The sequence below is a fragment of the Trichosurus vulpecula genome, chromosome 3 (genome assembly GCF_011100635.1).
Source record: "Trichosurus vulpecula isolate mTriVul1 chromosome 3, mTriVul1.pri, whole genome shotgun sequence".
NCBI classification, from domain to species: domain Eukaryota; kingdom Metazoa; phylum Chordata; class Mammalia; order Diprotodontia; family Phalangeridae; genus Trichosurus; species Trichosurus vulpecula.
The window spans coordinates 399,275,242-399,347,173 of NC_050575.1; the positions used below are offsets into that span (position 1 = coordinate 399,275,242).

General features: G+C 43.9%; 2 protein-coding genes across 2 annotated transcripts in view; both read left to right on the top strand.

The window, feature by feature from the left end:
- Nucleotides 1-27,732: 27,732 nt before the first annotated feature.
- CALB2 (calbindin 2) lies at nt 27,733-57,765 on the top strand. Its single transcript, XM_036751447.1, has 11 exons — nt 27,733-27,899; nt 41,995-42,071; nt 44,627-44,716; nt 46,278-46,358; nt 49,911-49,967; nt 50,777-50,854; nt 51,562-51,617; nt 53,100-53,139; nt 53,287-53,340; nt 53,971-54,042; nt 57,082-57,765. The coding sequence occupies exons 1-11, from the start codon at nt 27,809-27,811 to the stop codon at nt 57,196-57,198; spliced, it is 813 nt and encodes a 270-aa protein (XP_036607342.1). The 5' UTR covers nt 27,733-27,808; the 3' UTR covers nt 57,199-57,765.
- Nucleotides 57,766-65,917: 8,152 nt separating this feature from the next.
- Nucleotides 65,918-71,932, top strand: part of GOT2 (glutamic-oxaloacetic transaminase 2) — a 15,032-nt gene continuing 9,017 nt past the window's right edge. The window contains exon 1 of the mRNA XM_036750016.1: nt 65,918-66,579. Within this exon, the coding sequence (XP_036605911.1) occupies nt 66,494-66,579 (86 nt within the window). The 5' untranslated portion in view covers nt 65,918-66,493. The remainder of the gene's footprint in view (nt 66,580-71,932) is intronic.

The following is a 71,932-nucleotide window of genomic DNA, read 5'->3' on the forward strand; positions in this document are numbered from 1 at the left end:
TCTCTCCCTATAGAATATAAGCTTCTCAAGGTCAGGGAGTGTTTCATTTGTGTCCCTGGATCAACATTGCCTAGCACAGCACCTGGTCTATAGTGGGCCCTTAATAAATGTTTGTTGACTGATCAGTTGATCCTGACAAAACCAATCTTTATCTACTTGGTTTTTTGTGTGTGGAGGTTTTGGCTTAGCACTTTTGAGTGATTGTGGATATTACTTAGAGGACTTTGTGCTGTTCCAGGGCTTGATTCAATTAGTTTGCAAACTTGAAAGCAGGAGCATCTAAAGGACCTTGTGATCTTTAAGAAATCCTACTTTCATGTGTATTGTGTGCTTAACATCCTCTATGACAGGGGTGGGCCCTGTCACCCCATACAACCTTGGCATGACCCTAAGACTTATGGGATCCACCAGTCAGAGGTTGGGAAGATAGCTCACTTCCCACTCTCCCTGCCACAGCCAATCACAAACTTGTCTCCAACTCAACTATTCATCACTCAACAGTCTACCACTCCACCAATTCCCACAGCAGGCCTCTGGTAGTTACCCAGGGGTCAACCCCTCATGTGGTTCTAACCTAACCACAATCCAGGCCTTCTGAATCACACTGCCCGAGGCAAAGTCTACCTCACTACTACCCCGCTACTACGTCCCCTCCCCCCATCTCCCTCTCATCCTCGTATCCTACTCCTCTTACTTTTATCTCTAATCTCTCTTCTCTCCCCTCTCTCTCTCTCACTATCCTCTCTCTCGATCTCTCTCCCGTTCCCTTTCTCGCTCTCTCACGCTCTCTATCTCTCCTCTCTCTCCTTCCTCTATCACTCTTCCTCTCCGCTCTCTCCGCTCCCCTCGACCTATCACTCCCTCTCACTATCACTACCTCTCTACCGCTCTCCCTCTATATCTCTCTCTCTCTTGCCTCCTCTACTCTCGACCCATTCTCTCTCTCTCTCCCCTCTCTCTCTCTCTTCTCTATACTCTCTCTATCTCTCTCTCTCCCTCTCCCCCGTTTCCTCTCCATCTATCTCCTCCCCCCCTTCTATCTCTCCTCTCTCTCTCTCTCTTCCATACCCTCTCCTCTCTCCTATCTACGTTTTTCTCTCTTCCACATCCTTTACATCTTTCTAACTCCTCCCTCCCTCCCTCTCTCTATCCTATTTCTCGCTCTCTCTCCTCACTCCCTCTCTATCTCTCTCTCTCTTCATATCTCTCTCTCTCCCTCCCTCTCTCTCTCTCTCTCCTCTCTCTTCTCTCTCGATATCTCCCTCACCTCTCTCTCTCTTTGCTCTCTCTCTCTCTCTCTCTCGCCTCTCTTCCCTCTCTCTCTCTCTCCCTCTCCACTATCTTCCTTTCTCCTTCTCTCCGCTCTCTCTCTCTCTATCCTCCCCTCTCTCTCTCTTTCTCTCTATATTCTCTCTCTCCCTCCCTCCCTCTACTTTCTCTGTCTCTCTCTTTCTCTCTCTCCCTTTTATCTCTCCCCTCTCCTCTCCTCTCTAGCCTTCTCTCTCTCTCTCCTCTCTCCTCTCTCTCTTCTCTCTCTTCTCTCTTTTCTCTTCTCTCCCTCTCTCTTCCCTCCCTCCTCCCTCCCTCTCTCCCTCTCCCCTCCTCTCTCTCTCACCCCCCCTCTCTCCCCCTCTCTCTCTCTCTTCTCTCTCTCTCCCTCTCTCCTCTCTCTTTCTCCTTTTCCCTCTCCCTCCCTCTCTCCTCTCTGGGTCTCTGTCTCCCCTCTCCCTCTCTCCCCCTCCCTCTTCTCTCTCTTTCTTCTATCTCTCTTCTCTCTCTCTCTCTCTCTCTATCTCTCCCATCTCTCTCCCTCCCTCTCTCCCTCCCTCTCTCCCTCCCTCTCTCTCTCTCTCTCTCTCTCTCTCTCTCTCTCACACACACACACACACACACACGCAGTACATAACCTCTTCAGGTCACCTCAATACTCCAAGGCAATAACTGTTTAGTAAGAGCCCTGCCCCCTCCTTTTTACTTTCAGTGGGACAGAGTGAGTCACACAAGTCAATCAGGCATGGATGGGTTGTATACTACACTGTATATGCCATTACGTTACCCTTCTTTCCCCACAAAACCCACTCTTCTATTGAACTTCCCTATTTTTGTCAAGGGGTACCACTGTCTTTCCAGTCATCCAGGTTAACAACCTCAGTGTCATTCTCAATTCCTTACTCTTCCTCACGCCACATATCCAGTCAATTGCCCAATCTCATCATTTCTGTCTCCATGTCTCAAAAATCCATCCCCTTTTCTCCATTCACAAACAGCACTCTAGTTCAAGGTCTCGTCACTTCTTCCCTGGATGATTGCAGTGGCCTCCTAATTGGTCTCCCAGCCTCAAGTGTCCTCCCACTCAAATCAGTCTTCAACATAGATGACCAGTTGATATTCCTAAAGCACAAATCTCACCATGTCACTCCCCTCCTCCAATTGTAGCCAACTGACTCTAGAATCAAGGATGCCTTTGATATATTTATAGATTTTTATTGTAAAGATTTTCCATCAATGAGATGTGGAAGTAAGCATATGAGTTGATGGTTACGGCTATTTTCTTGGTCACCCTTTTTGATAATTATGAAGTCCATGCTTTTTTCCAAACACTTGGTATTCTGCCCTCTTTCAAATATTTAGGGAATTAATCCCTCAACAACCTTCAAATTGTGTCATACCTAACTTAGAACTCCTCTGTGTGTACTTAATTTGGTTCGACTAAACTCCTTTCTTTGTTTTCTTTAGCATCATTTCTACTTCCTCATCTAGTACATTGGGGACTATGATGCTAGAGTCCAAATTTGGTGGTTCCATTGTTATCAATGGTAAAATGATTGTTACAGAAATCTTGACTGATCTTTTCCATTTTTAACTAATTATTGTCCTCTTTCCAGGTCCATCCTTAAATGCTCCTGTATGTGTGCTCATCAAAGGTATTTGTCACTGGTGTAGCTTAATTAAGACTCTGACCAAGTTTCTTCAAACATGTCTTTCTTTTACTGATTCTCATTGTTTTATGAGGTGATATTATTTATAATCTTCCACCATCCTCTTCCAAAAGATTTTACAAACAAGTTTCTACCATAAGCCAGTATTACCTTAGCTGTCATTTCTGTGTGCTTGGCAATAGACCTTGTATTTGCTAACTGAGGCAGTTTCAGGCATTTATTAATCACCTAATAAGTGCAAGGCACTGTGCTAAGCACTGGGAATACAAGTAAAGATCAAAAACCCAGTCCCTGCTCTCAAGGAACTCATCATCATTTAACTCTGTATTATGAAGACTGATTTATGCAGCTGATATCTCCTTGGAAAACAGTAATTGTTGTTTAATATGATTGTACATGTATAGCCTAGATCAGATTGCATACCATCTTGGGGAGTGGGAAGAGGAGGAAGGGTAGAAAATTTGGAACTCAAAATTTTATAAAAGAGAATGTTGAAAACTATTAACTAATTTTAAAAGAAGAGAAAAGAAGCATTTGAGAATGAATAAAAATTACATGAATATGACTATGGGAAAAAAGAAAAATATTAATTATTTCTATTGGTGTTTGTTCTTTTATCTTTTGCTAATTTTTCATCACTTACATATTATTTACATAGATGAGATTGGAGTTGCCTCAATTGTATACCATGTCTTCTCATTTTTATTGTTATTTATCATTTGGTATTGATTTTGATCTTTACTCTTACAAGCCAATGGTCTGACTATATGCAGACACCTACTTCAGAAACACTCCTACATCAGTAATCAGATGTTTCCTATCTGTTAAAACAAGATAAGTTTCCTTGTCATATTACTTGGTATTTATCATGTCCAGTACCTAACAAAATTTTTATAAAGAAAGTATTCTTGATCTATAGGCATGAGGATTCAATATAATTTATAAGTCTATAAATCCTTTATGCCTGCTTGAACTATGTTTTCAAAAATATCATTCACCATTCTTTCACACCCATTTTTTATCAGTCACCAAGTATTAAAGCAGAAATTGATTTAATTTGGAGGGTCTAATCAAGCTCTTTATAGAATTCTTCTAGTTTCTCATTCTCTGCAACAGATGTTGGTGCATAAGCTACAATTATTTTCATGATGATCTTTTTGCAAATGCTTGTCATGAGCACTGCAGTTTTGAGATGATGACCAAATGTCCCATGAAATCATGTTTCCTATTGCCTTTGGACACATGATAACACTGACTCTGCCAATTCTTTTATTTACTTGTCCAGGGAAAACCAGGGACCTCCTTCCATTTAATTGCGGTTTTCCTATGTCTTACCGAGAATGTTGAGATTTGTATAATCCTCTAGTAGTATGTCTGCTCATTTGGTCACTGGACAAGACAAGTACCAATAACAAAGTTAAAGTTTATTGGTGGCTAAACAACAACAATCAATAACCATTTATTAAGTGCCTACTATGTTCAGGAAGTGTGCTATATATATATATATATATATACAAACAAGCTATATACAAGACAAATAGGAAATAATTAAGAGAGGAAAGAGCTAGAATAGCTAGAATTAAGAAGCGTTGGGAAAGACATCCAGTAGAAGAGGAGATTTTAGTTGGAATTTAGGTAGAGATGAGGAGGGAGAGCATTCCAGGTATGGGAGACAGCCAGAGAACATGCCTGGTGCCAAGAAATATATTATCTTGTTCATAGAACAGCAAGGAGGCCAGTGTCACTGGATCAAAGAGTACATGGCAAGAATTAAGGTATGAGAAGACTGGAAAAGTAGGAAGGAACTAGATTATGAAGGACTTTGAGAAAATTGTTAAGCATATCCTAGTAAGCCATAATCAGCACTGTGGACAGCTCCTCAGAAAAGGCAGTGGGGAAACAAGTAGGAGCATGAGAACATAGAACCTGATTTCAAGATCATTGTTTTTAAAGAAAAGGATATTCTTGTTCAATTTTGTTTTGAAAGAACATCACTGTCTTTCCTCTAGGTGAAGTTAAATATAATTTTCCACCTCCATTAGGAGGTGCAGGGGCAGGCAGATGGCAGGATATAGTTGGTTACAGAAAGCTACTACAAATATTTCAAAAGTTCTATTAAGTCAGGGAATGTGGATGTGCATTTGGGTGTAGTGGAGTGAGATCTGAATCATGCCAAGTAACCATTCTGATAGATAGGTTGCTGTCTAAGTGGTGGGGACAAAGCTTAAGAATTACCCCATTTTCCAGCATGTACAGACCTGCCTGTGAATTAAAAAGTCCTTCTGATTTTGGAACAGTCTAAATAAATATCAGCACAGGAGGGGGAAAAAACCCTGTTGTTTGTATTAGATTAGAACAATAGGATTTTAGAACTGGAAGGAATCTTATCTATCCCAACCATACAGCTGCCAAAGTGATTTTTCTAAAGTGAAGGTTTGATCATGCTACACCTTTTGCTCAATTCAGCTAATTCCAGTGGTTCCCTTTTTCCTCTAGGGTCATATAGAAACCCTTCTGTTGACATTTAAAGCTCTTCACAATGGGGCTCCTTCCTTCCTACATTTCTAGACTTCTTACACCTTACTCCCCACCTGCGATATTGGCCTATTTATTATTCTGTACATGAGGCTCCATCTCCTCTTTGCAATAGCTGCCCCTATGCCTGGAATGCACCCTTAGAATCCTTGGTTTCCTTCAGCACTCGGCTAAAGCATCACGTTCTGCAGGAAGTCTGTTCCAGTTCCCCCACATCCAACTACAAGGTATTTCTTCCCAAATCACCTTGCATTCATTTTGCATTTTGTAGATGCTTAGATAGACATGTTGTTTCCACCATTAGAATGTAAACTCCTTGAGGACAAACCATTTCATTTTTGCCTTTATATCTCTAATGCTTAGCACAGAGCCTCATATATAGTAAATGCTCAATAAATGCTTAATGATTGATTGTGATGAAAAAACTCAGTGCCATGCCTAAGGTCACATGAGTAGAGCTCATGTTTCCTGATTTCAAGGCTAGCATTCTTTCCTTTCAATCTGGGCTTTTCTTTTTCTTATGATAAGTTCATAGGGTAAATATAATGATAAAATTTAAAATTATCACCATAACCACAACCACTCTTTCCATTAAAGTGTTACTGAACATTCTCCCCCTCTCTCTCTTCATATGTGTATATACACAAATGTATATGTGTCTGTATACATGTATGTATTCTTGGTACAATCCAGTAGTATGAACATGGGAAGTCACTAAGCTAGAGAGATCTTATTATTGCCACAGTCTCATCATTGTGGATGGAGTATACATTATTGGCTATTCTCCACTTTTATTGCTCACAGTTAAATTCAGCTTCCTCCATTTATGAGATTTTTCTTTATCAGTAGCAAAATGCTACTTTGCATCCACCTCTAGCTCTAAAAAGACAGACCAAAAGCAAAGGTCATTCTTTATTTGTACCTGAATTTTCTCTTTTGAATGCAGGAATAGTCCCAAGAGCCTTCAAAGTGACTTTCCTGGCTTCTGAGGGAATTCCACTGGACACATCATGAGGTAGGAATCAAAACCTGACCAGTTTTGATCCAATGATGCTGGTTTCTTTGCTCCTCCTCCCACAAGACACACCATCTCTTAGCTCCAGGTGTCTGATTTGGCTGTCCCCCATGCCTGTAATGCTCACTCTCTTCTGCTCTGCCTCTTAGCTTCCATCTTTGGCTTTCTTCAAAACTCGGCTCAAATCCCAACTTCTTCAGGAAGCCTTTCTTTCCACCCCCAGTTCCTTCCCTCTGAACTTACCCATCCCCACTTTTCAATTGCATAGATCTTATTTATACTTAGTTATTTGCATGTTGTCTCCCCCATTAGAACGTGAGCTTCTTGAGAGAAGAGACAGTGTTTTCCCCCTTTTTGTACCTCCAACACTTAGCTCAGTGCCTGGCACACAGCAAGTCCTTAATAAACACTTCCTGATAATTGAGAGGGAAAGAAGTGCCTAGTTCACATAAATTGCCTAGATGCAGACAGACTTTCTCAGCTTTCTTGCAACTGAAAAATTCAACCTTCTCGGCCCTTCGTTGTTTGCTCCTCAGTGGCAAAAGTTCTAATGAGCACCAACTGTCATTTGGTGGCATGATATGATGTGTGATAAAAAGACTGGGATTTAAGAGCTCTGGGTTCTAGCCCTAACTCTATATCTAACTTGTATGTACCACTAAACAAAATGTTTCACTTTCCTGTACCTCAGCCTCCCTATCAGTCAAATGGGGATGACAGTCCAGATTTTACCCACAGAATTTTTTTGACAGATGTCACCAAAGTGCTTTAGAAAAGTACTATAGAAAACAAATAATAATAATAATAATATAGTGTAGAAATCCTAGGGATTGAACTGAGATCTCAACTACATTTCAATAGCCTTCACACTTAGACTTCACTATGAGATACTAACAGGTTTCAGGTGGATTCAAACCATTGACCTGGAGATGAAAGACTCCATGTCCCAGTTCCAAGCCTCTGATTGTCCAGTCCCTTAAAAAGGACTATTCCTATTAAGATAACCTCTAAACACTCACAGGACCCTACAGTATATCTCAAACCATTTTGTTATTTTAACCAGTTGTGGGGTAGAGGTGATAAAGGTGGGACAAAGAGGAGGAATTAAATCATTAACACTATGTTCCCAAATAGTAAAATAAATGTATGCTATCCATTAATTCATTCAATAAACATTTATTGAGCATCAACCCTGTAAGAGGCGCTATGCTAGGCACTAAGGGAAGTACAAAGATAAGGAAAGGCAGCATGGATGGCATAGACAGCCATGATCAGAGTCAGAAAGGTCTGGGTTAAATTCTGCCTCTGATATACACAGGTTCTGTGATCCCAGACAAATCACTTCATTTTTCATCACCCCGGGCAACTTTAAAACTAAACATTGCACAACAGATGCCAATCCACACTGGTGAAGAGAATTTTCTTACTACGAGTTCCCTACATCAATGAAAATACAAGCCTGCCTCCCCCAATCAATTTAAAAATAGACTCTAAGAAGCAAATGAGAGGTCTGAACAACATCTTGTGAGAGTTTTTAAATGGGAACTATTACTTCCAACTGAAGAAATTAGGAAAGATTTCATGGAGGAGAAAGTAGAATTTGAGATGGGCTTTGAAGGCTGGGAAATTTCAGCAGGCAAAGCAGAGCACAGAGGGGCTTCACACCCAACCTAATACCATACACAAATCCTTCAAGAGCCACTAACAAGGACAAGAGTACTTACCTAGCTGTGGTGACCTTCCTTTGGACTGTAGGCTTTCCTTTGTTTTGCTTTGATGCACCTAAGAAGGAAGTCTTTCAAGTATCACTTTCAAAACTTCCAGATTAAATAACACTGATCTGTTCTTCCAAAATCTGCAGTGGAATGTTCAGGGACAGCTGATTGTCTTCTAACCCACACTGTCCTTGAATGGAGTTCAGGGTGGGGAGAGACAAAAGACCCTTTCAAATACAGGGTGGCCTTCTCATACAAAGACATCCCTCATTCCCCTCTGAGCCTGGTCTAGTGCCTGTCGTGACACAGCTTTCCTGGTAACTGATTAGAATTTGCTTAAATTGCAGAGGCCAAAGTAGATGCTATCTGGACAAACCTCTCACTTATATCATCATACTTCAGGGAGATTTCCCTGGACCAACAAAGCACAGTGGTCATGCTCAGTATTCATTCCAGCTTTTCCTAAGCTTTCTAACATGATCATCCTAATTAGTCAGGAAGTCAACAAGATTTTTTTAATAATATTTTATTTTTTCCACAATTACATGTAAAAAATAATTTTTAGTATTCATAATTTTTTAAAGTTTTTGAGTTCTAAATTCTATCCTTCCTTTCTTCCCCTCCCCCTCTCCCTGAGAGGGCAAATTATACATTCAATCATTCAGCAAGAATTTATTAGGTATTTACTATGTGCCAGGCCCTGTGCTAAGTACAGGGGATGCAAAGAAAGGTAAAAATAGCTCTTGCCCTGAAGGAGGTGAATTCTAGCAGGCAGAACAACATGTGAAGAAATAGATTCATAAAATAGCTAGCCATAATACAGCTAAGTGACTCAGTGGATACAGCACTGGTCCTGGACTCAGGAAAACCCAAGTTCAATTCTGGCCGCAGACACATCCAAGCTGTGTGACCCTGGGCACATCAATTAACTCCTGAATGCCTCAGTTTCCTCAACTGTAAAATAGCAATAATAACGGCACCTACCTGACAGGGTTGTTTTGAAGATCAAATGAGATCCTATTTGTAAAAAGCACTTAGTTTAGTGTATAGCACACAGTAGGTACTTAATAGAAGCTTATTCTTATCATCATCATCATTATAGCAGTCATTGATATAACACTTTAGGGTTTGTATATCATTATGTATGCATATATATGTATATATCCTACCTATTTATATTTTATATATATATATATGTCCTACTTATTATCTTCACACCCTGTGAGGTAGGTGCTATTAAATATATTATATAATATTATATAACATATAGAAAATTCCTCCAGAGTAGACGGAAGTTCATAATAGAGGAGGCAAGGCATTAGCAGCTAAGAGGATCAGGAAAGGCCTCCTACAGAAAATAGAGTTTGAGCTGAGTCTTGAAGGAAGTCAGGGAGCCTAGAGTGCGGAAGGAAGGAAGAAGCAAATTCCAGGCCTGGGAAATGAAGACTCATGTGCAAGGAACAACAAATAGGCCAGAATATCTGCTGGCCTCAGATAAGACCATAGAGCAATCCCAGAGGGAACAGAAGGCAATAAGCATAAAAAGACTCAACAGGTAGGAAGGGACCAGGTAGACCCTAGATAGCAATGAAATCTAAATCAACCAACATGCATTTATTAGGCAGCTACAGTGTGCAAGGGGACTTATAATAATTGCTGGTGATGAAAAGACAACACACACACATACACACACCAGTCCTATTTAATGAGCAGGTGGATTTCCAGTGGCAATGGAGGAAGGATTGTTTGGATTATATAACACATAAACAGATTAGCATCTACATGATAATTGGGGAAAGTAGTTCAGTCATTTTTCTGTTATGTCCAGCTCTCTGTGACCCTATTTAGGACTTTCTTGGCAAAGATACTGAAAAGGTTTGCCATTTCCTTCTCTGGCTCATTTTGCAGATGAAGAAACTGAGGCAGAGTAAAGTGACTTGCCCAGGGTCACACAGCTAATAAATATCTGAGGCTGGATTTGAACTCATGAAAGTGAGTCTTCCTGATTGCAAGCCTAGTTGCCCCATTGGAAGAAAAAGTGAGTACTAAAAACTCAGATGGTCGGGAAGAGTGAGGCTGGAGACTTTGCACAGCCCTGCCTCACTTAAATCCAATTCACGTGCAAGTCGAACTTCACCTTCCTGATGTCATTGGTCCTCTTTGAGAACGAAGGACAAACAACTCGGGGGGCAGTACATCAACTTAGTACATCAACAAGTCAAGGGCTCTGAGAGAAGGTGAGGAAGAAATACCTTCCAACTACAGGGGACAGTCTGTGCAAAGGTAGAGTATAGAGGTGAAGATGGGGTGCTAAGTGTGGCTAACGGAAAACAGACCAATTGGCTGGGATGTAGAGGAAGGTTTTGGCTGCAGTGAAGTCATGTGAAATAACTCTCAAAAGGTAGGCTGGATCTAGACTGTGAAAGGCTGACAATAAATGCCAGACTGACGAGTCTGTGTTTTATTCCAGAGGTAATAGGCTGCTACTGCCACTTCCTGAGCAAGGGAGGTGGTGTAGTGCAATGAACATTCACAGGCTCCAGAGTCAGAGGGCTTGGGGTGGAACTATTGGGGGTGGAAATGATACTTTTCAAAATAAAAGACTTGGTCAGTGGGGAAGATTGCATCAAAAGTAATTCCTGAGCTGTGACTGACTTCTGATCACCCAACCTGGTGACTAGGAAACATTATATTCTTTTAATTTAAACATATTATATCCTCAGTGTAAAAATGTTGTTCTTTTAATCTCCTATCAGTTTTTTTTATTTTTATTTATTTACTTATTTTTCATTTTCAACATTCACTTTTATAAGATTTTGAGTTCCAAATTTTTTTCCCTCTCCCTCCCTTTCCGCCTCCCCAATCATGATGCAATCTAACATAGGCTATACATGGACAATTGTGTTAAACATGACAAGTTGTTTTAATTGTATATTTTCCCTAAAAGTGCCTTTTTGCATTTTAACCCTCAAGCCTGGATCAATTGGACTGACCTAGTTTAAGCCTGTCCCAGAATAGCCTCTGACCTATAATAACTACATGTATGACCTTGGGCAGATCACTAAACCTTTCTGTGGTTGGTGTTCGGTTGTTTCAGTGGCATCTGACTCTTGTCTGACTTTTCTTAGCAGAGATGCTGGAGTAGTTTGCCATCTCCTTCTCTAGATCATTTTACAGATGAGGAAACTGAGGCAAGCAGGATTCAGTGATTTGTCCAGGGTCACACAGCTAATAAGTATCTGAGGCTGGATTTGAACTCAGATCTTCCTGACTCCAGACACAACACTCTATCCACTATGCCAACTAACTGCCCCTAAACTTTCCTGGACCTCAATTTCCTTATCTGTGAAATTAGGGGATTAGATAACAACACCTCTGAGGCTCCTTCAAGATCTAAACCTATCCACCTACGGCGTGAGAAGTCCTAGGGTCACTACGTGCTTGAGTGCTGGGATCAGTAACCCAGCTGAGCTCAAGAACAGAATCCCCTACATCTGAATGCCTCCTGGTCAGCAGGGCTCTAAGTCTTGTCTTGGATGTGGCTGGGAGGGAAAGCACCAGAGCAGCCCTGCAGTGCTCCTGTGAAGCATCCAGGCAGCTGTGCTAAGGTCCAGCTAGCATGTGAGGCAGAGACCCATTAGATGGGCGACTTCTCTCTACAGAAAGGACCCTGGCAGCAGGGGAAGGGCAGTCTGACTGAGTCTGAGCTCAGTCTGAAGCTGGCCCAGAACACCTGCCTGATAGCGGCAGATGATAATGCTCCCTGATCCCCATTCTCCTCCTCCCATCATCTCTCCCTAGGCGATGGGGCATCTGCAGAGACGCTCCGGGGAGAAGACTCAATGGGGTCCTGATGCCGTGATAGTTCAAGAGATGGCAAAACCACTGGGACGGCAAGCAGGCAAAGGCCCTCCCCTGGTTCAACCAATTTGCTGTCATTGATTTTTCACATCAAAGGGGCTGGCTCGCAAATCAAAAGATGCTCCTTTCCTTTGCCTGCTAAACTCAACCTGGCATCTTGCAGATTCCCCCTTTCAGCCTCGATTAGACTCGCTGCCAAGGACACACATAATCAGCAGCATGGAGTAAGGCCAGGTTGGGGAGGGGAATGGGGAGGTGAATCAGCTGGCTGGTCCAAGGTCACCCAGGCAGGCAGTGCCACCCCAGAGTCGGCACCCAGAACCCCCCAGGCACGTATCTCATCTTAGCTAAACCAATTTGCCTTTGGACAAGTCAACCCTGCCCCCTCCCACCTTCCCCCCCCCCCACCCCGCCAAGGGCTTCTTTTGTTATATTTTCAACAAAGCAGCATGATCTCATAGGGGAAAAAAAAAAACAAACAAAAACAAAATGGAAGCCAGGCTCTGCTAACCGCTGACTCATTTGTGAGTCATGCCCTCTGTGCCTCAGTTTCCTCATGTCTAAAATGAAGATAACATGTCCTGTCTGGGGTTTTTGTGAGGATCAACTGAGATGGGAAGACCCAGAAAAGCTGGTTGGTATTTAGACAGCTAGGTGATAGAGTATTGGACTTGAAATCAGGAAGACCTGAGTTCAAATCCAGCCTCAGACATATGTAAATCTGGGCAAGTCACTGCTCTCAGCCTCAGTTTTACCATCTGTCAAATGGCAACCATAATAACACCTACCTTGCAGAGTTCTTTAGAGGATCGACTGAGATAGCACACGAAAAGTACTTTGCAAATCTTAAAGCACTATGTAAATGCCGGCTAATATTATTATTAGAAAGTACTCTGAAAAGTTATTTTTAAAAGTATACTACTACTAGCTAATGATTATAGAGTATTGAAGTTTACTGTCATCAGAGAAACTCCGATACGTAGGTAGTACAAGGATCATGGCAGCCGCCACCACCCCTTTCAGCTCCCTTCTGTGCTTTCTCTTCCCCCATTAGACTGTAAGATGCTTGAGGGCAAGGACTGTTGTTTTTTTTCATATTTGTATCCCTGGTTTTTAAGCACGGTGCCTGGAGCACGATAAGTGCTTAAGAAATGCTTGTTTCTGCACAAAAATATTTATAGAAGTTCTTTTTGTGGTGGCAAAGAATTGGAAATCAAGGGGATGTCCATCACTTGGGGAATGGCTGAACAAGACATGGTATATGAATGTAATGGAATAGTATTGTCCCATGAGAAATGATGAGCAGGCGGATTTCAGAAAAGCCTGGAAAGACTTAAATGAACTGATGCTGAGTGAAGTGAACAGAACCAGGAGAGCTTTGTACATAGTAACAGCTACATTGTGTGATGACTGACTTTGCTAGATTTATCTCCTCTCAGCAATGCAAGGATCTAAGACAATCCCAAAAGATTCATGACGGAAAATGCCATCCACATCCAGAGAAAGAGCTATGGAGTCTGAATGCAAAATGAAGCATACTACAGTGTTTTCTTTTTATTTCTTTGTTTGGTTGGTGTTGTTTTTCTCATGGTTATTCCCTTTGGTTCTGATTCTTCTTTACAACATGACTAATGTGGAAATATTTAATATGATTGTACATGTACAGCATATATCAGATTGCATGCTGTCTTGGGGAGGGGGGAGGAGAGAGAGGGGGAAAAATTTAGAACTCAAAATCTTATAAAAGTGAATGTTGAAAACTAAAACTAAACAAATAATTTTTAAAAAAAAATAAACACTTGTTTCCTTTCTTCCCTATCCATTGGCTTGACATCATTAGGACTTGCCTCACTGGCTTGGGGAATTCTTCCCAGTCTGATTCAGAGAATCGCTGGTTCACTGAGAAAAGATCTTACTTAGTATATTTATTCTTTTCATTTGGTAAACATTTATTAAGCAGCTACTATGTGCCAGGCGCTGTGCTGAGCACTGGGGCTACAAAAAGAGAAAAACAGTCCCTGACTTCAAGGAGCTTACAATCTAATGGAAGAGAGAACATGCAAAGAAATAGATAGACAGCAAACTGTGTACAGGATAAATAGGAAATAATTAAAGAGGGAAATTAAATAATTAAAGAGAGAATTAAGAGGGATTGGGGAAGGCTTCCTGTAGAAGGTGGCATTTTAGTTGGGACTTAGAGACATCCAGGGAGGTCCACAGTCAGAGCAGAGGAGAGAAAGCATTCTAAGCATGGGGGAGAGACAGGGAAAATGCCTGGAATCAAAAGGTGGAGTACCTTATTCATGGAATATCCAGGAGGTCAGTGACACTGGATTGAAGAGCATGTGTTGGGAAGTAAGATGTAAGAAGATTGGAAAGGTAGGAGGGAGCTAGGTTATGAAAGGCTTTGAATGCCAAACAAAGAACTTTGTATTTGATCCTGGAAGCAATGGTGGAGCCATTGGAATTTATTGAGTAGGAGGGTAACACAATCAGACCTGCATTTTAGGGAAATCATTTTAGTGGCTGACTAGAGAATGCCAGAGAATAGAGAATGCCAGAGCAAAACAGGCTGCCCAAGCTACGAGGCATCTAACAACATGGAGTATCAAAGTTGGCTGGGACTTCAGATTTAAACTTGGAAGAATATTAGACTATAGATTGATAGAGCATAGAATCTTAGTGCTAGAAGGAACAGTAGAGGTTGCTGAGTCTAAGTCCACTTTACAGATCAGGAAACTGAGACCCAGAGAAGGGCAGGGATCTGTCCAAAGTCACACAACTAATAAACAATAGAATCAGGACTAGAACTCAGGTCTTCTGACTCTCATTCCAAGGGTCTTCCTTCCTCCTGGGGATTATCTGTGACAGTCTCTTAGATCATTTTGGGTAAAGTGTCTAGAACAATCCATCATTCTCGTTATCAATAAACACTTCCCTAGAAGCCCAGAAGCCAGATAGCATGGCAGGAAGTATGGTATGGGGGAAAGATCACTGGAGTAGGAGTAGTGAACTTGGGCTCTTCTCTTGGCTTTGTCATTATCATGAACTTGTGGTGTGTTCTTAAAAGAAACCACCTGGTGTAGCACGGAGAATAATGGATTGGCATGGCTGTTCAATCGTTTCAGTTGTGTCTGACTCTTTGTGACCCCATTTGGGGTTTTCTTGGCAGAGATACTGGAGGGTTTTGCCATTTCCTTCTCCAGCTCATTTTACAGATGAGGAAACTGAGGCAAACAGGGTTAAGTGACTTGCCCAGGGTGACACTAGCAAGTCTCTAAGTCCAGATTTGAACTCAGGAAAAGGAGTCTTTTTGACTCCACGCCTGGCACTCTATCCAGTGCACCACTTAGCTGCCCAGACTGGGCATTAGGAAGACCTGAATTCAGTCCTCTCTTTGACACTAACTGTGTAAGTTTGGGAATGCTACTAAACCTCTCTGAACTGGAGGTTTCTTATCTGCAAAATAGGGAAAAGAATACCCATCGTTCCTACCTCACATGTGTATATACATATATACAATGTATATAATACACACATATACATATGTGTGTATGTATATATTACATATATAATGTTTGCCAATTATACACTTGTATACAACTATACACTTGTATAGTATAAATATACACTTGTATATAATACATAGAAACATACATATATACATACATGTGTATATTTTATATATATAACGTTTAGCAAATCCTTTCTTATAAGGTAACATACAATAATAGTAATAATTATAGCTAGCATTTATGTAGCACTTTAAGGTTTACAAAGCACTTTACAAATATTATCTAACCTCATCCTCAAAATAACTCTAGGAGGTAGGCAATATTATTTCCTCCACTTTACAGGTGAAGAAGACAGAGGTTAAGTGACTTGCCCTGATTACACACTTACTAGGAGGAATGTGAGGCTGGATCTGAACTCAGGTCTTCCTGACTCGAGGTCCAGCACTATATCCACAGAGCCATCTGGACGTATTTTACATATATCACTTCACAATGAATTCAATTCAATAAATGTTTATTAAGTGCCTACTATGTGCTGGGCACTGTGCTAAGCACTAGGGATACAGAAAGAGGCCAAAGACAGTCCCTGTTCTCAAGGAGTTCACAGTGTAATGGAGGAGACAACATGCAAACAAATTCTACAAAGTAAGCTATATATAGAATAAATAGGAAATAATTGAGAGGAAAGCTTCTGGAATCGAGGGGTTGGGAAGGCTTTCTGTAGGAGGTGACTTTGGTTGGGAGGTCAGTAGTCCAAGCAGAGGAACAGCAGCAGAATGCCCAAAACCAAGAGATGGAGTGCCTTGTTTATGGAACAGCCAAGAGGCCAGCATCCCTGGATAGAAGAGGTAGGTGCTATGATAACAGGAGTATTATCATCTCCCCTGAAGCAGCAGCTCCAGCCTCTTCCTTTTCCAGTTTCCTCATCGGTCTGCGTGCCACAAGAGTCCCTGTTCTACCCTTTTCACAAGGTTGTTGTGAGGAACCAGCAAGACCTTGGATGTGAAAATAATGCTATGCCAATGTAAGGTATTAGTCTTTCTTTTTCTCTTTCAGATCAGGACCATTAAAAACCCTGGCACCATCCCTGGACCTGGCTTGAAGACTGCCTGGTGGCCATGCTGGCATCCACATTCTATGCGGAGATCTCACTTATCAACTGGCTCCCTAAAAAAGAGGACGTTTCCTTTAAAAATTGAAGCCAGGGCTGACAGTGCTAGGGGCCAGTAGCAGCTCCTTCTGCCCACCCCCACCTCTCCCCATGTGCCTGGCTCACTGCGGTCCTGCCAGTGGGCCGGCGCAGCCAGTTGCCCATAATTGGATTATCCAACTCATTGCAATTTTTTTGCACCACTGCTCAGGTCATTGACAACAGCTCTAGCTCGAGAAAAAGCAGGAGGCTGAAGCGCCCTCCAGGGCCGGCTGGACAATGGAAATCTGCAATGAGTGGCGGGGTTGGCGTGGGTTTTTCTCCTTTGAGGTTACCTAACACGTCCTCCTCTTGGGAAACCTACAAATAGGTATCAAATAAATAAAATCTCACTATTTTTCTAGAACCATGTTCCCTGAGGACATCAAAACTCTTAAATCCTAGGGAGAGGAAAAGGGATGAGCCCATTGTACAGATCAAGGAAGGGAGGGTCACCTAAGCATACCCGCTAAATCTGCAGTAGAAATGTAACTTGATTACTCTTAGTGAATTACTAGGACCTAATTAATATTAAGCATATACTCTGTATAAGGTAATACACAGTGGGAAGGAATAAGGCATTATTAAGTGCCTACTATGTGTCAGGCACTGTGCTAAGCACTTTACAAATATCTCACTGGATCATCATAACAGCCCCAGGAGGCAGGTACTATTCTCATCTCCATTTTACATTTAAAGAATTGAGGCACCATCTTTACATGTAATTGGAAATAATAAATACTACTAAGTGGAAAAAAATAATAAATGTCAGAGCAGAATTTGAACCCAGAAAAAAAAACTGAGGCAGACAAAGGTTAAGTGACTTGCCCAAGGTCACATAGTATCTGACACAGAATTTGAAATGGACCTGGAGGTTCTATCCACTCTGCCACATAGCTCAGGACAGTGCTATGTATGCCCTCAAGGGGCCCTCACTCTAGTGGGAAGAATAAAATATAAATATAAGCAAGGTAAAAACTTAAAGCGCAATAAAAGAAATAACTCCAGGGGCAGCTAGGTGGTGCAGTGAGTAGAGCACCAGACCTGGAGTCAGGAGGACCTGAGTTCAAATCTGGCCTCAGACACTTGACACATGTACTAGCTGTAGGACCTTGGGCAAGTCACTTAACCCCAATTGCCCTGCCAAAAAAAAAAACCAAAAAAAAAAAAAGAAATAACTCCAGTGTTTCAATGGGAATTAGTTGAAAGTTAGCTACAGTCAGGTATGGGGCAGGGGGAGGAGAAATGAGAGAGGTAAGCAGCATTTGGCCACCAAAGACACATTTATAAGGTTGTAGGTCTAAAAGGGAGGGATCTTAGAGATTTCCTATTACATGCTCTCATTTTAAAATTAAGATTAAAAAAAAGATTAAAAAAGAAAAACTGAGATGAAAAGATGAATTTATTTACCCAACATTAATGCATTGTTATGGAGCTGTGGATTGGTCTAACTATTCTGGAATGCAATCTGAAATTATGCAAAGAAAATGACCAAAATGCCCATACTCTTCAACTCATTCCAGATATGTACACCAAGGAATTCAGTAATTTAAAAAAACAAGTTCCCATATACACCAAAATATTTATAGCATCACTTTTTTGGTAGCAAATATATTGGAAATAAAGTAGATACCTATCAATTGTAGAATGACTAAACCAATTCTATGAATGAATAAAATAGAATATTACCATTATAAGAAATAATGAATGTGATAAAAATAGAAAAGTGTAGAAAGCATTATATGAACTGATGCAACATGAAGAAAACAATTAGACACAATGATTGAAACAATGTAAATGGAGGGAACAACAAAACAATTGAAATTGAATGCTATGAAGCTATAACAGTTCGGCCCCAAAGAAGAACTGATGTGGAATACTACACATGCTAGACTTTTTTGGTTTCTAGTTTTGCTAAATGTTTTTCTTTTCCTCCTTTTAAAAAACTCTTTGTTATAGGGAGTGGTTCTCTGAAAAGGAAAAACCTCAGAATGGAGAGGGGTAGGAAAGGGAGAGTTAGGGCTATGTTGCTTTCACACAAGATGCTACAGTACCTGGTCCAGGGCACAACAGTCCACTGAGAATAATTAGCACTTTGCTATCGTTCAGTCATTTTCAGTTGTGTCTGACTCTTCTTGACGCCATTTAGGGTTTTCTTAGCAGAGATACTGGAGCAGTTTGCCATTTCCTTCTCCAGCTCGTTTACAAAGGAGGAACCTGAGGCAAACAGGGTGAAGTGACTTGCCCAGGGTCATACAGCTAGTAAGTGTCTGAGGCTGGATTTGAACTCAGGAAGAAGAGTCTTCCTGACTCCAGCCCTGGCACTCTATCATCCAGCTGCTCTATGATAATTAGCACTATCGTCACCGAAATATCTATTGTTACTCTTTAAATCTTTGGAATACTTAGTGGTCCCAGAAGACTCGAGAAGTGCTTACCAACAGCTCCATTTAGCAGACTTGCAAGAATTATTAGCACTGTTCCTGCGTTATAGAAGAAGCATCCCCATGATCTTGTACAGTTGTCTCTGGTGTCCAATTTCTGATCGTCACTTCTCATTTTTTTTCCTTCTCTACCCCCCACCCCAATATTTGGCTCTGACTAGTTTTCAACTAATCTCCATTAAAGTGCTAGTTATAGCTCTCTTACAGAATGTTAAATAGTGTAACCAAATTCACACCTTTCAGGACCAAACTCAAATAGATAATTAGATTTTATCTTCCTTGGGTCCATACTCTTGCTACATACTCCCACCTGAAGATTAGGTGGCTGTAAAGCACCCAGCTGCAGAGGTGTCAAACACACAGTCCCCTCCCGCACCCTCCACAATATTCTCTTGTTGTTTTGTTGGGTGGCAGGTAAGTGGTGAGGTGAATAGAGCTGATTCTGAGTTCAAATTTGGCCTCAGACACCTACTAGCCGTGTGACCCTGGACAAGTCATTTCACTCTGTTTTCCTGTTTCCTCATCTGTAAAATGAGATGGAGAAGGAAATGACAAAACATTCCATTATTTTTGCCAAGGAAAGCCCAGAGAATCTGAAATCACAAAGAATCTGAAATAACTGAACAAGAACAAAAAGTACCCAGCTGTGGAGGTATCAAACACATAGCTCTTTCCCCATCCCCCACAATACTCTCTAGCTCAGCCCAAATCAGATTAAAATGCAATTGGGTATTTTTGCTCTGTGAGAATGGATGGGTGGGAGGAATAAAGAGAAGCAGAGAGAAAGACCTCTATGAACTGATGCAAAGTGAAGTAAGCAGTGCTATGAAAACAATATGCATAATGATTGCAACAGTTTAAATAAAAAAGAACAATTACATAGTCAAAAGCAAATTAACAAAATTACAAAGATCAAACAGGACAGGAATAAAAAAATGAGAGGGCACCCCTGAACCCACCACTGTGAAGGTTTACAGGTGCTATACAGGTTTTCAGTTATACTGATTTGCTTTTCCTCTTGTTATATGGGATGCTTTGTGGGAGGGGGAGAGGGAAGGATACTTGGGATAACTGTAATGACCTAAGGAACAGAAGATATCAACAAAAACTTATTTTCAATGCCATTGGGAAATATTTAACAAAATAAATAAAAATTTAATAAAACATAGATAATAACCCATTTTTAGACTAAGTCAATAAGCAGTCAGCAGAAGTCCTTATATATGGATTCATGAGCCTGTTTCCATCTTAGTTTGACACTAGTGGTATAGAAGATAGAGACCTAGGCTTGGAGTCAAGAGGGCCTCAGTTCAAATCCTGCCTCGGTCATAGATTGACTCTGTGATGCCAGACAAGTCACAGCTTCTCAGTGCCCCAGGAAACTCTCTAAGATATGGATTCTTAACCTTCAAGAAGGTCCATGTGCTTAAACAGAAAAAAAAATACATCTTTATTCTCACTAACCTCTAAATGAAATGTAGTATGTCCTTTAATGTTGATTTCTAAACATTAAAAAATTTAAAAACCACCAACTTCTGAGGAGGTTCCAAGAGACTGACTGGCCAAGGGGGTCCACGGCACTCAAACAAAGTGAAGAATTACTCCAGACTCAAAGTTGCTGAGCAAGAACCGATCTGCACTGGTAGCAGCCATTTCTTTACTGGAAGGTCTCTGTGCCAATGAAATCACAGACCTGGCCTTTGAAAAAATGCAATTCATCATCGAGAAAGACATCTCTGTTTGAGGATCCCAAAGCACTTTTTTGAAGACCACAAAAAAGATACATTAGGTTGTTTCTTCTTCTTCTTCTTCTTCTTCTTCTTCTTCTTCTTCTTCTTCTTCTTCTTCTTCTTCTTCTTCTTCTTCTTCTTCTTCTTCTTTCTCCTCCTCCTCCTCCTCCTCCTCCTTCTTCTTTTCCTCCTCCTCCTCTTTCTTCTTTTTCTTCCCACATCTTATTCAACAAAATTATTAGCCCATATTCCTAGGCCAACAAAAAAAGCACTGTGACACAACAAAGGGACAGAACAAGAAAAAAGGGGGGACCATATTCCTGAGAACTCTAGGGAGCTTGGCAGACCAAGCATTCTTGGTTTGAGGTTGATCACGTAATTGCCAGGTGAGCATGGAATTGCCAGTGCTGGATCCCTAGTGTTGAATAGAATCAGATAAGTGCCCAGCAGCTGTGGATAGAACCTCCCATGTTTACGTTTTTATGGGAATGTTAAGGTTTACAGTGCTTTCTCCAAAACAAGACTGTCATAAGTAGTACAAGGATTATTATCCCGATTTTGTAGATGGGAAAATCAATATCTCAGTTAAGTATCAGGGCCTGAATTTGAACCTCTATCTCCCTACTCTACTTCCCCTACACCACACTGCCTATGTTGATATATTCTTGCTAAGAAGTTGGTTTGGGTTTATAGATTACTTCTGATGGGTCTCCATCTGTATTACAAGCTCCATAAGGATAGAGATTTCATGTAGGCAGCTACATCCAGAGACACTTGCCTCTTTGCTCCTCCTGGACCAAGACCCTCCATCTCAGCTCTGGGCATTTTCACTGGTTCCCCCCGGTGCCCTGAAATGTTCTCCCTCCTTATGTCTGCTTCCTGGCTTCTTTTAGGTCTCAGCTAAAATCCCATCTTCTGCAAGAACTTTTCCTGGTGCTGCCCTTAATACTAGTGAGTCCCTTCACTCTGAAAGCATCTCCAGTTTATTTCATGTATATTATTTGTACACAATTGTTTGCAAATTGTCTCCCCTATTAGCTCCTCGAAGGGCAGTGCTATTTTTTTATCATTCTTTGTATCCCCAGCATTTAGCATAACGCTTGACGCTCAGTAAACAATTCATAAATGCTAACTGACTTAACTTGATTTGACCAGGCTGCTAGAGTTCTGGAGTATTAGGCCTAGAGTCAGGAGGGCCACAGCTAGAATCCCAACTCAGACACTTAGAAGCTGTGGGATCCCAGACCAGTCACCGAATATGTCTGCCTCAGTTTCTCCATCTAGAAAGTGAGGATTTGAAGAGGAGCTGCTTCACAGGGTTTCTGTGAGACTCACATGAGATACCACATGTGACAGACCTTAAATTGCTATATAAAATGCCAACTCTCAGGATTATTCCTTTCTGTCTTCTATCCAACCCTAGAGCAAGGGTTCTTAACTGTTTCTGTATCATGAACTCCTTCGAGAGTCCAATCAAGACTCTCAGAATAAGTTTTTATTCTGGACCCCTTCTCAGAATAATGTTTTTAAATGCATAAAACAAAGTACAGAGGATGACAGAGGAAAACAGTTATGTTGAAATACAAAAAATTTTTTGAACCAAATTGACAGACCCCAGATTAAGAACCTCTGCCCTACAGTGCCTAGAAAAGGGCTCGGCACACATAGGAAGCACAGCAAATGCTTGCTGGCCTGACTCTTCTGATCCCACTTATCTACACCCTGGGCCCTCTGTCCCCTTCCCAGGCTGATTGTGTCTGAAGGCAGTTGCTTCTTACTGAGTACAGAACTTGGAAATGAATGAATTCTTATTCCTTTTCTCTGCATTTTACATGCAGAACATTCTATTCACCGAATATAAATTAGTAAGCCCAAAGCAACTCTCCAGGCACAGTGGGAGAAAGAAGATGCAACAGCCTTTACCGAGAGCCCAGAGGCACTAAAGTGGTTCAGTGGATGGGATGCCTCGGTAACCTCCGGGGCGAGCTGGACCTGGCCATGGCTTCTCTCTTGGGCTTGGCTTTACTGATTACTTAGGGTACCAGTGTGGCTCAGACCTTTGTACAAGCTGCTTCCTTTCCAGGGCTAATGAGATTGTATCACTTGAATTTATGAGTCTGGGGTGTCAGGATGACTTTTTCAGAGGCTGGAAAGTTTCCTTGCTCTCTTGAATGGCAGTGGGCCACAGGAGCTATAGGGAGTAACTGTCCATTCAGTACGAGACACTCAGGCCTACCAAAGCCTTCCCAGCATCCTGAGGAGTCCTAGAGATTGGACATTCCCAGAGATCTATCTGTCTATTGGGGGGGGGGTTCTTTTTTTTTATCTTGGTGATAGTCCCAGTTTCTTTTATCATTGGGAAGTCCTATTCAGCCAGGATATGGGACAGGTCTGTTTACTAACAGTGCCCAGGTAGGACACACTGCCAGACCCTTCAGGCACAGGCCAAGCCCAGCAGTTTGTTATCAGGTCCCTGCTAAGTTTGGACTGCTCTCCAACCACAGGAAAGGAATGCTTCCCTCTCTCCTTATTTCATAATTCCACATCCTTTTTCCTTCCAAAAAGCTTTTGCTGTTCTCATTTTAGATAATCTTTCCAACAGTCTTGAAGTACAGTGTTTTACAGACTGCAGACACTTAACGATGCTGGTTATGTTGTGCCAGGTTGCATTATATTGCACTGCATTGTAGGGATGGCTTGAATGATTAGATCCATTTTACAGATTGGACCCAGAAGAGTAATGGTACTCATCCAAGGTCATAAAACAAGTACATGGTGGCCACAGGAAGGTAATCTGCTTCATCTCGTTCCAGCCCAGAAGTCATCCTGCCAGATCCCTCCGTCTAGTGGTTTTCAATTCATACTTGAACTTCTTTGATTGGGAATTTGGGCTTTCCTGCACATTTCCAGTAAACTTGCCTGGTCATATGCCTTACCTTCTTTACATATCCACAGTCCTTGGATCACCTAAAATTTTCCCTGGGGCATTCACTCATAGCTATTCTAGGCCCAACAGACTGCATTCAAGAGGGAGTTGGAATTTGGCTCCTGGCAGTCATATTAGTAGAATGCACCAGCAAAGGGCAGGAGGGGTACCAAAAAAAACCCAAACCTGCTTCTTAATATTTCAGGGATATTCAGGGCAATCTAAGTCATCTGACAGCGAACCTTTTGCCCTCATCACGGTGATCCAGAACTCCCTTAGTGCACAAATGAGAGATGCTCACAGATTTACATGCCACCTGAGCTTTGGGGCCTCACCCTCTTCCTTTCAGGCCCACTTACCTAATGGGTCCTCCTCCTTCCTCTGGGTACCATCCAGCCTCTCCCACTACCACACACACACACACACACACACACACACACACACACACACACACACGCACACACACCTGTTTCTATGGAAACCACTGCGTTCCTGCATCCCTTTCACCTGAAAGTCTAGGAGGCAAGGCTGGCTCCACTGGTGCCCTCAGCAGCTAGGCCTGACCTTTCTAACCTGTCAAAAAGAACCAGAAACAGAACCAAAGAAAAAGTGTCCAAAAGCGAAAGGTCTGCAGTTGGAAAGAATATTTAGAGGCAGAGCAGGAATTGGGAGTCTGGATTCTGATTTTTTTTTCTCTTTGTAGAAACCAAAAATACCACCAGATGTTCAAGTCCCAGCCAGGTGAATGCACAGCCTGGAGTTTTTTCTCTCCCCCTTTGCCCTGACTGTCCATCATAACAGCATGTTCCTGTGCTGTGGGAGAGTCGAACTGGAGGATTAAAAGAGGGAGGAGAAGCCTCCAGAGGGGAAAGGGGCTCCTTGATCAGGGGCATGGACTGAATCAGCCTCAATTACCCTTTCCCAGGATGGTTGTGGGAGGAGGATTGAGCTCTAGCCCCTGGAGACACTGGTATCACACAGGGAGGGCCTGGCCTTGGGGACATCATCTAATTGAGTCAAAAATTCCTTGTCAGTTGTCCCGCAGAAACCTGAGGATCACCTCTGGTAAGTAGCAGAGGAAATTAAGAAGATCTTCCTTGGCTCTGATACTTATTAGCAGGGTGACCTTGAGGAATTCATTTATTCACTCTGGGCCTCAGCTTTCCTCATCTGTAAACTGGGAGTAAGAAGACTTATACCAAGAGGCATCAAAGACCAACAACTGGGGCTAGAATCTGATTAAAATATAATTGGGAAATATTTAACAAAATAAATAAAAGTGTAATCGGATATAGATAATATGTTGTTTAGTGGTTAATAGGTGGATAATATGTGGTTTGGTGGCCGCTATTCATATCTGAGTTTGACTGTCATTGCTTGTCCCTCCCAGATGAGGTCCAGAGACTGCATAAATGGCCTCTGGGCACATAAGGCTCACCCACACACTAGTGATCTGGGCTTCCTGTCCTTGACCTTCCCTAGCCAGAGTCTAAGCTTGACGTGTGTGCTGGAGAGGGGGTATGAAGGAGAGCATCACGGTCCTCCAGCATCTTTTTGGGGACAGAAATAAGTACAGGGGGAGAGGGAACTCCAAAGACTTAAACTTCCCCATTTTGGGACCTAGGGAGATCCAATAGTGAGACTTCACAGAAAAGGGACAGAAGACCTGAGATCATGTCCCAAGACATTTAAAATAAGGTCCACAGGTGCTTGCAAGAGCAGGTTTAAATGTCATCTTATTCCTGCTGTAACAGCATTCAGCATCTGTCTATCCATTATCTGTTCAGCTGGCACCACCCTATATGCAGTAGGAAAAAGGTAGCACTCTCTCCACTTCCTAGTAAAGGAAATGAGAAATCGTTGGCCTTTGGTCCTTGATGAGGGGGGAGCTCACCAGCTGATAATCCAGAAATCCTGTCTGTCCACCCTATGTTCCCTGCAGGAGACTGACCTTCTATAGGGTTGCAACCTCCACGATCCACTGTCTTTCCAGGATGGTGCTGGCCAGGGCATTTTTTAGAGCTTACTCCAGCCAAAGCCACAGTGCTGATTCCCCTCCCCTTAGGATGAATGCGTGGGGAAAACTGGCATCTGTGGTCAGGGCTAGCTGAGTGAGGCCATGAGCATCACAAGGAGTCTTCAATTTCCTGAAGGAGGACTTCATTCCAGTTTCCTCTCCCCATTTCCATTCTCTAGGCAGAGCAAATAGAAGCACCGCCCTCTGCCCCTTGACTCCAATGTAGCCAGCATGGATACAATGAATCATGTGAATGGGTAGAGACAGAGAGACATTGGGTGGGAAAGAGAGAAGTGACCCATGTCATCTGATATTTTTTTTAAAGTCCTAAAACTTCACAGAGACATAAACCACCCCCTAATTTCCACCAATAAGGTAACCCTTTTCAGTCAAAGGGCCACAGGTGAGGACCTAAAGGGACACATGTGTCCTCAAGGCCGCAGGTTCCCTGCTCCTGATAATCCGTTCTCTCTTTTGGACCACCTCAAGCAGCAGCAGCAGCAGCCCTCACTCAGGCCACGATGCCCTTTGGTCATTTACAGAGGGAGTACCGTGAAGAAAGCTCTGTACTAAGAGTTAGAAGCTCTAGTACTGTGTGACATTGGGCAGTTAGCCTACCCACTCCTCTGACTCTCCACCCCTAAAATGGAGATTATAGGTCTTGTATTAGCTATCGCTCAAAGGTTTGAAGAAAGGAAGCAGAATACAAGCTAGTATTATTTCTCATAGAACATGAGCTAGAAAGGGCCTGCCAGGTCTAACACCTCGTCTTTTAGAGATGGGAAAATTGAGGCCCGGATTGTGGTTTTTCCACTTCAAGGCTGCTCTTCATGTGTTTCTCTACCAGAAAAAATGTTGGGAAGAGGGGTATGGTGTAATTTGCCCTGGTCTCCACACCCACTGGGATGACCCAGACTCTCTCCTTCAGGGTTCTTCCTTCCACTCAACAGATGATCTCTCCCTTCTGAGATTTCTTCTCTACCCTCTCCTCTCTCCTACTGACCTAATTCACCTCCTTCTCCTTTCTCTCTTCCCTCCTCTTTTCTGAGGACTGTTCAGCTAACACTCATCAACACATGTTAATGAGTATTAATTCACATCTCTGCTGCTCCTAGGGACGGAGCAGGTGGAAGCAGGGAGGGGGCACAAAGCTGCCAGGAAGCTGCAGGGAAAAGGCAGCCATCCACCAACCTGTGCCTTCCTGATGGCAGGGTCCTGGGCTCAGTTTCTGCGGCCCTGGGGACGAGGGTAACCCCAGCATCCCCATCCAGGAAGCTTCGTTTCTCCAGGAGGCATTTCAGAAGCACCCTGGGTCAAGCTGGGGCCATTTCTTGGCAAATCCCCAGAGAGCAGAATTGAGCTACATGGAAGCTGAGGGAGGTTCCAGCTCTAATCATCTGTGAATCCTGACCCCAGAGATCCCAATTGCTCCAACAGAACAGGATGGGGAAGGGCAGAATGCAGACAGTCCATCCCACCCCGTTCTGGATCCCACCATTGGTTTGTGGTGGTCCCTCTGGCCCCAGACCTGGACCATGAGGAAGGTGCTCATCCCCTGGATGGGTCCCTTTCAGGGAGTAGAGAAGGGCAGGGTAAGTGATCAGAGAGCCCTAGGTACAAAGTTCAACACACAGCCTTATCATTACATACCTTGCTAAGTCTCAACGCTGCCCAGTCCCATGCAGGGCATCCCTTTGGCTCAGATGCGCCCCCACCTGTACCTACCTCCCTCGGGAACCCAGAGGCTCGTTCGCTACATCCGTGCGCCCTCTAGTGGAGGCCGCTCCCCGTGCGCCCTCTCCCGAGGCTCTGTATATAAAGGCGGAGAGGCGCCGGGGCTGGACGCAGAGCTGGGAATCGAGGAGTCCAGGAGCCGCAGGGAAAGCGCAGAGCTGAGCATTGGCCCGACCTGCCCATCCATCATGGCTGGACAGCAGCAGCCTCCTTACCTGCACCTGGCCGAGCTGTCGGCGTCCCAGTTCTTGGACATCTGGAAGCACTTTGATGCTGACGGTCAGTAAGACCTGAACTTTATTTTTCTTATCCAGACCCGGGTGGTGATGGTGGTGAGGGCGGCAGGGGAGAGGGGCGCAGGGAGATTCTGGGTCAGGACAGGTGCGTATCAATTCCCGTCCCGGATCTCCTGGGACTCCACACCTGGTCTGGCTTTGGGAGAAAGTCCGTCTGTTCTCATTGACAACTGCCAAGCAACTTTTTCCTACCAAGGCAGTTCAGGGATGCCTCTGTCTGGCTTTCTCCTCTCCACTGCGGGCAAGTTGGAGCATTCCTAGAGAGACGAAGAGGGTGGACCGAGTTCCCAACCAGCACCCCCAAGGAGAATAATAATTAGCTGGCTCTAGCCACTCTGTCCCTAAGGTCACTGCCCCGAGGCTCAGGACTTCTCTCCCCCCACCCTACTTCCAAAATGAAAACCACACCCAAAAAATCCTCACACCTTTTTTTCCTCCAGATTCTGCCTGTAGTTTAATAATTGAGCACCAGCCGTGCCTGCTGTTATTAGTAGCCCTGTGACTATGGCAGAGTGGGGGGAGGGATGCTTCTAGAAATTTACAACCTGCCCTCACTTTTGTCCCTGTGTGCCAGCTGCTGTGACCTCAATCCAAAGCCCATTTAAAACGAGGAGTTCTTCAAATGAGCACTCTTCCCAAGCTGAAGCAGAGAAGGGTGTGGCATCCCAAGTGCTGAGCAGGGCACACCAGCCAGGGTGAAGCTATCAAGGCTCTCTCCTTGAAGATCCATCAGGATGGGAAAGGTAGCCATAAGTGTTGGGTGGTCTAGAAACATTCATCTACCTAAAAGCTCAGGGCTTGATAAGATGACTTCTTGAGGTTCCTTCTACCTCCGGAGCTCTAGGATTCTGCAGAGCCCTGATTTGGTCATGCATGAAAGCTTCTTGCTATGGCTTTTGCATGGCCAAGGAAATCTCCATCTGTCCAAAACAGTTAAACTAGCTCTCTGCTTAGAGGTCCCAGCCAAAGGGAGCATCCAAAATCTTTTTAGTAGGAAAGGAGTCCCATTTAAACAGTGGGTCCCTTAGCGAGACATAGGTAATGGAAAGACATAGTGAAACGTAGGGGATCTCAAATTGCTGGAGCCAACTCTGACTTTCCCCAGCCTTTGGTGAGGGAGCACAATGAAAGGAAGAAGCTAGAAAAAGCAAAGAGGACTGAATTCGAAGGGATCTAGGCTCAATATTTTGTTCTGCCTCAAAATAACTGTGAATTGTTTCTCTTACGGTGCCTTAGTTTCCCAGTTGGTTACACTGGGTATGACAGGGAAACAAAAGGGAGATTGATCTTTCCAAAAAGTGTGTGTCTATAACATCTCTTAGGTTGAGGGACTTGAGAAATGAAGAATAATTGTTATACATACAAGTTATACATGCATTCCTTAAGGATGCTTTGTTCAGTTCTCTGCTCCAAAGACTTGTGTGTGATTGAAAGAAGTACCAAGTAGCCAAGGTTGTGCCAACTCTCTCTTTTGTCAAACCCTTGGATTTTATGGGAAACACATAAAAAGCTTGTTATTTATTTAAACAATGACATTTATTTAGATCACACTTTCAGCACATCCTTGATACCCACATACACTCCCCACCATGTCTACACAAGACCAGGTTAATTATCCCTGTTTTACAGATGAGGGAATTGAAGACTGGGTGAAAAACTTCCCAAGATACAGAATAAATCAGGAGCTTAAACAGGACTAGAACTCAGACATCCTGTCTTGAGGCTACTTCTCTTTGTGCCACTTGGCACATCTGGTTTGGTTCAGGAGAGTAGCTTTCTGGGAGTAATAAATAAGGTTAGTCTGTAGTTTTATATAGGATCCCAGAGACTCAGCCCTAGAGTGGTTGTTTTTATTCCTTGGGGACAAATCATCCCAGAGAAGGATCTTGAGAATGGCTGACCTAAGACTAGCCTCAAGAGCCCTCAAAGTCATACCTCTTCACCCCAAAAGCCCTAGTCTAATAAATTATAACTAGTATTTCTATCCTGTTTTAAGGTTTGAAAAGCACCTTACATATATTAACCTATTTGATCCTCACAACAACCCTCAGAGGCATGTGCTATTATTATCTCTATTTTACGGATAAGGAAACTGAGGCTGAAAGATATGAAGTAACTTGCCCAGAGTTACAAAGCTAGTAAGTGTCTGGAGCTGGATTTGAACTCAAGTCTTCCGACTCCAAGCCCTGCACTCCATTCACTGAGCCACCTCATCATTCAGGGACATCCTTCCAAGAGGGCAAACAGAAGCAATGCCTCATCCAGTGTCTTTCTGCAACCAGTTCAAAAGTTGCAGTCCTTCAGGAGGTCTCTGAAGGAAGCATTTGAGCAAATAATTTAACACGATCTCTTCTGTTGTTTTCATGAACACAGTGGAGAAATATAGGCAAAATGGTAGTAAAGTTAACTAGCTTTCAAACTGGTTGCATGACCAGACCCAAAGGGTCGTCATCAACAGACTGACACCAACTTAGAAAGGATTCCTAATGAAGGAGCCTTGAGATCCTCGTGCTGTTGAAAATTTTCATCAGTGACTTGGTGGGAAGCAAATTTGCAGAGGGCACAGAGCTGGGAGATTTGGCTACCATTTTGGATGTCAGAGCCAAGGTACAAAAGAAAATCTTGACAGGCTAGAATGATGAAATGAATCTACCAAGATGGAATATAAATAGAGATTTTTAAAAATCTAAATTCCTTCACTTGGAAAATTTATTTTCAGAAGTACAGGACAATGGAGGCATGGCTAGTTACACAGCAGTTTTATGAAAAGAGATAAGTGGGTTACAGTTGACTGTGATTTCAAGGAGTCAACAGTGTGATGTAGCAGCCAAAAAAAAACAAGAATGAAAAGAGATATCATGTCCAGAACAAAAAATGATGACAGTTCTACTAAACTCTGCCACACCCGGGGTCTTGTGCTAGTCTGGAAGCTATAGTTTAGGGAAGAAATTGAGTACATAGGGTTCATACCAAGGATGATGACAAGGATGGTAAAAGCTTGGAAACCATGCCTCATGAGGACCAGTTGGAGAAACTAGAGAAGATTTGTAGGGAAAGGGGTGGAGGGAGGACAACATGATAACTTTCTACAGAAACTAAAAGGATTGTCATGTGAAATAAGAAGGGAAATGAGCACTGGTATTTACATAGCGCCTCAAGGTTTATAAAAATGCTTTACACACCAACCCTGCCTTTTGTCAAACAGTCACAAGATACTAATTTGATGTTCACAACACATGACCTCATTTGAGCTTCACAACAACCTTAAGAGGTAGCTACTAGAGGTATTATGATGTCCAGAGGGAAAGAGGGCTTGGCTTTGTTTTGTTGGGGTCCCAGGGGACAGACATAAAAGTTGCAGGGGCAGATTTAGGCTCCGTGTAAGGAAAAAAAAGTAACCTAACAACTGGAGCTGTCCAAAAGAGGGAGAGGAAATGGTTTCCTAGCACTGAAGCCATTCGGAGCTGAGGCTGAATGATCATTTGTCAGGAATGCTACAGAGAAATTCTTTTTTTAATTTTCTGGATGACCTCTGGCATCCCTACTTTATCTACCCTGGGATTCAGTGGGTGTGGATTTAACAAGTTGGGGGGAACAGATTAAAATCCTAGGACATCGTTTCAGAAATGAAAAATTACTTTGAGAGGACAACCAATGGGGACAACTGGCTGGAAATCAATGAAGGGAGTCTGTGCCAGGTACTTGGGCTCCTATCTTGTACAATTTCTGTTGATTCTCCTCTCTCTACCAGCTCTGTACTCTCTATCCTCTGTCCATCCACCTGCCTTCTCTCAACCCCTCCCTGGTCTCTCTCCATAGCTTCGATTTTTTTGTTTATTTTGCTTTTAGCTCTGGCACCCTTCCCACCTGTAATGCTCCCTCTGCCAATCACGCCCTCAGAGACATTCCAAGAAAGCCTCCCCTGGCTCTCCTAGGGGCACCTGGGGCTCACTAGAGTCCAATTAACGACTCCCTACCACCTGTGAGAGGGACTGCCTCCCCATTCTCTCAGGCTACCTACACCCAGTAAACAAATGGAGAGATAGATCCTAGGCAAAGGCTGGAAACTGAGATATGAGTATCTCTTATGCCTGGCTTCTCTTCTAGAACCTGGGAAGTAAGACAGTCTCCTTGGTAGAAAGGGGGATAGAAGGAGATGTATGTATGATTTTAGTACACTTGTCCAAGGAGCTGTAACATATTCACAGATATTAATTTCCTCAACTCTCATGTCCCCACTGTGGAGTTGAGAAGCACCAGATGTTCTGATTCTCAGCTTCAAGAATGGAAATCTGGGGCTCAGGTAAGGGAGGTACCTTGCATTTATCACACTGTAAGCACACCGTAGAGCCAGAGACCAAACCAAGACTCGGTTGTCTGGTCTCCAAGTCCACTCCATGAGCCTATAGACCAATGGGTTTTAACCCGAGGGTCTGGGAACTCGTGTGTCTGTGTATGGATATACATAAAGCATAATGTATTATATACTTTTGATAGCTGTATTCCAATAGAATTGGTCTCCTTTGTCATCCTCTGTATTTTGTTATTATTGTTGTTCAGTCACATCTGACTCTTCCTGACCCCATTTGAGGTTTTCTTGGCAAAGACCCAGGAGTGGTTTGCTATTTCCTTCTCCAGGTCATTTTACAGATGAGGAAACTGAGGTAAACAGGGTGAAGTGGCTTGCCAAGAGTCCCACAGTTAGTAAGTGTCTGAGGCCAGATTTGAACTCAGGAAGCTGAGTCTTCCTGGTTCCAAATGTGCATTATGGCACCACTGTATTCACTTAAAAACCTTATTCTGAGAAGGGGTTCGCTAGAGGCTTGACTAAATCATCACCAAAGGGGTCCAGAACACAAAAAAGGTGAAGAATCCCTGCCATGTAACCCTTCAGATGTGACAGCTGCTGTTCCACGATGCTGGGTGTGGGAAGAAAGCTCAGCCTCTCAAAAGTGGGTCAGGAGAAGAGGGAGTGGGCAGCAACCAACAGTAACGCTCCTGAAAAGCAGCCCCCAAGGCAGCATGGGCATTCATGCCATTGTTTGTCAACCCTTGCCCTCCTGCCTATAAGGAGGAGGGGGACAGTGTGAAGATGTCACTGCTCTGACAAGGGCTACCTTAAGGCAGGTTAGGGGAGCAATGGACAGAGCCTGGGTGGAGGCAGAAGACCCGAGTTCAAATTCTACTTCATGAACTTCATGACTTGATGACCCTGGGCAAGTTGCCACTTCAACCTCTCTTAGACTCAGTTTCCTTATCTGTAAAGATGGGGACAATAATAGCACCTGCCTCCAGGGTTAGCATGAGGATCAAATGAGATGACATATGTACAATGTTTTGCAAAACTTAAAACACTTTATCAATGCTAGTGGCTATCATTTTATTATCGTAACATGCCAGAGTCAGCCGGTGCCAGGTCACAGGCACATGGCCCCTTCTGCTCACCCTATAAGAGCCAGCACTTCATCAAGAAATCCGGGCTGGCATCCACCATGGTCCCTGTATCAAAGGCCAAATGGGCACCAAAGTGCTCTGAAGGCAGCACCCTTCTCTTGCTGTTGAGGGTAGAAACATACTGCCTGGACCAGCAATCACAGGGGAAGAAAGAAACTAGCTCAGAATATTCCGACCCATTATTTTTACTTGGTGTTCTCCCACTAGAGGCTATGTAGCTTAGTGGGGGGTGAGCTGGCCTTGGAAGAAGGAAGGCCCAGCGAGTGTGCCAAGTTGGACACCTCTCTTCTGGGCGATTCTCTGCAGCAGTAAGTGGCATCCTCATCTGGGAGCCTGTGACACCAGTGAAAGAAGCCACAAGTCTGATCTTTTGAATGAGGTGACCAAGAATCACAGGAGTACTGAGTCAGAGCTGAAAGGCCCATAAAGGCCATCTTATCCAACCCTCTTGTTTTATAGATGAGGAAATGGAAGTATGGGGAGGTCAAGAGACTTGCCCCAGAGTCACATAGCTAATGAATTGGAGAATCTGTTTGAGAACAACAAGTTTATACCCATTAGACTGGGAGCTCCCCAAAGGCAGGGACTTCTTTGTATCCCTGGTGCTTAGCACAGTGCCTGGCACATAGCAGGTGGTTAATAAATACTTATGGACTGACTGACTGAAGAGTATCCCCTCAGAGTCCACTGGGCCTTTGTCTGATGGCTTAGAAATGAGGGAATGATAATAATAAGTAATAGGTAGCATTTGTATAGCACTTTAAGGTTTGCAAAGCATTTTACAAATAAGATCTCATTTTATCCTCAAAACAACCCTGTGAAATCTTAATTTTTTTAATCTTTATTCTTTTTAAATTATCTTTATTACTTTGGGAAACTGAGGCAGGGTCTGAGGCAGGATTTGAACCCAGCTCTTGTCTCCACATCTATCTACTATGCCATCCAGCAGCCTGTCAAGTTATTGTCCCCACTTTACAAATGAGTAAACTGAGTCAGACAGAGGTTACATGACTTGTCCAGGGTCCCAAGCCTGGTAAACATCTGGAGCTGGATTTGAACACATCCAGCCCTTTCATCCACTTCCCCACCTCAGTGGAGGAGATCAAAATGCCGTAAAGCCTTGGAAATGCTGTTTGGTGGCCTGGTCTCCTGGACCTCAGTCCTGGAGCTTTGCCCACCCTCAGATGGTGGGGACAACAAAGCATTCGGATCCACTCAGCCTCTCCCGCAGTTCAGTTCGCCAGATACACTTGGATTCTTGGTTTCAGGCACGTGAGGACTCAAACACTATTGAATTTGGGGAACTGGAGGTAGGGGGATAGAGAAAAGAAGGGGAGAGGCTAAGGAAAGCTCAGATCCCTCCCCCTAAACCGATTTCAATCTCATCCCTTTTTTCCCTGACCCCATGCTGGGGCTCAGCTCAGCTCACACAATGGGCCATGCCCATCTCCGGGGTTCAAGACCCTGTAAATAGGGTGTTAGGGAGCTCAGACTGTTTCCCCGCCCCCCAAACTCACCCATTCTGGAAAGTACAGGCTGAGAAAGGTTCCCTCCAGCCTCCAGGGACACCTCATTCCTAAGAGACCCTTCCCTTTCCTAGATGGAGGCAGCAACAGTTTTTGAAGGCTTTGCTTATTTCTAAAAGACTACTCCCATCTTTGATCTCTCATTGCAGCCTGGCCAAATGGAGACTGTTTTTTGTTTTAAACAAACAAGGCTCCCTGGCTTGCCTGTGGGCACTTGTGAGGGATAGGGGGCAGGGAACTGTGCCATCCTGGACTGTGACAGTATCCCTGCCCAGAACACCTTGTTTACTCCTCTTCCAGACTCCTCCGAACGATTATTCCACCTTCTCCCCACTGAGAGGTTTCCAGGACTGAGAAAGCCCTTGAGAAATTGGTCCCAATCCCCAAGAAGCATCAATTAATAGCAACTCGAGCTTGGAGTAGTTCAGGAACAGTCTCAGCAATGCCCTGGCAGGCTCAGCCTCTCTCGAATGATGCATTGCATCATCTTCCCCCCTACGTCTCTCCTTTCCATCCCGGCCCATTGGCTTCCCCTTTCTTCTCCTCCCTTCTCTATGGCATTCTAGCATCTCCCCCTTCTCTCTGCTCTAACCCCTTGCCCCTCCCACTTCCTAGTCCCAGGCATCAGCCCAAAGAAAGACTATTAATGGAGCCAGATGCGGGGACCTCCTTCCCACTTGAGTTCCTCCAGCCCAGCCGAGCCCCAGCAAGTTAGGTTAAAATTCAAATGGCCTAGGAATTCATTTGGCTACCTTGTGTTGAATCCCTTTGGCAAGTATTATGGTAGAGATACAAAAGAAGAAGCATACCCAGTACTGTTGATCAAGTTTGGGATTTCAAGGAACATAGACAAAGTTTCACCCTAAGTTGCTCTGACTATAAAATGTATCGTATGAGATACAAACTAAATGAACAAATGCATACAAGGAGGATACACGAAGACATGGACATCTTTAGTCCACCTCCCAGACACCCACTGGGCCGCCATCTTTGTCTGGCTCAGGGAAATGAGGCTGCATATGTAACCGCTCCCAAAAAGTTGGCTCCATCCAGAAAACAAGAGCCCGACTGCCAGACGGCTCACAGATTCTAGGGGCTATACATATTTATGAGTTATAAAAAGGGAACTAGAGTTTCTTATACATACTTGAGTAATAATAATAATAGCTAGAACCTAGATGGCACTTTAAGGTTTGTAAAGCACTTGGTATGTTGTCTCATTCGATCCTAACAACAGTTCTGTGAGGGAGCTGCTCTTATTATCACCCTCATTTTACGGTGGTGGAAACTGAGTCACGGAAAAGTTAAGTGACTTGCCCAGAGTCAAACATCAGTGTCTGAAGCAGTACCCAGACTTGGGTCTTCCTCTCTCCAAGTCCAGCAATCTGTAAACCGGGCCACCAAGCTGAGTAGGTCAGAGAAGCCTACACACAAGGATTGGTCTAATCCCTCTGGACTTTTGGCCTGCCCTTTTGGAGATCCGTTAGACACTCTAGCTATCTTGACATGGATGTCTCCCATCCTACTCTGGGTGAAGGGGCTGCTCTAACTGCCCTGTGTCACTCAGATTTATGATTCAGGGGATAGCCCAGGATAACTAAGATGTTAAGAGAAACATCTTTGGGTCCTGAGATGATCAGGACAAAGTAGGGGCTTTGAATCATTTAACTCTCTAAAGAGAAGGTGATAGCTTATGGACTTCTTCCTTCCTGGAAGAAAAAAAAAAGTATATCTTTGGATTATTTCTGGTGATTCTATTTTATTTTTGCTCTTTAATGAATTTGCATCTTAATTCATCAAAAGAGCATCAAGATACATTCAAAAAGTAGTCATATGTAGATATGTGGGGCATTTATTCAGTCTGCAGAAAATATGTCTGCTTGTCTCTGGGTTTAAGTGCACAAAGATCCTACCATAGCCTGCAGGTTGGGAATGACTATACCTTCCTTCAGGAGGGTTGAGAGTTATGTGGGCTATTGCACCAGCCAGCAGCAAAGAGAGAACAACAGGAAGTGATGCAGCATCTTCCGTGGGCCCTAGATGGCCTCTGAAACCCCTTCCCTCCCCAGATCTGTGATCCTGCGATCCCTGGGGGTTCTGGGAAAATAGAAGCTGGTCCAGACCCCTAAGGCAACCTAATCTTTTTTGTGCTGTGTCAGGCAAAGCCTATGGACTCCCTTCTCAGAATAACATTTTTAAACATATAAAATTATATTTTATATAAATAATATAAATATAATATGCAATAATAAATTATATAAAGATTATGCTAAATATATAAAATAAAATACCAAAGGTGACAAAGGAAACCAATTATAGTAAAATTTAATTATAAATATATATACATATTATTTATATATATACACATATTATTTATATATATATATATGTAACATATACATATATTTTTTTAAGTTCACGGACTCCAGATCAAGAATTTAAGCCTAAAGGGATTAAGACAGGACTCAGGATGCCAAATATAAAGCCACATAAGTGCCGGGTTGTATAGTACAGATTATAACTACTCAGGGAATTCGGAGACAGGAGCTATAAGCCTGGGCTGCAAGAGTGAGGGGAGGCTTTGTGGAGGAGATGAGGCCTCAGATGTCCCTGGAACCACCTTGGGGTGGACTCTGCATTGGCACAGGGAGTTTCCTCACCAACAACTTCCTCACATCAATGAAATCACAAGACCAGCCTTAGTCCATCCCTTTGCTACTTACTCACTCATATGCAATAGATTTGGAGTTTTCACGGACTGCAAGCTCACTGTGAGTTAAAAGGGAAACCAGAAAATAAAAAAGCCTAAAAAAGGCAGAGGGAAAAGAATGAAGAGGTGGTGATTCTGCAGTACCCTGGCCCCTCACCCCTGCAGACCATTTCTGCAATAGTGTAGTCTGCTTTGGGAAGGGCATTGACAAATTAGAGTGCATCCAAAAAACAGTGATCAGGGCGGTGAGAATCCCAGACACTGGCACACAAGGATCTGGTGTTGTTTAAGCCTAGAGAACAGACGCCTTAGGGAGGGATGTGACAGCCAGCTTCAGGTAATTTCTGATCATTTTTAAATGCCCTCTAACTAAAGCTGCCTGGCTCAGTATAGAGTCAAGATCAGGGATCTGGCTACACGTGACCTCAAGGCTGCAGGTACCCCACCTCTGGTCTAGATCCAATCTCTTCTGCCCCCAGTTGCTTCTATCCTAGGCCCTTGTCTCACATGAAGTGGGAAGAAGTTGAAACCTTATACTCTGATTTATTTGGTTGTTTATTGTTATTGTTTTAACTACTCAAGCTTCGTTTCCCCTTCCACCTTATACCCATTTGGAACTGAGAACCAACTACCACTCCCTTGGGGCGATCCTCCAAGAATTAGAGATCTTTTCTTTGTATCCCTAGTGCTTAGCAGTGTCTGGAACATAGTTGGTATTTCATAAATGCTTGTTGACTTGATGGTTTGATTTGTGGTTTCCAGCCATAGAGTGACTGATATTTTCAGACTGGAATATAACTCGTTCATTCTAACAATATTTGTAAATGCAAATCTCACAGAGATGCAAAGAGGCGCCTTTCTCTGTTTGTGCAGCAGGGTTCTCTGGCACTGACAATGCATCGAGCCTATCCATCAACAAGTGTAGGAGTGTAACAGAATATTACTGTGTTGTAAGAAACAATGACTAAAATGAACGCAGAGAACTATAGGAAAACATACAAGAAATGATGCAAAATGAAATAAGCAGAAGCAGAAAAGCAATGTAAATGGAAAAAAAAACCACAAAACATTTACAACAGAATGCTATGAAATTTAAATGTTCAAGATTGATAATTACAAAATAATGATAATAAATATAAGAATGCGCCTCTCTCGCTTTTTGGCAGAGATGGGGAACCAAAAATGTCAAGACTTTTTTCTGTTTGCTAGTTATACAGAGCTAGGGTGTTTTCCCCTCTTATTCTTTGGTATTCAGGATGACTCTCTAGGAGGGTGGGAGGAGTGATTATATATTGGGAAATGAAGACGATTAAAACAGAAGATATCAATAAAAATGTATTTAATTTTTAAAAAATATTGCATTCTATCAGCCAAGAAGCACTCAATGTTCGTAATCATTGAGTGGAAAAGACTGTCACCCTCATTTTCCAGATGGGGAAACAGGGTATGGAGGGCATAAATTAATTGACTCAGTTTCAACTCACTGTAGCATACCTAAAGTCAGAAAGAGGACCCAGTTTCCTCAGGTTCCCAGACTAGTTCCCTTTCTTTGCTGCTGTTCAAGGGAGGCAGATTTGCTAAAAGGTTAGGAAAAACTGGTAACTATGGTAACCACATCCTTATCCATGCCCACTGGTGTAGGGCTTACCTAGTGGGCAGGAGCCCTGCAAATGCTGCTTGGGAGTGAAACCTAGAGTCTGTTTTGTTTTGTTTTATCCTGAAGGGTCATGAACATGGTGCCAAGCTGTTTCAGCCCCATGTCAGCAGAGCCCTTGGGTGATAGGTTGGTGCTACCATGAGGGAACCTCTAAGTGGTTAACAGCATCCTAGTAGGGACCAACAATGGTGTGCCAAGTGCTTTCCGTGTACCTGATGTGGGCAAGACTGGCATCAGATGAGCAGGGCCTGTGTCATGAAGTTTTGTCTGTAGATGCTTTCAGAAAGGTGGATGGGCAGCCAGTAACCCTGGACCTACCCCTGCTGACTACCCTCCCCTTGGGCTAAAACTCAGGCAGCTGTCTCTCCTCCTATGCCTCCTTACTTTCCCCACCACCCTCCACCTGGGCTCCCAAACAACTTGGTCTGGAGGTGGTCTAACAGAGTACTGGACTTAAAAAGTCAGTAGACCAGGTTTCTAGTTTCCACTGTCACCAACCAGCTGTGTGACCTTAGGCAAATTATTCAGCCTTTCTGGGCTTCAGTTTCCTCAGCTGGGAATGGCAGATGGATGTGACCCTAAGCGATGATGTCCTCTTGGTTAAAGGAAAACTCTGTCTAGAAGTCAGAGGTCATCATCACAACAAAGAGAGACAGGAAAGGAAATACCCAGTTCATAGGATTAGCACTAGAAGAGATCAGATGGTTTAAGCCCACAGTTTTACAGACAAAGAAACTGAGGCTCAGAAAACTTAAGCTATTTGCCCAAAGTCACACAGGCCTTGTAATACATAACGGAACTGCAATTCTTACTTAGGTGTTCTGACTTCTAATTCACCTACCAATATTTCCAGTGCATTTTCCTTTAAATGGAACTTCAAAGGGAACCATCAAACCATTAAAAAGGGAACTGCACTGTTCCCTGAAATGCCACCTTCCCCTCCCAACCAACCCTGCCCAACCAACTAATTTGCTCTGGCATTTAAGAAGGTCCTGAAATTTCACCTCCTCCTGAAGCCTCCTGGGACTAATCAGAAGAGATGTGACACATCCCACCCCACCATTCCCTTCTACCCCCATCAAACATGCAAGAAAACCTACCCCTCTCTTACTTTCCTACTCACATTTTTATCCCTGACTTGCAGACAGCATCCATAATTTATGTTACTTATTTCTATACACGTTCAATATTTAGTGTTTGATTAATAATCTGCTTGACACATGTAGGTCTGTCTCAGGGGTTCTGTCTGAGTCTAAGGTCCCCTGATTGATATGCAGAAGAGAAACTGAGAAATAATATTCTCAAGAGGCCAAGGGGAGAAGTCCTAGAGAGGAAGAAAGGAAAGAAACAAGCATTTATTAAGCACCTACTATGTGCCAGATACTGTATTAAGCACTTTATATATACTTCCTCATTTAATCCTCACAACCACTTTAGGAGGTAGGTGCTATTATTATCCTCCCCATTTCACAACTGAGGAAACTGAGGCAGACAGAGGTTGAGTCATTTGCCCAGGGCCCCAGAATTAGGAAGTGTAATAAGCTACATTTGAACTCAAGTTTTCCTGACTCCAGGCCCAGCACTCTGACCCCTGCACCACCTAGCTGCCTCTGAGGAGGCCCATTCTGATTAGGATACTATGGTTTCAGATCACATCACTGCATTCTCTTAGGCAAACCCCTCAACTTCTTTGGGACTCAGTTTCCCCATATGTAAAATAAGAAAAATAAAGGAAAAAATATAAAAATGTTTTAAAATGTAAAATAAGAGCCCTGATGGGCTTAAAAAAATGGAATTGTCCAAGAAAAGCTCCTCACTTATGCTCTGACTCAGCAAAGACACTATTGGTTGGGTGCCCTAAGGAGGTTAATGACAAGAAAAGCTCCCTAGGTAGAAAAGTATTCAGAGCAGCAAAACAGCTAGAAATGAAATATGGGCCCAGCAATGGGAGATGGCTGAACAGATTGTGGGAGATGAATATATTCGTGTACCCTCCGGAACAAAGATTGGGAAGAATTCAGAAACCTGGGAAGGTGTGAGTGAAGGAAAACAGAATAAAAAAGGTAAGAGTCTTAAGAGCAGTAGTCATGACTACAGCCATATGAAGACAGCACCCAAGGCAACAGTCAACACTGGGTGCCATGGGCTTGACTCTTTCCAGGGGACAGACTTAGAGAGGGGATGCTGCTTGGGGCCAGTCTGTTACGTGTTGTGTCCAAACCAAATGTGTCCATAGGAAATAAAAAATAAAAACCAAGTTTTAAAAATGAACTAAAACAAGGAAGTTGGCCAGGATGACTACCCTGGGTTCCTTGCAGGAATTCTATCTTATCACTCAAAAGTCTCACCTCTTCCATGGAGCCTTCTTTCTTGTTCCACCTTGTGTGAAGTCTGACCTGTGCAGAAGAACCCTTCAGCATGTATTATATTGTATTATTTTCTGTGTGTTTGTGTGTGAGTGTGTACGTGTGAATCTGTCCCCCAGACTCCATTGTATGCCCTCTGAGGGTAGGGGCCATATTCTCCCAAAGGTTCCCACTAGGGTGGCAGTCACACAGTAAACATACAGCAAATCCAGGTTTGGCTGACTTGGTGACTGGCAAAATGAGAATCCCAGACCTCTCGTGGCCCAGGCTTCGTTGGACCCCTTCCAGCCTTCCATCAGTTTGGCTCTCCAGTCCTTTACCCCAGGGTTGATGGCTGGTATGTTGCTGCTTCTCTCATCCTGCAGGAAACGGATACATTGAAGGAAAAGAACTAGAAAATTTCTTCCAAGAATTGGAAAGTGCAAGAAAAGGAGCTGGCATGGTAAGGAGTGTTGGTGTTCAAGTTTTCCTTTTGTTCCTCTTGCTGGGTTGAGCCTTTTCTGGGCAGAAGCCAGAGCAGGAGCTCCTGCTCTTTCTTTCTTTCCTTCTTCTTTCCTTCTTTGTTTCTCTTTCTGTCTGCTCTTTCCTTCTTTTTATTTCCTTCCTTTCTTTCTCACCTTCTTTCTTTCCTTCCTTCTCTTTCTTTTTTTCTTTCCTTATTTCTCTAGTTTCTTCCTATCTTTCCTTCCTTGTTTCTCTTTCTTCCTTTATATCTTCCCTCTTTCCTATCTTCCTTTCTATATCTTCCTTTTTCTTCCTTGCTTCTCTTCCTTTGTATCTTCCCTCTTTCCCATCTTCCTTTATCTTCCTTTTTCTTCCTTTCTTCCTTGCTTCTCTTTCTTCCTTTGTATCTTTCCTCTTTCCCATCTTCCTTTCTTTATCTTCCTTTTTCTTCCTTTCCTCCTTCCTTCTCTTTCTTCCCTTGTATCTTCCCTCTTTCCCATCTTCCTTTCTTTATCTTCCTTTTTCTTCCTTTCCTCCTTCCTTCTCTTTCTTCCTTTGTATCTTCCCTCTTTCCCATCTTCCTTTTTCTTCCTTCCTTCTCTTTCTTCTTTATATCTTCCCTCCTCCCTCTTTCCTTTCTTCCTTTCTTTCATTCCCTTTATTTCTGGCCTCCCTGTCACTCAGGCTGAAAGCACAGAGCTGACCTACTGCTGATCCACACAATTTCCTATCCCGGCTCATTCATGCCTCCTCAGGCAGCCTGTAGGCTTCCTGTTCCTGGGGGCTCACCATGTTGGTGTTGGACTTAGGGGTGGCCACTACTACAACTCAGAACTCCAGAGCTCAATAAGCCACCAGCTTTGGCCTCCCTAGGACCAGGAATTCCTTTTGTAAACCTCCATGCATGGCTGAATTTTTATTTTCCAAGGGAAAAAAAATGCCTAAATAATACTGAGCAGCTTATCTCTCAGTTGTACAGCTAAAGAGCTAGTTCTGGGTTACTCTATATCCACAATTACTAGTATTTGGAAGCCTACAGAATGAGTCAGAGAGAAAGAAGAAAATGTCTTTGAACCAATACCACTGGCTGGGACTGGCCTATCAGCCAATGAACTCTCCTGGAAGCAAGCTACCCAACCTGTTCTACATGGGGAAGGCGTCAAAAGCCCTCTGCATATGCTCATCCAGACTAGACTCATTGGCCAGTCCCACATGACACCCCACTCATAGAACCTGGTATCTCTTACCTGGGCATCAAGAGCTATATACCATGCAGACACCAGAGGGCAGACTCTCATTATGTAGCCCAGCCTGCGGCTCATCTGACTGCCTAAAATGAATTCAGTCACTTCCAAATCATTTAGAATAACAATGAGATTTATTTCTATCACATTCAGACTGGTAGTTGGGGGGCAGGGGGCCCACCAATGCTCATCCACTAAAGGTGGTCACTAGGACCTGGGGTAAGACTTTTCCTGGAGAAAAAGCACGCCACGAGTGAGAGCCTGCTGCTCTTAGAAAGACTCGTGTTTTCCCCAAGTGCAACTCCAGGTACAAATGGGATCTATGAGGTTCCTTCCAACTTTAATGTTCCATGAATTCTCTCAAGCCTTTCCGAAAAATGTGATTTATAGTATTAAAAAGCTGGTTTAGACCGCTCCTTAGTGATTCAAATGTGGATAGATTTAATTTTTAAATATATAACAGCATGTTTCCAAGTCTACTATATAACCAAGTCCTAATAGTTCAAAAGCCACATTAATATGGGGATTAGGATCAAGTAAGATGACTTTTCTAAGCAATAGAAATGACTATCGCTAGTTACACCAAATAACATGATACCTAACACCGTCTCTCTCTGCCTCAGTTTCTTCTTCTGTGATATGAAGATCAGAAAACCCAAAACAGCCAATCTGGCTGCCTTAGAAACTTGAACTGCAGCCTTACCCGAAGTGGATTGGATGACCCCTAGCCAGAATGACCACTATGTGATACAGAACTCAATGTTAGCATGTCTGTGGGAACTGGAGAATGCCAAGAACACTCATTTTACAATGGTTATGAAGGTTTAGGGTGGAGTACAGTTACTCCCATTCAACAGGGCATGCTGAGGCATTGTACCTTCCTTTAGAATTTGTGTAAAAAGGACAGGGGCAGATCTTGGAAAGCTAAAGAAGGACAGCCTGCCATCATGAACAAAGAGCTGGTCTTGAAATAAGGGAGACCCGCGTTGAAGCTTGGCCTCTGACAGATACAGGCTAGGTGACCTCGGCCAAGTGCTCCAGACAATTGTCTAAAGGCTGCTTTGGTGAGGGAGTTTCAGGAGGGCCCTCACTGATAAAATCACAATTAAGAAAAAAATGAATGGAACCCAAACTAGATTAGCCAGTTTGGGATTAGCCCAATTTGAGGAATGTTGGCCACCATCCATAATGAACAACTAGGTGGAAACTCTTCTGGCACACTGCCACGTCAGAGGGAAGTTCTATGGGGGCAGCCTAGGGGTTCAAAGGAAAAGATCCACTAGGATTCCCCTTCCTTGTCTTTCTGAAGGAAACAAAGAGTGGCAGCTTTGCGGAGAAGATGAAGGAGTTCATGCAGAAGTATGACAAGAATGCAGATGGGAAAATTGAGATGGCAGAGGTGAGTTCTGCAGTCCTGATAAAGCACTAGGGTGTGGAAGGGTGTGGCAGCAGCCACCTATACCCCCTTCCCCATTCTCCCATTCTTCCTCATGAGTTTACAGTTTGGGACTGCCTTGGAAGACTGGGGTTTTAAGTTCAGATAGAGCACAAGATGGGATGAACCTAAAGGGCACTGGGGAATTCAAATTGCTTCTTGAGAAATGTCATCATAGAGAGGAAATAAGAAAATCACTGGTGGCATAGTCGATAGAGTGCCTAGACTGGAGTCAGGAAGGCCTGAGTTCAAATCTGGCCTCAGATACTTCCTAGCTGTGTGACCCTGGGTAAGTCACTTCACCCTGTTGGCCTCAGTTTCCTCATCGGTAAAATGAGCTAGAGAAGGAAATGGCAAACCACCACTACCTCTACTAAGAAAATCCCAAATGGGTTCATGAAGAGTCAGACACAACAGGAAGGACTGAACCTAGGGTCCCAATCCCAGCTCTGTCATTTGTTAGCTGCAAGACCCTGGGCAGGTTATTTCATCTATAAAATAGGAACAGTATAGGGTAGTTATAAAGATTAAGTGAGATAAAATGGGTAAACTACTTGGAAAATATAAGCTATTATTGTCCATCCAGTCTTTTACCCTCCTGGGAAGACAGAAAACAGCAATGGACTAAGCCTTTTGATGCATCCTTAGCCCAACATCGTGGAGATTTACTCCACCTTCTTTGGGGGAGGCTACCCCACTCAGGCAGATCCTGCCCAGTACAGGCACACTCGATTAGGAGAATTTGCTCTCTCTTTTTTCCCATATACAGCACAGAAGGGGGCCCAGTCATAATGATGTCACAGGGTGCATTAGGGCACAAGATTGGCAGCACTGTGTGTGCCAAAGGTTGCACATATGGATTGATTTTTGAATGGTAAGGGACAGAGCCACCCCTAGATAAGATATCAAAGTCGAGAAACTGGGCCAAAGTTAAGATCAGATGAGATAACATGTACTGGAGACTTTAAAGAGCTGCATAAATGCTGGCTATTATAATGTTGTTTTCTCTTACTTTGCCTCTCCAGGTGGGCTTCTCCCACCTCCTGCCCCGTGCCCCAGATGCCCATCTAGGACCTCTGTCTTGCTAATGACATGGGTTTGGTATCAGAGAACCTGGGCCTCCTTCTTGGTTCTGCTGTGTACCACTATGTAACCTTGGGTCAAGAACTGAACATTTCTGATCTAAGTTTTACCATCCATAAGGCCTCTGAAGTCCTTTCCAGCTCTAAGACCTGAGAGGCCATTCATTCATAAGCTATTATCACTTACTATCTAATTGAATTACAGCCCTTCTCTAGAAGGGCTAATTGTATTAGTATCTCTAGCAGTAAATGCTTCACATGCAGGACTTGTAGGGGGTTGGGAGTGGGGGTGAGACACATCTACTCCCATCTCCCCTCCAGCTTTGAAGGGAATAAGCAAAAGGAGGTGCCCCCTTGGCAAGGCTGCCGACTGACCTCAGAGCAGTCAGGTAGGTCAGGACTGAGGTCAGGATCCTCACCAGCTTCTTCTCTGTTCCCTTCAGTTGGCCCAGATCCTGCCTACAGAGGAAAACTTTCTGCTGTGCTTCAGGCAACATGTGGGCTCCAGCGCCGAGTTCATGGAGGTGAGCTGTGGAATGTCCTGTGTAACCGGTGCCCGCTCTTCTTCCTCCAGTAAGACAGAACTGTCCCTCCCAGAATCCAAGGCCAGGCAAGACCCTTCCTGAGGTTGCCATTCATTTGGAGAAACAGCCCAGAGTCATGTTCCAAGTAGAACAGGGCAAGCCAGGAAACTGAGCTCTTGGATTTACTCTAGGACTGGGGAGGCCTCAAGGTTGGCCCACAGTTCAACATACTACTGACTTGTTGGGCTGATTCAACAGTTTTATTAAAGGAGCTCAAAATACTTTGCAGGCATCTTGTTTCCCTTCATTATGACCCCTGAGGAAAGGAAGAGAAAGGAGCCAATGCATTTTTTTTTACTAAAGATAGAAAAACTGAGGCCCAGGCAAAGTAAGTATCCTGGATTCTAGTCTTACAGATTCATTGTGTGACTATAGAAATCATTTCCTCCTTCGCCACCTCAACTTTCCTTCTTAAAAATGGAGATTGTTAGATATTGAGTACAAAAAGTTTTCCATTCTCTATTTAAAAAAAGACCTCAGAATTTAAGGATCATACAATGTCCTTTGTATTCCTATAAAGAAAGATTACAGAACCAGCCACGACTCAAACAGACCAATAATGATTTGCTAATAATCTTCTTGCTGTAACACTGTCCTTCACTTGATCAGTCTCAAAGCCAAATTCAAACCATACCCACCATATACGCTCTCTCTACACTGGCAAACAGACAGGGTTTTTAAAATGAGATTTTCTAAAATGGCATTCATGTTACCGTTTTAAATCAATATCCATTTAATAGTCCTACCACCCAAACGCATTGCCAAAAATGCCTAGAAATTGAACCCAAGAAACAAAAACCTTTCAATGAAACCTCTGTGTGCAATGCACATTGGCTGGGAACTAACAGTTTCTCAGGGTGGGGGACACGTTTTTAAAATCCCAACATTCCTTGGCACCATATGTTGGCATTCATATTCAAATAGGAGCATTATCAAGTAGCAAAGCCAGCTCGGAGTGAATCCAACACATCAGTAGTCTCCTTTGTCTAATATGCCACTAAAAACATTTTTAACTAGCTTTTCCTTCAAGGAAACCCAATGGTTGGCACACAGATTAGGGTTCTATGCTTGGTTATTCACCTGACTAACAAACTGGAACATTTTAGGGTGGCCTTCATCCAAATACACTAATTACCTCCTGAACTGATCTAACATCACTTATTTTTTTCATACCGAGACCCTTCCATCCTGATGAGCATGTTAGTCGGTCAACAAGCTTTTATTAAAGGCTAACTAGGGGCCAGGCACTGTGCTAAGCTCTAGGGTACAAAGAAAGACTAAAATGGTCCCTGCCTTCAAGAATGACTGATGCATTCTAACGGGAGAGATAAGATATATAGAGAGTAAACAAAAGGCTGAGTGAAATGAAATGCAGGTAGGTGGCAAAGTGGAGTCAGGCAGACTCTCTTTCTCAGTTCAAATCCAGCCGACTAGCTCTGTGACCCTGGGCAAGTCACTTAACCCTGCTCACCTCAGCTTAGAGCTAGAGTAGGAAAGAAAACCCCCAATGGGGTCACAAAGAGTCAGACACAACCAAAACTGCTCAACAACAAATGAAAGGCAACCTGAGAGGAAGGGCACCTCAGTTTCCCCTCCTATGTAAAACCAGAGTGAGATTAATTAGAGCAGAGCCACGGAGATGGATTAAAAGGCAACTGAAAAGAGGCCAAGTCTCTGTGATCACCGCCCCTCTCTCCGATGCTGAAATGAGTTGGAATCCATCTCTGGCTCCAGCCCTCCTGAGCTCCACAATAGCTGAAAAGCAGATGTCCCAGGATAATAACCTCCTAAGATCCCCGCCCCTCCTGAGTCTTTCCCCTTTGCAGTTTCTATCAGCCAAAAACATGAAATGGGCTGCTCAGTGGCACAAAAAGGTTTGTGCTCTCAGAGAACATGAATCCCACCTGCACCGAGTCTCTAATTTTAGCCAAGCCTCAGGACTCCTTTGGAATTTCAAAAAAACCCAAGTCTCTTTAACTCTCTGTCTTGAATGAGAAAAGAATAATGATCCAACTGCAGAAGGCAGAATGATAAAAGATGAGAGCAAGCCAGGTAAAAAGCAAGGACCTGGGAGGAAGGGAGATAAGGAAAAGTTTGGCCTTGGAATGATCTCATTTTGAAATCTGGTTCAGACGTTTCACTCTCTGAATGGCCTGGGGTCTGAGTTGTACTCTGTCCTGTAGCCCCCCCACCCCTCTTCTTTCTGTCTCTTTATGTCACTGTCTTGTCTCACAGGAAAAAAAACAGCCCAATTGGAGGTCAAGTCGATGGAGTTGGGTGTGAGGGTTTTCTTGAAGAAAAGGAGGAGCTCTCATAATTAGATATTCCTCAAACAGTTGGTCTGTAACACAGGACTGAAACCATTTGCTAGCTAGGTGGTGGTATGGATAGCTGGGCTAGAGTCAGGAAGGCTCATCTTCAAAATCCAAAAAAGTTCAAATCTGGCCTCAGACACTTACAAGCTGTGTGACCCTGGGCAAGTCACTTCAGCCTGTTTGCCTCAGTTTTCTCATCTTTAAAATGAGCTAGAGAAGAAAGTGGCAAACCACTCCAGGATCTTTGCCAAGAAAACCCCAAATGGAGTCTCAAACAACAACTTTTGTAATTAGTAGAAGAAGCAATAACCTGAAGAGGGGGAGAGAGGTGGGCTTGAATCCCAGGTCTCAACCCTTGCTAGATATGTGACTAGAGACAAGTCCTCATCTTTAAAATTGGGGCAACACCTACTTTACACAATTGTCATTTTTATTTTTTAACATTCATTTTTAAATTTTGAGTTCCAAATTCTCTCCCTCCCTCCCCACTCATTGAGAAGTCAAGCAATATGTACACATATGAAATCATACAAAATATGTCCATATTAGCCATGTTAACAAAAAAGACAAGATTTTTTTAATTTACAGAGTTGTTATAAAGAAAGTGCTTGGCTACCTTAACGATATGGGGAAAATAAGGGGTCTGAGGAGGAAATAGGCCTTTTTCTTGTCAAGGCTAAGACCCTTTCCTCAGGTGTTTGATCCTACTTGCTTATCTCCTCTGAGACCTCCAATCGTTGACCTTACCCTCCCACTTGTCTTCGGACTCTCCCTAGGGTCATGATGCTTTTCTGTGGCCTCCAAGCATGCTCAGGTCTCTCCAGCCCTTAAAAAAAAACCCTTGCTTTCTCCCTCCTTGAAGGCAAGGAGTGTCTCATTCTGTCTTCATATCCTGTGCCAATCTATCCTACATCTTAATCCCCAGAATTGGGTTGGGGCATCTAGAAATGTTTACTAAATTCAACAGAACTGGAGTTGGGACACTGGCTTGGGAGGCTTAAGGCCCAAAGGGGGTTGGGAGGGAGATAGCTAAGTCCCGAGTACTGATTAGGATCTCCAAGGTCTCTCTCTTCCAAGACTGATTTTCTTTGATAAGATGCCCTTCCCAAACACTGCAGAGACTGGTGTACTGTTGGCCACAGGGGCTGTTGCCAACTATCCAACAATTCCCTTGCAGGCTTGGCGGAAATATGACACGGACAGGAGTGGGTACATTGAAGCCAATGAGCTCAAGGTAGGCTCCCAGGGAAAATGGAAGGGTGGCCACTACAAGCCTGGGTGTTCCTGGGTCATGTATTCTTGTTCATCTCATCAAATTCCTAAGGTGTAAAAGTCAAGAAACAGGCACCCGGGGGAGAAGGCAGGCAGAGGGAGGGACAAGACCAGAAAAGAATATAAACAGGTTTGATCCCTCCACTGCACATCTTGTGAAAAGGATAATTAGAAGATTTCCACCTGGAAAGCCAAGACACCTCTTGGTTTTCTCAGCTCTGGGCCAGCCGCAGAGCTAGGTGTGAGATGACGCATCTTCCCAGTGACTGGGTGAAGGAGCAGTGTGTCACACCCTTGGTGTGCGTGTTGGAGGAGTGGTGTTCTTCTGGGATGGGAGTTTTTCTGAGTTGTGGTTCCCAGTTTCCAGGTGTAGTGATTAGGAACCAAGTTTGAGGTAACAAGAAGGGGAGTGACCCCCTGGGCCACTCAGAAACTGGGGGAAGTAAAACAGTGTGAATTCAGCCCAACTGGACATGTCCTTCCCTTCAGACCAGGCACCTCTCGGACCAGAGCAGATTCTCAGTTATTGCTGATTGGCTCAAGGACTAAGACATACCATGCCTCCCATCCCAGGGACAGACAACCTGAGGAAAACCTTGGCAGGCTTCCGCTACCTCCTCCATCTGTCTCTATGCTCTCTGACCCTTTTTCTTCCTTCTTCCTCATCATGTACCTATGCCCTAGACCAGCCAATTGTATTCAAGAGTATTACTAAATCCCACCAATGTCACTGTAGGCTTACTGGGTCACTGATTCCTTTTGTGTTTTCAGGGATTTCTGTCAGACCTACTGAAGAAAGCAAACCGGCCCTATGATGAGCCCAAGCTTCAAGAGTACACACAGACCATAGTAAGTAGAAAGCTTCCTCCTGGGATAGAAGTACTGAACTGGAACCCAGCCTTTGTCCCAAGCTGATGGGGCTCTGATCCCTGGATGATCTTTGGACCCAAGACGGACTCAGGCCAGCTGGTCCAGAACCCTTATTTCAGCATGCCTGTGTCATACTCAGGTCCTTCCTCCAATTCCTGCTCCCCACCCTCCATGCTCCATCCTTTCAAGAACTAGCTGAAATTCTAACCCCTAAGCCAGCAGGAGACTTGCGGACTGACCATTTCCATGGCAACCTCTGCTGCTCCAGCAAGGGAGAGATGAGGGGAGAGAGAGCTAGGCAAGACTCTGAAAATAAGCCAATTAGAGCTCAGTGAGAAATGGGAAACAGGTTTTCTAGCTTCTCTCCTATCAGAAGAAGAAAGAAGATGGAGTTTCTGTAGCCTTCCTGGCACTTTGGGTGCCATTTCTAAGTGATGTTGATTCCTGACCTCCACATAGCCTCAGAGGGAAATAAGCAATCTCAGGGTGTCCCTTCGCATTATCTCCTTCCTTCTTCCTTTCCAACAAAGCCTGGAGAATAGGTGGTAAATAGGAGGTAGCTGGGAAATGGCCAAGGTTCTGAAAACTCAGTATCAAATCAGTCTTTGCCAGACTCAGCCTTATACATGAAGGAGGAGAGTTGGCTTTTAGGCCAATAACCCAAACATCTTTCTGTATCCCGACAGCTGCGGATGTTTGATTTGAATGGAGATGGTAAATTGGGCCTCTCGGAGATGTCCCGGTAAGAGCCACCTCACACACCCAATGTCATCCTTACAAGTAACCTACTGGTCTTCAGCTCTGCTGCTTGTGGCTGTGATCCCATCACCTCCGGCCAACCAAAAAGAAAGGCATCTGCCAGCTGAATTCAACAAACATTCATAACGACCTACTCTGTTCAAGGAAGTGTGCTAGATGCTAATAACAGAAAAATGAAAAATAACATAGTCTCTACCCTCAGCAGCTTTCAGCCCTGAGGAACAGGGGGAGGGAAGAGGCAGGTATACAAATTACTGTTAAGACAAATTAGAAAATTATAATGCACACAAGAAAAGTCAGGAATGGCCACAGAGGTTCATGGAGGGAAGGGTATTTTCTAGCTGGGAGGATCAGCTAGAATAAGCATGAATAAGGTGACTCCTGAAGTAGGTAGACTGTGGCCAGGGGAAGAATGCGAAGAGGAACAAAGGAGGGAGGGGAGGGGAGACCATGGCATGGGAGATATTGTGCTCAAAGACACAGAGATGAGAGAGAACTGGATGAGATTAGGGAACAACTGGGGTTGTTGATCTTTGTTCCCGAAGAAGACCAGAATGGCATCATTATGTTGGGGTCAAGGTGCAGTGTGTCCAACTGTGGCTGATGAGACCGTGTGTGTTCCTATTCTACTGGAACACAAAGAACATGAATGGGAATGCCATGAAATAAGGCTGGAAGGCTCAATTAAAGCCAGGGGGACTCAAATACAGCTGAGGAATTTCTATTTTATCCCACTGGCCATGAGAAACCACTGAAGGTTTCTTATTTGAAGAGTGTTGTGATTAGGCCTGGGCACTGGAAAGATGACTAGCAGCAGGATGAAGGAAGGAGAGGGAAAGAATGGAGGCAAGGAGTTTAGTGAGGAGACTGTATTAATGATTCGGGAGAGAGCTGAGGTAGGCTTGAAATAAGAGTGATGAGTATGAATGAATGAAGGATACCTGTAATAGAGACATTTCAGAGGTAGAATCAATAGCGCTTGACAACTGATTAAAGGTCTGGGGTAAGGGAGAGGGAAGAATTAAGGATGACTCTAACGTTTTCAGCCTATGTGCCTATGAGGGAGGGTAGCAGTAGCATCACTAGAAAGGGGGAAAATAAGAGGAAGAACAAGTTTAATAAGAAAGTTGATGAGTTCTACTTTGGATGTAGTCAGTTTGAAATGTTTCCAAAGAGAATGGATCTAAAAATGCAGACATGAAACTTAGGAAAAGAATTTTGCTTGGGACATAAATTTGGCTTTAATCCAAAATGATAAAGAAAGCCATAAGAATGGATGCGATCTCCCAAAAACGAGAAAACTAACTAGTACCACATGACCCCCACCAACTCATTTCACTTGTCTTCTCCTCTATTTGAACTTTTCAGTCTTCTCTGTAGATACTAACCCTCTCCCAGAATCCTTTGCTCTGCCTCAGTTTCTCTTGTCTATTGTCTAATCCACACTCTAACATTTTCCTTCCAGACTGTTGCCTGTACAGGAAAATTTTCTCCTTAAATTTCAGGTAAAACACTTCTTTTTTCTTTCCCTTTTCTGTGCCTTCTTTACTCTTCTTACTGAATGCTGCTTCCACGAGCCTTTCCCTCCCCACACACACACACCTTTTAAATTCATTTTCAGTTATTCATCCATTCATACTCGATCCTTACAGGGTATGAAGCTGACTTCAGAAGAGTTCAATGCTATCTTCACATTTTATGACAAGGTAAAAAGAAGGCCAGCATGCATAAAAGAAAGCAAGGCTGTATTTCTAGAGGAAAAGGCCAGAGATAGGGAATCTGAAGCCTCACAGCAGAAGAAAAATGATTAGAAATACCCAGATGGGGTTAGGCTGTCTTGGTCCCTTGTAGCCCCCCCCCCCCCCCCCGTCCCGGCTCATCGACTCCATTTATCTTTTTCCTTTAGACAAAGACATCCTTCATGGGACGACTGGTCTCATGAAAGTGAATATGTGCCCCTGGCATCTTTAGCTTTCACTTAAAACTTCATCTGGGGAATGGCATCCAGGAAGTTGTCAAACCCTTTTTCACTCTATGGAGATATGTTCAGCCCTAGTGAATAATAACAAAAGAATAAAGTAACCCATGCAGCAGCAGTTAGAACCACTGTTTTGAGGGAACTAGCTGGCTGATTTAAATACCTGAATGGCTGATTTCTTTCTCCATTAAAATGGTTATTTGACTGAATTGACTCCCTGGGCCAGTTGGTTTAAGATTGTGTCTACTGAGCCTTTATGTTCCTCGGTTTGTGCTGAGTGATGGGGAGATGGGGTTGCTGGAGAGAGGGAAGGGAATTACTAGAGATCCCCGGATGAGTGTCTGCACTCAATTCACAGGATGGAAGTGGCTACATTGATGAGAATGAACTGGACGCCCTTCTGAAGGACCTGTATGAGAAAAACAAGAAGGTGAGGAGGTCTTTGGGGGAGCCTTCTGAGGTGGCTCTGCCTGGGAACCACAGTTCTGCCTCAGCCCATCCCATGGAAATCTGAAGATTCACACCAGCCCAACTGCCTAATCTAAGCAAGCTTCCTATGTGAAGGAAGATGTGGGAAGGAAGCAGCAGATGTGAGGTGGGAAGCTATGAGACAACAGAACAGGCCCAAAGAAGAAAGGCAGTGAGTAAGAAAAGGGGGTCACAAGCAAGTTTGTTTTCCTGGAACAGATGAGAAGCCCCTGAAGTCAAGCGTGCCCTCCCACAATTATGTTACCTTTCTAACTCCCTTCGTAGCTTTGAACAGATTCACGGTGTGAAAAAAGCCTAGAGAGAACTGAAACTACCAAGATGCTTCTCTAGGTAACCGTTCATCATGGTAGTGTGTTATGCTTTTAGGTAGCCTAGGGAGGAGAGGAGAGGGGGAGATTCTGAAGATGATAAATGTAAGAATGGCCTGGCCAATCAGCTGGTAACTCTGCATAAGAGGAGCCAGAAAAAAATCATTAAGCAAGGAAGTAAAGGAGCCAAAGCCACTGCCAGAGAAACCCAAATCTACGGCAGCACTTTGGACCCTGTGAGGTGACAAGAGCAGGGAATACAGTCAGATGGCAGAGATTCACAAAGCCTAGGTATGAGCCAACCTTGGTGTGAACTAGAGGGCTACCTCTCGGGGTGAATAAAGAAGATCTTTGAAAAGGATGAGGAAAGCCATAGGTTTGATTCAGGTTGAAATGTCAACAAATTCTTTTTTCTTGAAAAGGAGAATAAAAATCCAAGGGTGATGGCAAGATTTTGAAGTGGGGTGAGAATGAAGAAAGTGCTCATGGGAGTGGGCACAGCTATGCCCAAAATACCCACAAAGTACAGATCCTATTGTAGCTTGTAGCTGTATGTATGAAAAATAGCTGGAGGGTTTAGACTCAGGTGTGTGAAACTTAATGTAGGCTTCGGTTCTGAGCTTTAGTGGAGATTAAGAAAGACACACATCCCAGAGTTCATGGTCTGTTTCAAGTGGGTGCCTCCATCCAGAACCACTTCCCCAAGGAACATTTGGTTTTTGGTCCAGAGTTAGGGAGCACAGGATGTGAATGCCATCAGCTCACCTGGGGAACCTTCCACCTTAGCCACTCTGCAAGTTTGGTGTTTGGTCACTTAAAGGGAGCAAATGATGCAAACTAAGAGCTTTCTATAGCTGGAATCTGGTTTGGGAAGAAGAGAAATGACTGTGGTGGAACCTGGTTCTTCAAAGACATGGGTCATTTTCATGGGAACTCTTAGGATTTTGTTAGTCAATAAACATTTATTAAATGCTTGCTGTGTGCCAGGCGCTATGCTAAAAGCTGGCAATACAAAGGGAGGTAAGACAGTCTCTATGAACAGCCAAAGGCACTAGAATTAAGAGGGATTGGGAAAAGTTTTCCTGTAGAAGGTAGAATTTTTAGCTGGGACTTGAAGCCAGGGAAGCCAAGAGGTAGAGATTGTTAAATGCTTATACCAGGTTTGAAACCCCTAGAGACCTCTTTATCTAGCCATCCATCAGCTTTTCCAAGGAGTCCAAGAAGAGAGAATCTGAATGGATTTTCTCTCAGCTCTAAGTGAAACACACAGAGAAGCAACTCTCAGCTTCCAGATTCACCACAATGCCAGGTCCTCACACTCCTTCACTGCACTGTGGTGGGACCTTGTCAAGCTCAGGGCCTGAAAGCATGGGGCACCTGTTTTCCCCCTACTTTTCTTGCCTTTTAATTGACACAGGACAAACTGAAAAGAAAAATATACGAATTAAGTGGTGACTCTCCCAGGCTCAAAGCATTGCCTTGCACTGGAAGATGCCAGCTTTGACTTCCCAGCTCTTGGTTTTTCACAAAGATGGCTATAGAAGCATTCGGATGTTTGCAAAACACCTTTTGCCTTAGAGCCAGAGAAATGCAGGGAAGCAGCAGGATGAAGAAGCCAAGTCTCAAATGAACCAAGTGGTCTGCCACAGAAAAGGGAACACCAGAGCTCCCTGCCAGGAACAAAACAATGGTGCAGGCAGAAGAGATCAGGGAGGGCAGCTAGGTGGCGCCACAGCGCACAGACACCGGCCCTAGAGTCAGGAAAACCTGAGTTCAACTCCAGCCTCAGACACTTCCCAGCTGTGTGACCCTGGGCAAGTCACTTAGCCCTGTTTGCCTCAGTTTCCTCATCTGTAAAATGAGCTGGAGAAGGAAATAGCAAACCTCTCCAGTGTCTTAGCCAAGAAAACCCCAATGGGGTCATGGAGAGTCAGACACAGCTCAACAAGCTCAGGGAGCTAGGGAAATGAACAGCTGTGAACTGGGCTGGTCCTTCAGTCAGTCACCTCTATGGGTCAGTAAAAAGGGCGTAATGACACGAACATACTAGACATGTAGGGAAGCTCCTAAAACTCCCAACTTCCAAAGGCCATCCCCTAACTAGTTACCACGGTGCGTGACTCACACACAGACTTGGTCATGTCTGAAATACTTTTGGAAAGTAAAATGAGCAGTATTCAAATGCTGCTGATGCGTTACTGTCCCCGAGTTCTGAACTTTGGATTCGTGCCCTAATTCAATGTTATAGGGTATGAATTGTGCCAGAGGGCACACATAAAGCTGGCTCCCGTGTCACATGAAGACACAGTCAGGTATTTAGATGAGCACTAGATAAAACTGTAACAAACTTCAAAGACCTTGCGGTCACCTTCAAGGACATGGATTGTTTGCCTGGGGGAGGAGGCTGGGTGTGGGGAGTTTATTTGCAAGATCAAGATTTAGGGCTAGGATTAGAATGAGGATCAGAGTCCAAGCAGGGATTCAGATTGCTGAGTTCCATGTTGTATTCATGTGGTGTTCAGATAAGCCTTTTGTATTCCTCTGGAGTGGTTCCAACTACAGACAGGGTTCAATTGTGGGAATGATAGGGAATGAGGTCCTAGTCTTGCATTTCTAAGTGATCACCTGTACTGACCCTTCTCCCCTTCTCTCCCTCTCATGTGGTCTTCCAGGAGATGAACATCCAGAACCTCACAAGTTACAGAAAGAGCGTGATGTCTTTGGCTGAAGCCGGGAAGCTCTACCGCAAGGACCTGGAGATTGTGCTCTGTAGCGAGCCCCCCATGTAAAAGGGGATGGGCGCCTGTTCCCCCCCCCTCCCACTTCTCCTCTCCCTTCTTCTGCCCTGCTGCTTCCACCAAGACCTAGAGATTATGAGGCCCGAACATCCCCTGCTACCCAGCACAGCCCACCCAGAAAGCAGGAGAGGAAGGGAATGGCAGCTGCTGATGGATGTCCACTGAGCTTTCTGTCCCACATCACCTCCGCCCCACCCCAGGCTAGCCTTGCTGCTCTGCTTGTGACTCAGATTAGGGGAGAGGGGCCCTCGTTCTCTTTGCTGTGATGCATGAGCTCATCGTTGTATGATTTAGGCTACTGCGTCCAATAGGGTGACAGTCTTATCTTGCTCCCCAGTGTCCCTCCTCTGCCCTGGTTCCCCAAGTCTCACCTGACCCCTCTAGCTGGTGGTGTGTAGTTCGTTCCTTCTTCCAGTTTCTGACTGTGGCGAGAACGTGACCTGCCTTGCCTTTTCCATCTTGGTTTTTCCCTTTCTTCGGTTTCCGTTTCTTGTCTTATTATTCACCAAAGAAGAGTTTACAAACAATAAAATGGAAAAGTTCTGCTACTCAAGCTCACCCACTGGCTCACAACCTGTACTTGTTCTTTCTCATGAGCAGCCCTGACCCTGGATGGGGTTAAGGGGGTGGCTTCTGCCTCCTTTGGCACAAAGAAAGTGGGAAATAAGCATGGGAATGCCTCGTCAGAGGCACATTGCCTACCTAGGAAGAGTGACTCATTCATGAAGATAAAGTCCTGCATCCTGGGAGCTCAGGAGAGAGGCTGGGGCTAGATATATCCACTCAGGAGCCATCTGCATAGACAGAATAAGGAAACTACTGAGAGAGAGAGGGTGGAGAAGAAAGAGGGCACAGGACAGAGCTCTGGGATATACCCACAGTTAGGGGAGCAGCAAAGGAGACAGACAAGAAGACAACGAAGAGAAAACAGGGTCATAACATCCCAGAGAAGAGAAAGGGTTGTGACATCCCAGAGTGGTTGACAGTATCCAAGACTACAGAGGTTATCAAGGATAAAGACTGAGAAAATGCCATCAGACCTAGCAATTCAGAGACCACTGGTGATTTGGAGAGGGCAGTTTCAGTTGAGTAAGGAGTCAAGGGTAAGGAAGAGGTTAACAACCTGAGAGACCAGTCATGGTGATTCACTTAATGGAAATAGGAATGTTTGGGGAAAGAATAGTTTGGAAAGACAGATAACGCAATCCCAACCCACCCTGTCTGTACAAGCTGTGCTGCTCACTCCCACCAAACAACTAAAAGTGAAAAGTAAATAAGGTAGAGAGGAAAGGAGAGGGGAGGGGAGGGGAAAGGGAAAGGGAAGAGGGAGGGGAGAATTAGTCACTGGGCACTGCCCTAGAGCAAAGAGCATTCTGTTGAAGGTCACCTACATCAGCCACAAAGTGAAAGAGAGAACAGGGCAAAGGCTTCCTGGATGGGAGAGGGGGGAATTTTGCCTGCACAGCAAGATGGGGGCCTGGGTCATTAGGCTTTAATTGTCCTGAGGGACCTTTGTCTTGTGCAACCAAGGGAGACCAACAATAGGTGAAACAGAGCAGGGGGGCATTGAAGGGGCTGATGGAGTTATATTGGAAATGTCCAAATTTGGCTACTAAAGGGAAGGGAATGGGCCCCTACTTTGGAAACCCTGCTCTAGTTACTCCTCCAAACACAGAAAGCAAAGTGGGTACTGACACTGCCCCTGCCTGATAAGAGAACCATCCAAGAATTCTGCACCACCTCCTTCCCCTCTTACCTCACTCTTCCTTCTCAGATTAACCAGCATCAACTCTAAGAAAAATAACCTCCTTCCTTACCACTCCACCACCCTCCCCTCATCCACCAAAGGCAGGATTGCAAAAATGAAACCTCTTGCCAACCAATAGCATTGATGGGGTACCTCCTATGCATCTGTGCTACACACTATGCGGGGATACAGGAGGAAGAGAAGATGTGGTGGAATGGGGCCTTTGAGGAGCTCAGACAAGGGTGACTTTGCCCCATTCCAGTGAGGAGCGTGGGGCAGTCGGACCTTTGTCCTTGTCTAATTCCAACATTGCTTGCTCTAAAGCACTCAGCTCGGGATGAGTCCTATGTTTGAAACTAACATCAGCCACCGTGGGATAAAGAAGTTCTGGTCTCAAAATCTCTATTGACCATATAGACCTTAAAACTTGAGGATGGCAGGCAAGGAATAAGAATTTATCAAGTACTTCCTATGTGCCAGACACTGGGCCAAGCATTTGATAATTATCTCATCTGATCCTCACAACAACCCTGGAAGGTAGGGGCTTCACTATACTCATTATCTGTTATTAAGGGAGAGGCAGGAGGGGCTCAAAGTGACCAGTGTCAAAAAAGACCATCGAGGAACATAAGTTAAAAAGAAAATTCTTCTATTAGCATGCAAGATCCTTAAGGTGGGAATCACCTTGGTTTTGTTGTGATGGTGGTAGTCTTGTATCCATGGTGCTTGGCACAATGTCTGGCATATAGGAAGCAGTTAAAAAATGCATTATCTATCATCCCTTCCTCATCCTCCCCAACCACACATACTCAACCACCTACCAAGTCTTGGTGTTTTTATCTCCACAACATCACTCCCTTTCTCTCTACCTCCACGGCCACTAGCCTAGTCCAGATCTTTGTTGCCTCTCTCCTGGACAATTACAAGGCAGCAGCCTCCTAACAGGTCTCCCTGCCTTAAATCTGGCCCTCTTCCAATCCATCCTCCACACAGCTACTAAAATGATTGTCCTATAGTTCTGATCATGAGCTTATCAACTGATCTCCAATGATTTCCTTTGAGATCACATATAAACTCCTCTGTTCAGCTCTTAAAGGCTTTGACAACTTGGCTCCGATCCAACTTTCCTCCCTGTACTTTATGATGTGCTACATCACTCCCCTCCCTGTAAACTTTGTGGTCCAGCAACACTGGCCTTCTTGCTGTGGAACTCCACCTCCCATCTCCAGGTCTTTGCTTGGACTGTGCTGCATACTTGAAATGTTTTCTCTCCTTCTTTTTGCCCCTCAGAATCCCTTATTTCCTTAAAAATGCCATTCACGGCTTACCTTCTATACGAATTAAGCCTTTTCTGCTCCTTAGAATTTACCCAATACATACCGTCTTCCCAAAAAGAATATAAGCTACTTGAGGGCAGGGGCTATTTCATTTTTGTTCTTATATTTCCAGGTTTGGCACATTGGGGGTGCTTAATATATTGGGTGGTTGTTGCCCTTCATGCTCAAAGAGGACTGAAAAAACATCGCTATGTTGGGGTCAAGATACAGCGCCCCATGTCAAAAGCTTCCATTGGAGGCCTTCAGGAGAGTGTGCATCGTCCTGAAAACAAAGCCTGAAATCAGCAGAATGGGATTTGATTCCTGGTTCTGCTACTCACAAGCTCTATAGTCTCCGGCAAGTCACTTAACTTCCTTGGGCCTGTTTCCTCATCTGTAAAGTGGGAATGAAAATATTTGTATGATATCCCTCACAGGACTGTTGTGAGGATTAAATGAAAAAAGCGTATGAAAGTGCCTTGTAATCACAAATGGCTACACACAAATATATTTTAGTTAGGATCTTTCCCAGACTAGCCAACCTTGGAAGTGCTTGCCTCCAAAAAGAAGGGAGAATAATTAGCATACTCTCACTGGAAAGGGGTCAGTGATCAATTTACATTCCTGGACCCCGAGAAGGGCTAAAATGTCTTTGTGAGCCCTAGACCCAGTAAAGAGAATCCTTCACCACGACAGGAAACAAATGCATTTTTTTTTTTCCAAAAAGCTCTGACCTTTACCATTGCTGTCAGACTGTCTCAGCTCTCCAAAGTTCTGGACCTTATTGATCCAAGCCCTGCTGGTCTTTCATCTTGTGACGCTCCAATGAGATAATGTGTGAAAGTACTTTACAAAGGAGAAGCATTGGGATTATTAATATTGCCATGAGATGAAATTCACTGAACCAGTAGTGAGGGCTTCCTCCAGGCAAAGCACTCTCCTAGGCACTAAACTGGCTCCATCAATGTTTACCATAGGACTCTTGCCTTCAAGGAGTTTACAATCTTGAAGAGATAAGGAATAAGATAAAAGCCTATAAAAAGTTCAATAACTTCAGAATCAAACAATTCGAGAAATGTCACAAGTCCACTGAAAATTACGTGATTGGCAGTACTAAAGAACCCCTCGGGGAAATCTGGCCAAAGTCCTCTGAGTGATTGATTCCCTGTCACTGGCTGCCTGGCAAACGTGGAGGCCAAGAGAGGTGATTTCCCTTCTGGTCTCCAGTTAGGAAGGTCAGCCTTGGCTCCCCTCAGTCCTTTCTGTCACAACTGCCCTTTCTGAAATGTCTACCACTGCATGTCTCATGCCAAAGCATGCTGGTGCCAGCCGCTGGCCAGGCTGGGCTGGGGAGAGCAGGTGGCCATGTTTCTGGATTCCTGTGGGGGCACAGCTTGGCCCAGCTCCATCTCATTAGCGCTTCCCAGAACCTGGTTTGTTGAGATCCCTCGGCTGTCATCCTGTCATATCAGAGGAGCCTGGGGAACTTGGACTCTAGCAAAAACATGATTTTTTTCTTTTAATGATCCCTTTTAGCCCTTTCTGAGCACAGCTATCTTTGTTCATCTGACTGAAGAGAAAGATGACTACATTCCTTCAGACTATGGACAGGAACATTGTGAGTGGTTTCTTAAGATTCTTTCAAATGTAAGGAGGCTGGAGAAAAGTTATTTAGGACGAAGCTGACAAGGAACATGGGGCAAATTTGGGTTTTGCCCTTTTCTTCCTCTCCCCAAATGCCAGTTAAGAGCTGCCTATGTTCGGACTCACCAAATCATTAAGAGTGAGTGAGCAGGTGGTTTACTCTTTGCAATTCCAAATAAGAGGCTTAGGAAAATCCTACCACAAGTTTCATTGACCTGGGAACTTTTTCTGAACTTTTCAAGTTAGGGGATTGGAGCCTGCTATAGAATCAAGAGATTACTGATTAATATTGGACTAATATTAACATTAACCAACATCAGCCATATTTTCAGAGTCAAACTACCACAGAATGCCCAGAGATCATCTAGGCCAATTGCCTTAGTTCAGGAGTGGGAAACCTTTGGCCTTAAGGCCACATGTGGCCTTCTAAATCCTTTTGACTGAATTCAAATGTTACAGAACAAATCCTAAAGGATTTAAAAGGCCACATGTGGCCTTAAGGCTGCAGGTTTCCCACCTGTGCCTCACTTAGTTTATAGATGAGGAAAATGAGAGTCCCAAGGAAAAAAAGTGATTTTCCCAAGGTCACCTTGCAAGACAAAAGCCTAGTCAAGATTAGAACCCAGTCTCCTCTCTTTCAGGCCAGTGTTCTTTCCACCCTGAGATGAAAGTTCAGTCATTAAAAGATTTCAGTATAGTTCCTGGCACATAGCACAGTAATTTGTTGAAAAAAATTTGTCAAATTCAGATGAAGTGAAGGAAGTAAATATGCCTTGAGGCATGCTTCTCAATTATTTTCTGCATCTACCATCTCCTTTCAAGAGGAGGAAACACCCAAGAAGCTTGTCATTTAAATACGTGTGTGATAGGGGTTTACAAAGTGATACAATGTTCCTAGAGTCAAGCCTGTGGGTAGGTTGTACATAGGACATGCTTAAAGGATTTTTGCTGAACCAAACTGTACCTAACAGCTTCAAACTAGTGCTTCTCCATCACTCCCCCACCCCACCCCCAGAAAAAAAAATCCCCTAGTTCCAAATCCCCCAAGGAATTTCTAATTTCCTCTAGGAGTCTGCCCTTGTCTGAACAGCATCTAAGTATTGCTGGGGTATATGCAGATGACAATGGAGACCATAAATTCAGTCAAGAGACAAGTTAAGTCTGGGATCTATGGAAGAGAGGGTTGGGACAAAATGGAACAGGGAAAGAAAAGGAAGAGAATGAGAGAGGAAAATAAGAAGGAAAACCTTTAAATGAGAAAAATATTCTCAACTCATATATCTTTGATAAAAGTGTGACATCCAAGATATAAGGAAGGGATATAAATGTATAAGAACAAGGGCCATGTTTCAACAGAGGAAGTAGTCAAACGACAGTGTTAAACCTGTAAATCTGGTTGAAGGAAACAACAGAGCTAGGTGATAGAAAAATCCATGTTGTTTATTATTTTCCCTTAAAGCATAGCGGAGCTAGCTTACTTGTACGTACAAGGAGTCAGAGTATAAACTCTGGCTGCCTGAACAAAGCAATGAGAAAACTTATATACGTTATTTTAGCAGAGCTAGCAAGCCTGTATGACCTCATTTTTATGACCCCCATGTATGTTTAACCATGATACAAGAAGAGGATTTTCCTTAATGGAATAGATTGTAAATACAACAAATTAGATAGTTGTCAAAGTGTCAATTGGATTTGTAGCTCCAGGATCTCTGTGTTTAATTGGCCATTAACATTCCACAACATAGTATATGCCCATAAAATATTAAGATAAGGAAAAGTCACATAATTCAAGATAGTGTCTGGGCTCAAAGTTTTCACCCTTAATGGCCATGGACAGAGCAAGAAATGCTCCATCTGGATTTGTTGATACAAGAGAACAAAGAGACGTTAGGATCAGGCTTTTCTTCTGGTTAAGTAGTTCAGGCCCTGAGTCTTATTGAAATTACAAAAATGATATAAAATAGTATAATATTTTCCACAACAGGAACAGACAATTTTCAAAAGAAGAGATGTAAACTATCAAAAACCAAATGAAAGAATGTTCCAAAAACTAATATTAAAGAGAAATGCAACTTAAGGCGATTCTGAGGGTGTGCCGCTCATTCTCAGTAGACTGGCAAAAACGACAAAAGATGAAAATGTTAAAATGCTGGAGAGACTATGGGAATAGAGGCATACTAATATACTTTGGGTAAACCCGTGAATTGGATCAACCATTTAGGAAAGCTAATTGACATTTTTCTTAAAAAGCCAATAAACTGTACAAACTCTTTGCCCCCAAAGGATTCAAAAAAGGAAAGTTCCGTATTTGGAAAAACGTTTATATCAGCCCTTTTCGTATTAACAAAGAACTGGAGGGTTAACTGTGAAATGACTGAACAAACTGTGGTATATGAATGTAACAGAATATTGCTGTGATGTAAGAAATGACAGGAAGAATTCAGAGAAACTTGGGAAGATTTGAATGAACTGATACAGAGCAAAGTAAGCAGAACCAAGAGAGCAAGACCTCAGAAGTCTGATCAATGCAGTGATTTCAGAGGACTGACCATTAAGCAGACCATTTACCTTTTAGTAAAGAGGTAGAATACAGTAAGTGTGAAATGAGGCACATATTTTCAGACATGGCTGATAATTGTTCTTGCTTGACTATAAGTATTATTTGTTATTCATGAGGAGGGGGAGTGGTTTCAAAGGGAGTAGTGTCAAAAAGACCATCAACAAACATCAGTTAAAAAGAGAACGAAAAGGAGAAACCAAGGGATGAAAGAGGAAGGGGCTAAGGGAACAGAGAGAGAAAGAATAGTTACAGAACAAAACAAAAATAAAAAAGGGTTTGATGGGGGCACAGTCTCTGGGAACCCCTTGAACCCTTGAATCTTCCCACTCTACCTGGCCTTGGCCTGAGGCTATAACCATTAAGCCCAAATGCTTACCTTGCCCAGTCCTCTATTGTCCAGCTGTTTCCTACCCTTAATCTTGTCTTCCCAACGACCTCCTGCCCTTAATCCTGTTTCCCATCCTTAAACCTGATCAAAATATCTATACCCTAGCTCCGCTACCCCAGCCCTTTATGGGTTGTCATTTCCATATAGCCTTCAGCTATTTCCCCCAGCCGGGAGTCTGACTTCATCCCAGTCCTTTCAGGCTCCTCCTTAGACTCCTCCTTAAGTCCTTCCCTAGACCCCTCCTCTGGCCACCCCAGACCACCCCTCAATCCCTCCCACAACCTTTGTGTATATAATCTCCATCTTGCCTCCATGAAGGTGGTCAGATCCAATCTAGCTCATATTGGTCTGGCCTGCTTTCCTTACAGGCGTTGCAAGGGGTGGGATGTCTTGGGGGCAGGCCTATGTGGCTAACTCTTAATAAACTTTATTCTTTCCCTTGGCTGAGAAAGCTTGAGTCGAATTCTTTCGGCAGGACCCGGTGTGTCGGTACTTTGGGGTGTCCAGCACCTCTCACCCCAAACCCTCATCAGGTTGAGTGATTTGACCAATACTTAAGACTGGGGTAGAAAAAGTAATATTGCTTCGAATATTTGCTGTTTCACCAAATAGGTGAGAACAATCTTAGAGCCTCTTGCCAGGGGCTTTCCAAGTCTGAGGGCAACACAAAAGAGGGATTTACAATTTGTGCACAAAAAGCAGAAACAGGGAGCCACCTCCTTCTTTGCATCGCTTTGGGTAACATGAAAATCTAGCCACTGGCCCAGAAGAACCCAAGAATGAAGATTTAACTCATGTAGCAATGGCCTCTCCTAGTGGCTTTATGATGAAAATAGCAGCCAGCTAAGAAAACCTCTGTAGTAGCGAGTTTCTATGGTTCATTCAAAAGAATGTGTAAAAAACCAAAGGTATCAATACAGCTTTTTAAGATAAAATCGATAGGCTTTCTATCTCCTACCATCCACACGCAAAACAAAAATCGAGGGTCGCTCCCATGGTAAATGGAGGGTCGCACAGAATATTCACATAAATCACATCAATACGAGGGGCCGGCTGTCATTAAGGACTGAGAAAAGATGGGCTGGCCACGTGCAAGAGGGAAGGATAACTGATGGATGGTCTAGGCGTTGCCCTGGCAACCAGGGGCATCCAGAAAAGAGGAGAAGGTCCATAGCGTTTTGGGTGGACCCACAAGCTTGGAAGGCCAGCGCAGGACTGCAGACAAGAGTGGATTGTAACCCCGCGTTTGGCACAGCTGGAGGGATTACCATACAATCAATCACGGACCTGCCCGGGACAGCAGGAGTAGAGAGAAGCGGGGGAGGCGTGCGCCCCGAGATGCGTGCGCGGGGTCCCCCAGTCCCCAGGGGACTCAAGGGCGCCGAAGTCAACTCCAAGTTGACTTCCCCTCCGCCTCGGGAAAGCTGAGGCGCTGGGACCTGCGCGGGGTCCTCCTGGTCCATAGGGGGCGCTGCGGCACAGGAGCAGCGCTTCCGGGGCGGTGCCTCTTTGCGGAGCTCCGGGGCCGGGCTTTAGCTTTACCTTCAGCTGACCGGCAGAAGAGGTTCTGTGTGCCTGCGTCCGCCAGCCCTCTCACCAGCACATCTCTCGTCTCTCCGTCTCTGCTCGCCATGGCGCTGCTGCACTCCTGCCGCCTGCTCTCCGGAGCTACTTCCTTCCATCCGGGCCTCGGCGCAGCCGCCGTCGCCAGAGCCAGGTAAGAAGCTGAGGGGGGCGAGGACGCGGATGAGCCCCGTGGGCGAGGAATTTTGTCCTTCTGCGGCTGCCGGACGCCATGATGACGTCGGGCCAGGGGAGCCGGGACACGAGACCCGCGAGACTGTGCGCACGCGGCTCTCCGATTGGCTCCGGGGGGCCAAGGGGGCGGGACTGGCGGCGGGGGCGCGCGTGCCCTTGACAGGGCACGGCGGAGGGCAGCGGGACGCGCGCCCCGGGCCGGGCTGCTGGGAGAGCCCCCGGCATCCCGGGGCCTGCCGGACAGAGGACGGGGCGGGGAGTGCGGGACAGCTGGCCCAGAAAGGGGCCAGATCCTCGGGCAGAGGGAGTGTCGCCCTGGGCTCCCTGATAACTGCTTTCCTATGAAGCTCTCTATCTTTAATGCATCCTTAAATGTGAGGAGGGGCCTCGAGGCCTCTCCAGGCCGCCGACATGGCCCCCCCCCCCCCCCCCACCACCGCCTGCTCCCCTACCCCCGCCGTCCCGGATTTACTGAACTTAATCTCCTCGGAGGAAGGCTGCTTCCTAATCCTCAGAAGACGTGCCTCAGTTTAGGCTCCAGGCCCTCAGGAGAATCCCGGGGGAGGAGGAGCCCGAGCGGCGTGGGTCCGGCTGCTATACCCGCAGGGGAGCGCGGTGTCTGTGCCGCTGCTTCGGACCGCGAAGCTCCCGGCTCTCCTGCGACTTCGGAGAACGAAACGCCTTTCCTAATAATACTTTAGATTAAAAGAATTTGCAAAGGAAGGCTGAACACCAAAATATTTTTTATAAAGAAATGAATTCACACACCCCAAATTAAGAACCTTTGATCTAATAATGCAACCCAGCCAATGGACTCCATAAGCGACATCCAGAGAGGTTCCCCCGACCTTCCCCAGACACATTTCCTTCCCGTGATATTTGTTTCTCTTAACCTATGTCAAGGGCTGTTCTTTAGTGTAATTTAAACACAAATTTGAAGGAAAAAAAAGATCGAAAACGAAACAAACGCCTTTTATTTAATTGCTTTTGGGTTATTCCATATTATACTGTATTTGTCCATGACACATGTGGCCTAGGTTTGTATTTTCACATAATATTAAGGGGCATGATTGAAGTCTTAAATAGTAACCTACTTAAAGCTGTCTTAAAGAGCATTTTACTTCAATTAAGAACGTAACTTGACTGTGTGGGGAATTTTTTCCTTTCAACGAAAGGGGGATGGTCAAAGAGGCAGAGGACAGAAACATAGGGGTACTTATCTACATGCAACTAATTATGTGAAGTCCTCCCACCTTCTCTTTCCTGGATTTAGATTGCTCAAAAGCCAAATTCTTAGAATTGTTTTCTCTGTTAAGCTACAAAGTTTTGCCTCTTTTACCTCTTTTAAAACCTTTCTTTAACTCGTGGAGAAGTGTATCTTGAGTTATTTCAGAAGAATGGTATCACTTTGTCTCCTGTGACCAGAGTCAAACAAATAATTAAGAACAGATGGTTTATAAGTCATTTGTATAATACTTAATGGTTTTGCAGGGCAACTTACATAAATTAGTTCATTCGAATCTTCACAGTAACCCATGAGACATGTATTACAGTGATGTTCCATCGTACAAATAAAGAAACAGACCCAGAAGGGTTGGGTGCTTTGCCCTTGCCCACAGCAAATAACTGTCAGTACTGGCTGACCAGGTCTTTCTTCCCAAGTCCAGCACCCATACATCATACCATTCAACTTCTCAATAACAGATAGTTATCCTTGTTGGGTGTGGTAGAAGAACTCACTCTCTGCTTTCAGAGTAAACTGATAATAAATGAGGTTTATCTTTGATTAAAATGACTAATATCCTCAGCTAAGTGACAGTGAAATAAATAGGATTGGAACAAGTAGTTACATGTGATTTGTTTAGTCTCATCATTTCAAGTCTATATGAACTCTGAGTCGAAGAAAAAAAATGAAAACTTTCTTTAGTCTCATTTTAGGTACTTGTTCTTAGTACCTAATATGTCTTCATTTCTGGATAACTATGCTAGCACATAAGTATGCCCAAGTTCTGATACTTACATTAGATATTATAGGGATTTTTTCCCCTTGGCTTTTAAGACATTCCCTCTCTACCAATTTTACTATTTATAGACCAAGAGTTTCATGTACACAAAATAATAGGTACAGCTCCTTTAAATGTCCATTAAGGCATGTGAGGCTAAAACAGCTTTATGAAAACTATAGTTTTCATTTATTGAAGACCTGAAATTTCTGTTGACATGCCTCTTATTGACCCTATCTTAAAATGACATCTCAGCAAGTCCAACCAAGACAGACGGCAAGTATGGACTCTAGCAGAACATTCAAGTTCTCACTGGGCCAAATGATGATCGAGAAATCCAGTGAGAAACTATTTCCTCCCCAGAACAACATAAAAAAGTTAACCAGAAGCCCAAGTACAGTGGGAAAGGGTGCCCATCAGTGCCTCCCAAGGTAACCAATCTTCCTGGGATACTGCATCCAGAGATATAGAATGGAGGGCTTACTGAGAAAGCCGCGGGGTAGGAATTGGAAGCTCCAGGCAAAGATCAACTAGTGCCAACCAGTGTGGTACCACATTACTCAGACAGGCTGGGCCCAGGCATCTGAGGTCTCTAACACTGTCCTGAGATCTCTGAAGATAGAGTGAACCTCAGAGAGCCAAGGGGCCTCACCCTGAGAGACTGAAGTCTCTACAAGAACTCACAGTACAAGACCAACCACCCCACCTAAAAAAACACAGGAGGAGCAGAGTAAAAACCCTATCCAATAAATGGACCTTCCCTGAAAACTAAAAGAGGCTGAACAAGTCAATGACTCCATGAGACAGCAACAAATATTAGAACAAAATAAAAAGAAGGAAAAAATACAAGAAAATGCTGACTAGATGTTGTTTGGTTTTGTTTTTAACTGACCTGGAAAACAGGTCAAGGAGAGACCATTTAAGAATCCTGAAAACCATGATTTTTAAAAATCTTGGACACAGTAGTTGAGGAAATCATGAAAGAAAACCGCCTAGATCCATGAGATCCAGAAGGCAAAGAGGAGATGGAAAGAATACACTGATGACCTAATAGAAATCCCCAGAGAAAAAGTCCCAGGACCATCTTGGCCAAAATCCAGGGCTTCCATGTCAAAAGAAAAATACAACAAGCATCCAAAAAGAATCAGAATATTCTCTAAGTTTTCATGGTGCTGTTCTCTCTTGCTTGTCTGACACGCGTTCTTTTTCCTTTGCTGGCTCTTCATCTAGGTCACCCCACTAACTTTGGTAGAACCTCAGTTCTCTGTCCTGGGCCATCTTATCTCCCTTTATCCCATTTCACTTGGTGATCTTATCAGCTCCCCTGCTTTTAGTTAACATCTCTGTCCAGATGACTAAGTACTATCTGGTCTCTTTGAGCTTCCTTTCACAAGAGACTCCTGTATCCTTCCTCCCAGCATTTTTCCCATCTGTCCATCTCCCTTCCATGGCTTCCTTCACGTCTCAGGTGAAGTCCCATCTTTTGCTTTTTCTTAATGCTAGGGTCTTCTCCCTGAGATGACTTCCAATTTTTTTTTTTGGAGGAGGGAAGGCAAGGCAATTGGGGTTAAGTGACTTGCCCAAAGTCACACAGTAAGTGTGTCAAATGTCTGAGGCTGGATTTGAACTCAGGTCCTCCTGACTCCAGTGCCAGTGCTCTACTTACTGCGCCACCTAGCTGCCCCTTATCATGTATTTCTCTTGTATGTACAAAATTGTTTGTACATTGTCTTCTCCTTCAGACTTTGAAGCTCTGGAGAGCAGGGATTGTCTTTTGCCTTTCTTTGTCCCCAGTTCCCTTCCCACACTTAACACAGTGCCAGGCACATAGAAGGTGTTTAACAAATGTGTGCTGATTGATAGAAAACCCTGGAATACACTTCTGAAAGGAAGAGATAGGATTACAACCAAAAATAACTTAAGCAGCAAAGCTGACTATAAGCCTTCAAGGAGAAAAAGGAGCCTGTATCACCAGAAAAGCTTCAAGAAATTCTAGTTGCGAGACCAGAGCTGAGTGTAAATTTTGAAATTGAACTTGTTACCAATCCTTCATTGTAAAACATGCTGCCTACCTTGTGACAGAAAGACAATGGACTCAGAGTGCAAATTGAGACATTTTTTGGATGTGTCTAACGTTGGAATTTGTTTTGTATGACTACATGTTTGTAATAAGGGTTTTGTTTTTCTCTTAGTAGGGAGGGTGGTGTTGGACAGGAGACAAGGAAGATTATCTTTGAAAAATTCTTTAAAAATGCAGGAGTCTAGAGAAATGTAGGTAATTTTTTTTTGAGCAATTAAAAAGATCTTTATGACGTGAGAAGTGCTCACTCTAGAAAGAATTATACTCATTGTGAAGCCAGGAAAGTTATTTAACATTCCTTGTGAATGAGTTACTCCCTATTGGAACATGCTTGCTCAGGCAAATGCAAAACTTTTTATGCTCTGTTCCCTATTCGAATTTCCCCCCTTGTACTCCAGTGGCTAGATGCAACCTCCTGAACCACCCACTTCATATTCTCTTCCTTGATATGTTCCCCCTCAAACAGCTTGTTAAACAAGCAGACAAGCTTCTGACCTTTCACCTGATCAGAAGCCTGGTTCTGCTTGGTTACAGCTTTCATTAAAACCAGTCACCTCTGACTTACATCCTGTTATCACTTCTTTTAAACTGGGAGTAGTTTTAATCATGTGGAAACGGAATTCTTTCTGTTTCCCACAATAAAGTAAGGGAAGAAGAAATAAATGTCCCTTAACCTCCCCAGTGTATTAAGGAGGAAAAACTGAGGGCTGGGGTTGGGGTGGAGGCATGTTTTGGTTTTGTTCTCAGGGTTTGAAGGGGGAGAGAGGAAAAGTTCAAGGAATACAGGAGTATGCATACACAAAGGAAGAAGCAAGGAGTATAACCCCACCACTGGGATTCATGAGAAGACATGAGGGAAGGGCTGGGGGGAGCAGGGATCATGAGCCCAGGAAATACAGAAATTAAATAAATCTTGCATGAAATGGGTGGTGGAAAATTGACTGTGTCCACCTGTGAGCGAAGTCTGGTGTAGAAACACATCCAGTTCAGCTGGGAAATGGGGTGGCAAGGGGTAGTTAAGAGGGAGGGTAATCCAGGGAGGGAATGGCCACAAACAAGAAGTGGTGAAAGCGATAATTTCAGAGAATCCTGGGTAGTAAGAACTGATGCTGAGTGAAGGGAGCAGAACCAGAACAGTTTACACAAGTTTCATAAGGGCAGCAATTCCAGGAGACTGAGGGACCTTAGGGCACTGGCCAGTTGTGTCTCCTGAGGACCCATTTCATAGA

Excerpts from the sequence above, each read along its gene's own strand:
- CALB2 (XM_036751447.1), top strand. The coding sequence starts at position 27,809 with ATGGCTGGACAGCAGCAGCCTCCTTACCTGCACCTGGCCGAGCTGTCG. Across the intron at positions 51,618-53,099 it reads GGCCTCTCGGAGATGTCCCG|ACTGTTGCCTGTACAGGAAA; the intron begins GTAAGAGCCACC and ends TTTTCCTTCCAG. Across the intron at positions 54,043-57,081 it reads TGTATGAGAAAAACAAGAAG|GAGATGAACATCCAGAACCT; the intron begins GTGAGGAGGTCT and ends GTGGTCTTCCAG.